Genomic DNA, 72,089 nt, shown 5'->3' with positions numbered 1-72,089 from the left:
TAGTGATCCTAAATAAAAAAAAGGATAATTATAATTAGCATTTTTATTTATTTTGTTTGTAGTAAAACTTTTCAATCAGTAAACACACACATTAAAAAACCTATTTTATTATTATTATTATTATTATTATTATTATTATGTTTTTTGAAATTTAGGCTTTCTTTATTTTATTATGATGATCAATTGCGAAGACGGAATATAAATTATTAGAATAGTCACATCAAGTTAGATATATGTTTGTATGGTTCTCATATTATTTAAAATATTATATTATTCTTTTAAAAAATTATCATCATTGGGATGTTGAAAATATGATGATTCACTCTTTAGTCCTGTATTTATTTATGTTAGGGAGGTCGAATTCTATGTCTTCAACTCTTTATGTCATTTGATTTTTATTTTTGGTTATGAGTAGACACCCAAATTTCATTTTTGTTTTTCTTAATAATACTAATTTACAAGAAAACACATCTTCTATATATAGTAGTAAAACTTGAGAAGGAAAATGATGGAGGCAGTCTTATCTCAAATGAAACGAAACTATTTGTGATTCGGACGACAAAAACTGCTTTTAGAAGTGAACCATCTGAGTTGGTAACGTCATAAATTGAAGTGGCCGAAAACAAAACAAATAGCAGAAGAACAAATCTAATTCAGACTTTCATCTCACACCACAAACGTGTTCCATAGTGTCTCACATCAATAACACACATTATATCACATAAAGAAGACCACGTAATTTTGTGGAGTAGGAATATAATCACCTTCCCTTCCACCAAAATGTGATTATTTTTCTACCAAAAAATAAAAAAATAAAATGTGCCCATCAAATAACATTAATAGTATAATTGAATATAATACATAATGAGTGTATCTTTATACTTATGAAAGACAACAACATATCCTTATGGATCCCATATGGTAAAAAAGCTCTGGGTGTGTGCCATGCATCATACCATATATAAGAGAAGATAGAAGATCCTCCACTATTATTCCACCCAAAAAAAAAAAAAAAAAAGAAAGAAAAGAAAACTCACATCCTCCACTTCCTCAACCCTCTCAACCTTTTAGCCTTTTGTTTTTATTTTCTTTTCCTTTTGGAGTGGAAGTGGAGGTGAATGGACCTAGGCACTTTTTTTTTTATGTGACCCATGATATAAGCTAGAATCTCTCTTATTACTCCTTCAACTCCTCTCTCTTTCTCTCTCTCTCTCTTCTTTTGTCTCACACAAGCTTCCCTCTCTATCCCCACCGCGTCAGGCTCGTGTTCTTCTTCTTTCCTTACAACCTTAATCGCTAAGGCAACTATACATACATAAATCTTTATTTTTATATACACGTATTTAATAAAGATTATAATATTCATATATACACACAACACTCGCGTTAAAATCAGATTAGCTTCACACTACCTTTAAAAAACACAAAGTATCACTCATTAGCTCTATGATTTTGGAATCGTAATCGAATCATGCATGATGGAGTAATTTATTTCAATATTTTTTATTTTTTGTGTACTTTAATCAGTATTGAGCAATCCAACTCATGCAAACTTCAGACACGTTTGGTTATTGCGTAATTCTTTATCTCTGCATGCTTTTCCTTTTCTAACCAATTTTGATTTTTTTTTTTCAATGTGTAAACTGAAGCATCCCAAATAAAATAGATACTAATTATCAGAAAAACTAATAACACAACCACTTATCAATTAATATTTCTAAACATACCCTTGTATAACCACGAAACAATAACCCTAAAATCACTACAAGAAAACCGACAGATAACGACGGATATTTAACAGCAGTTTCTAAAAATCGCTGCTAAATAGAATCTGACAGCGATTATTAGCGCGACGAATTTGATTAAAACTACGATAGATATGATCAAAATCCACAACTACCAAAGACAAAAATTCATGAGCAGGGAGTATTTATAGGCATGTGTTTTTAACTTTTTATTTATCTATTGTTAGAAATACAACAAATAAGCTAATTGGGAAATTCAACATCGACAACAGAATTGACCTAGGGTTAGTTATGCATATAGAATCTCTCATCAACTCTTGGCTGAATTATGTGCAATTGAATTTCCAAAATTTAATGAATAAAACGGGGAATAGGATGTCAAAAATTATTATTTTTATTATATGGATAAAAAGAGAAGGAAAAAAAAAAGTAATATTGTATGGTTAGAGAAGAATATACAAGAACAAACGAGATCGATAACTTTTTTTTTTCTTACAACGGATAACTAGCATTGGATCCTTCAAAACTATAGTATGTATGAGTATTATGTGTATTAGTTTATTCCACCACATGCCCCAAATTAGTTTGATTAGCGGAATATTATGTGTATTAGTTTTGTATATATTTTATACATTTCTTTAATATTAAATCTTAAAGTGATTGATTAAAAAAATAAAATCAGATAAACATTTTATCTTTTATACTATAAAAAAATATTCAAAGAGATACAAACACAAAGTAGTGTAAACAACATCTTTTTTATTAATTTACTGCTAGAATGTCTGATTCCATTCTAAGAGATTATATATACTACTATATGACTAATTATTTGATTAACAATAACAACCAATTCTTAAGAAAATTGAAATCCTAGAAAATTGGTCATTAAATGCATAGTATAACATAGGGAGTAATATTTCTCGAGGGTTAATGGTAAAAATGAATTTTAAAAGATTGTGTGTTAATAATTAGTCTCTTTAAACATCAAACGCTAATAATCTTTAAAAATTATAATTGTGAATTAAATTGGTCATTTCAGTTAGACGACTTAGATCACAATATGTCGCAAGATGATTAAACTACATATTATTATTTAACCAAATTTATTATTTTTCGAAAACTATTTTGATTATTAACTTTATATTTTGATAAGCAAATGGAGATAAAAGGCACTTTATTTTTTAGGTGGCCAAACTTTCTGTTAAAGTGGGCATGAACAATGATAGAGAGAAAAAATAAATTTGAAAAAAGTATAAAGTATATAATGGTTGTATGTTTTAACAAAATAATAGAGGGTAGTAGATAAGGATATTTGGGGTGTCTATTGGGTACGTAAATGAACGGACGTATTTATTTATCTAACAACAAAGAAAGAAAATCGATGCCCTGTCACGTATCAATATCATGCCTCCGAACATATTCCCTTCATCACTCTTTGCTTCTTGCCATACCACGCGCCACCCGATTCACGCGCTTACCCCATTCAACAACAAATAGCAAGCCATGCATATGAGCATATCCGACCAAAACTTTACCAGTGGGGCCCTTTAACATCTCAACCCTTAACCAATTACGTCATAATTCCACGTCATCTGCTGGGTCTCATCTTAGGAAAAATATTCACTTAATAATTACAATTACCCCATTTCTTAATTTCTTTTTAAAAAATAATTTAAAATTTAACTATTAAATTTGGGTTTGATCATGTTTAAAATAATATAAATATTAAAGAGTTAATTTTTTTATTATTAATTAATATTTTAAATCAATACTTTATATTTGTTCTGTTAGAATTTAAAAGATGAAATTTTACATACATGTAGTTGATTTCATATAAAATTAATAATTAAAAGTTATTAGATAATAATTTAATCAAAAATAATAAATTATCTAACGATTCTCAACGAAGATAATTGTTTCGATGGTTACCTGAAATTGGATGGAATTTGGTCCTGAACGTGAGGTTCAGACTCCTAGTGAGGCAGCGTCCGACTTATCCTGTGTCAGGTGGCCGCCATCCAAGTTGTTCGTAGGGACATGAGAGGTGGCACCTGCAAGACACTCCAATGCCTAAGTCAGCAAGGGTACAAGTAGGTTTATAGTAGATTGGATCTTAAGTATACCTGAAAGGAGTCAGGGTATTTATAGGTGATGAGCCAATAACCACCGTTGGAGTAGTTCCACCATTAGTGGTAGATAACCGTCCCCTTTTATCTAGGGATTATTGAGATCTCTCTTCTAGAAGTAGGTGAGTGATAGTAAGGATTAGTTATAACTCCTTCGGGAGGGAGTTGTCACTTGGTAGCATTCTTGTCCGACCTCTTAGGAGGTCGGCTTATTTGGTAACTGCCTTTTGGGCTTTCTCTATTTTTGGGTTTGGCTTGAGTTTTTGGCCAGGATATGAATAGTGCCCCTACTTGATTCCGATCTTTTACTTAGGTCGTACTCAAGCATGTGAGAAGTCGGACAAGTATTGGTAAGTAGGATTATCATGTCGGGATTTTTGGATCTCCGTGCTCAAGTTGGAAACCTTACGTGATTTTGAAACGTCAACCATTGTGTCTGTTTCCTTTCAACTTTGACACGTTAGGTACGGTTACATTGGTAACAACTGTACACGTCTTTAAATGAGGGGTGGTTTTACATTTTTGCCTATTGGGACTTATAAATACCTTACCTTCTTCTCATTCTTCTTTTTTCGTTTTTTCATCTTCTCTCTCAAGCTTTTCGCCTTCTATTCTTTCCATTCGTCGTTTTTCTTCTGCAAAGAACTTCCTTCTTGCATTCTATTTCTAGTGATGAGCATCTTCTCGTGCTGTTCCTTGAGGTGTTAGGATCTTTCATTTGCTATTTGCTGTTTGTAGGGGTCCTTTACTTCTTCCTCTAAGTTGGCCTTTCTTTTTTTCTTTGTACGTTTACTGTGTGGTTGCTCTTGTTTTTTTGCGAACTATTTTGTGCATTTGATTTAGAACTAGAAAATCTTGCATAAATATGAAATCTTGTTTGTTGACATTGCTACTTTTTGGACTTGTTGTTTTCGTAGTGTTTGCCTTTTGTATTTACATGAAAATTGATTCTTCCATATTTCTTTTTTGGTTTATTGTACTGTTGTGACACCGTTGTTGTCTTCTTTGCATGTTGTGATGCCCCTAAATAAAATTGTTTGGCTTTTGACAACAATGTCATTTTTCTTTCTCCAAAGGTGCTCCTTCTATGTTTGTTGTTGCTTCTTTTTGTCTGAAAAAAAGGCTTTTTGCCTGTTTCTGACTCGTAGTGATAATTTCTATTTTATAATGTAGATATATCTCTTCTATATGTCTCGTTCAATTGTCTCGAAAATGTCGTTCAATGTCCCCGAAGATTTGTTGAGATTGGTAGATATCTCGGTTCTTTTCGCAGTTCTGTAATAGATAATGTTTTTGTAGATGATTTCCGTAGACACCATAGGGTTTGTAGTTTAGGGATGATGAAGGGAAATATGAGATAGTTTTCCCTGAACCTGAGGACCAAATGTGTTTTAACCGAGTTATCATATCGGAGCCTAATTTTATTTTTATGTATGACTGCCTTTTTACCCAACTTGGGGTGGTTTTTTCGTTTTCCGACTTTGAAATTGACATATTGTCTTTCTGTAAAGTGGCTCCCACCCAACTTCACCCGAACTTCTAGGATTTTTTGAAAATCTACCAGCTCGTAAGTCGTGAGCTTAACTTTCCGATCTCCCTAAAGGTCTTTTTCTTCTTATTTCAACCCATAAGACCTTTCAGTTCCACCAATAAACAACAATGAGTTTCTTTTTGAGCTATACAAGGTCGAAAAGTATTCTCTGTTTTTGATGAGTCATTCCATGATTTCAAAAATTTCTATTTTAAAGTTCGAGCTGCTGAGGGTCACCGTCCTTTTTTCTTGGATGAAAATAATGAACCTCGCATCCAATTATATTGGATAGAGTCAACTCCTATTGATAAGTATAACCTGGTAGATTTGGATGAGGTTGAGGAAGCTATTGTAGAATTCTTCTGAGAGGCTTGGGGACGAGCTCTAAACCTTGATACGAAGAAATTTCTTCTCGGAAAGCCGAGTTATGTTCGTACTGAGCTAGGTAGTTATTGATATTATTTGTAAATACTTGTTTATTGATCCGAGTTATTTTTAACTATCAATGTTCTTGTGAAAAAAAATGAAGAGTGGTTCAAAAGCTTACCAGAAAGTTCAAGAGGCTTAGAGGAACGCTAAAGCTCGGGTCCTGCGACTCCACAACTCTGGAAGGTCGGATACTCCTTCCCCGAATAAGTCAAACTCAAGAACTTCATCTCAACCTAAGCCGGTATCCGTTTTTCCTCCTCCTCCTCCTCCTCCTCCTCCTCTTTTTGTTGTTACCCCTCCCGTCCCTCTTGTCTCGGATCCGAGTTCTAAAAAACGAAAGACCTCAGAGTTTGAAAGTGTCATATTTATGATACTGGCTTTGATGGGGTGAGTTTTTGTGACAAATATATCCTTCCTCATAGCTTCATTGCTATGGATGATGTTTCGATCCAAAACCATCTTCAAGTCTTGATTTGAGGTGAGATTCAGACGGCTGGGGTATATTCTGCTTTACTAAAGGAAATATAAAAGACTCCTTTGAATGCTACTCAAAGCTCTTTGGAGGCTTTGCAAGCCGAGGTGGCCTCCCTCCGTGAAGCAAAGAACGAGTGGGAAGAGGAGAAGTCTAAGTTGGAATTTGACCTCACTAAGGCTCGAAAAGTGAGAAGTAGGCTGCAGCTTCTTATGCTTTGGCTGAGAGTCTGAAGAAGAAAACCCAGGAAGATTATACCCTAGTTTTCGGAGAAAATTGGGACTTGCATGAAGAGGTAAACCGACTTAGGGATGAGTACCCCGAGTTGGCGGAGTCGGTTGCGGAGGGTATGGAGGAGATGCTTGAAAATTTGAACGCTCAGCTTCGGGTTATTGCTCCCGAGTTGGACATCTCACCTCTTAACCCAGACATAGTCGTGATTGATGGGAAAATCGTTCCTCCTCCTCAAGAAGGGGACATTCAATTGTCCGATCTGAAAGCTTCGGGGGGGCCTATCGGAGAGTCTTCTCAACCTGAAGTCGTTCTATCCGAGCTGACTTCCTCTCCTCAGCCTGAAGTCGTTCCGACCGAGGAGAATATGCCGACTTCCTCTACTGTCGTGACTCCTGATGATCAGAATCCTCTCATTGGTCCTGTTTAGTTTGCTTTTTACAAGGCCCGACTTGTGGATCCCTTACAAACACCTTTTTTGTATGTTTTTTGCATACATTTGTGGATGCCAGTCCCTTTTCCTAGGGTTTTAGCAACCTTTTTAACAACTTCTTTAAATACTTCATATATATGTGTTGAAGTTGCTATTTTGATTATTTGTGAAGCTTCATAAAGTTTTGTTGCATGCCGGGAGTGATTACCCTTATTTAACTTAGAATCTGTTTTCAAGACCTTTCCATTGTCATACTCGGATGGCCGATCTCTTCTTACAAGTCAGCTATATCAAAACTTAGACTATCAAAACTTAGACTACTAAGGGTGGTAATTTTTTCTTCCCCTAGCCCCTGCTTTGATGCCTCGTTAAAACCCCTTCCAGGAAAACCCTTTTCGAGAAGAAACCATGAAGTCAGAAAAAAGAGTACATTAGGGAGCAAAGTGCGCTTCTACAGTTCTACCTATAATATCTCTTCATGTTGCATGTGTGTCACGACCTTGGGAGCTCGGTTCTGTTTAGGTCAGACACCTTGTAGTAGTCTTTTCCTAAGACTTCAGTTATCTTGAAAGGTCCTTTTCAATTAGCAGCGAGCTTCTCTTCTCCCGACTTGGTTATCCCGATGTCATTTTTTATCAGAACGAGGTCGCTTGTGGTGAATCTTCTCTGAATGACCTTCTTATTGTATCTGGTTGACATTCTTTGCTTTAACGCGGCTTCTCTTATCTGAACTTGTTCTCGGACTTTTGGGAGGAGTTCGAGTTCCTCTTTATGGGCTTGGATGTTTTCTACGTCATCATAGAATCTTGCCCGTGGAATTTGTTCATTGACTTCAACAGGAATTATGGCCTCTACCCCGTATACAAGTCGGAATGGTGTCTCCCCAGTTGTCGGGTGAGGAGTTGTCCGAGAAGCCCACAGGACTTGTGGAAGTTCTTCTGCCCATGCTCTCTTTGCATCTTGTAACCTTTTCTTCAATCCAGCTAATATAACTTTATTTGCTGCTTCTACTTGTCCATTAGCTTGGGGATGCTCCACCGATGTGAACTGATGTTTGATCTTCATACTCGCCACTAAGCTCCTGAAAGTAGAGTCGGTGAACTGAGTACCATTATCTGTGGTGATGGAGTGTGGGACCCCAAACCGAGAAATAATATTCCTATACAGGAATTTTTGGCTTTTTTGGACCGTGATAATAGCCAATGGTTCAGATTCAATCTATTTGATGAAGTAATCCACTCCCATGATAAGGTACTTAACTTGTCCAGGAGCTTGGGAGAAAGGCCCGAGTAGGTCCAACCTCCATTTTGCAAAAGACCATGGGGAGGTTATGCTGATGAGTTATTTAGGAGGAGCGACGTGAAAGTTAGCATGCATCTGACAAGGAGAGCATCTTTTGACAAAATCGATCGCATCTCTTTGTAAGGTCGGCCAATAGAATCCAGCTCGGATTGCTTTTTGGGCTAGTGACCGAGCTCCGAGATGGTTCCCACATATGCCATTGTGTATTTCTTCCAAGACTTCTTCAGTTCTGCAAGTCAGGACACATTTTAGCAAGGGCGTTGATAACCCTCTTCTGTAAAGGACATTGTGCACTAAGGTATAGTTTTGTGCTTCCCTTTGGATTCTTTTGGCTTCCTTCTATTCCTTGGGGAGGATGTCGAATTTCAAATATTCGATAAGGGGATTCATCCATCCGAGATTCATGCCGAAGATGGGTAATACGTCCGACTTGTGGTCTGTTTTGCTGACTGATAGCTCTTTGAGAGTTTCTTGAATCAAGCTCCTGTTATTTCCTCCCGGCTTAGTGCTTGCCAATTTGGAAAGGGCGTCGACTCTACTATTAAGCTCTCGAACTATATGTCGGATCTCCGTCTCAAGGAATTATTGAAGTTGTTCGAGTGTTTTCTCTAAGTATATTTTCATGTTGGGGTCCTTCGCTTGATATTCTCCATTAATTTGAGAGGTTTCTATCTGAGAGTCACTAAAGACTACGACCTTTGTTGCTCCGACTTCTTTGGCAAGTTTTAAGCCTGCAATCATGGCTTCATACTCGACCTGGTTTTTAGAAGCAGGAAATTCAAATTTTAGGGAGAGCTCAATTTAAGTCCCTTCTTCGCTGACCAAGATGATGCCAGCGCCGCTCCCGACTTTATTGAAAGATCCATCCACATATAGGCTCTAGGTCATGGAGGTTTCAGCATTGTCACCAATGTATTCTACTAAAAAATCAGTGAGGCATTGGGTCTTAATGGCTGTCCAAGTTTCATATTTTAGGTCGAACTTGGACAACACTATGATCTATCGTACCATCTGACCTGCTATGTCTGTTTTCTAGAGGATCTGCTTCATGGGTTGATTAGTTCAGACCTTTAAGGTGTGTACTTGGAAGTAAGTTCGGGGCCTTCTAGACGCCAGGATTAAGGCATATGCAAATTTTTTTATTTTTTGGTACCTCAATTCTGGTCTCTGTAAGACCTTGCTGGTGAAGTAGATGGGGTGTTGTCCGTCTTCATCTTCCTGTATCAAAGCTAAAGCTACTGCCTTGTTAGTGACGACTAAGTATAGTACCAGTTCCTCCCCTATTTTAGGCTGAGTAAGGATGGGTGGTTGGCTTAAAAAGGTTTTGAATTATTGAAAAGCTTCTTTGCACTCTGGAGTCCATTCAAATTGGAATCCTTTTTTGAGTAGTGAGAAAAGAAGCAAGGATCTTAAAGCTGACCCTGCCAAAAATCTGGATAGTGCCGCAAGCTGGCCATTCAACTGTTGGACTTCTTTCATACAGGTCGGGCTCCTCATATCTAAGATAGCTCTGCACTTGTCGGGATTGACTTCAATTCCCCTTTGTGTGAGCATGAACCCCAAAAATTTTCTTGCTTTCACCGCAAAGGTGCACTTTGTGGGATTTAATCTCATTCCATGCTTCCTTATGATATCAAATACTTGTGAGAGATCGGACAGGAGATTTGCTTCTTTCTTGGTTTTTATCAACATGTCATTTACATATGCTTCCATTAAGTTTTCGAGGTGAGGTGCAAACATTTTGTTCATCAATATCTGATATGTGGCGCTTTTTAAACCAAATGGCATGACCACGTAACAGTAGTTTGCTCTTAGAGTGATGAATGACGTCTTCTCCTGATCCAACTTGAACATCGGGATTTGATTATATCCTGAGTATGCATCCATAAAAGATAAGTACTGATATCCTGAAGATGAATCTACTAGAGTATCAATATTGGGAAGAGGGAATGGATCCTTTTGACAGGCTTTATTGAGGTCGGTGTAGTCGACGCACATCCTCCACTTCCCATTTTACTTTTTTACCAACACGACATTTGCTAAGCATAATGGGTATTTAACCTCCCTGATGAACCCGGCTTCTAGCAATGCTTGAACTTCTTCTTGACCACTTGAGCTCGTTCAGGTCCAAGTTTACGCCTTTTTTGCTGAACAAGCCAGGACCCAGAATATACTGCTAGCCTGTGAATCATGAGCTCAAGTTCAATTCCAGACATGTCGGCTACTTTCCAAGCGAAGAGGTCGAAATTTTTGCGTAGGAGCTTGATGAGACCCTCTTTTAAATCTGCCCTTAGGTTTAGGGCTTGTTTGTGTGAACTTCTAAAAAAAGATCTTTTTTCGAGTTATCTTTTTTTTAAAAGATCTTAAGGAAAAGTAAAAGTAATTTTATGTTTCGGTATCTCATACAAAAAGATCTTTTTATTTATCAATTATGTTTAGGTATAACAATATAAAAGTGCTTTTTTGTTTATTTATTACATGAAAAATATCTTTTTTAAGGAAAAAAATATCTTTTAAAAAAAGATGTAAATTACAGCTTCTCAAAAAAGATATTTTTTTATTTTTCTAGTACTTTTACTTTTACTACTAGAAATTTGCCAAACACGCTAAAAAATAAAAAAAAAGATATTTTTTCATTGAAAAAAGATCTTTTTTATCAAAATAATAGTGCCCAAACAAGCACTTATTCCTACGTTGGTATTTTTTCTGACTTCATCTCCGACCTGCACTAACTCCGTCTTTCCTTCAGGCTGTGGTCTTAGGTCATCTCTTCCTCGGACTCCACCGAGTTCAATTGAATTGACTTCTTTACTTTTGCCACACAGATTCAAACTTTCATTATAGCATTTTCTTGCTAACTTTTGATCTCCCTTTACCATAGCAATCCCTTCTTGTGTCGAGAATTTCATGCAGAGGTGAGGGGTGGAGACAACAGCTCCTAGTCGATTCAGGGTCGTCCAACCTATCAGAGCGTTATAGGCTGAAGTAGGGGTGCACATGGGGCCGGGTGAAGTCGGGTTCGCCGTGACCCGAACCCGACCCTAAATAATGACCGGGTCTGTTTATGAGACCCTTACCCGGCCCTAGACCCGATGAAATCGTGTTACTTTCGGGCCACACTTAAGCCGGGTCTAGACCGGGTGAAGCCCGGGTCTTGATCAACTTTATCACGACATCACCAAAAATTAGATTCTACATCTTTTGAACCTCTAAATTTTGGAAAATAATTATTCCATAACATTGTAACATTCACATAATAATAATTTAGAATCTAATAATAATAATTTAAAGTTTCATAATAATAATTATGTCAATTACACACTAAACATTCAAAGTTCAAAAGACAATTAAAACAAAGTTAACAACCAACACAAGATTAACATAATAATAATAATTTATAGTGTCATACCAACCAATAACAACAAACTATTAAGTAGCAAACAACTACAGAATAAAATTCATTTGATTCGTAGCTTGCTCTCAAGGTTGTGAACTTGATTCTTGTTGTGTGGATGTGTTAGTAACATCTGCAAAACATAAAAATTAGTCTCTCAAGATTATCATATGAATTAAATTAAATAATAAAAAAAAAGTAAAGACATCATAAAGTAAATATACCATTAACAATCTTGTCACTATTGTCAAATTGATCAATCTCAAGTTCTTCAAATATCTGCTTAGAAGGATACAACCAACTTTGAGTGCAGATTAAAGCTTCTGCCATTTTTGGTGACAAAGAGCTACGATAAAGATCAACCACACGCCCACCGATACTAAAGCATGATTCAGATGCAAAAGTTGAAACTGGAATACCAAAGACATCACGGGCTATGGGAGAAAGAATTCTATATTTTGATCCATTTAATTTCCACCAAGCCAATATATCAAAATTCTCATCTTCGACGTCCACAGGATCTTCGGCCAAATATTTCTCAACATCAGATTTTCTATCTGCATTAGCTTTTTCCTTCTTTTATTTTTTCCACAAATTCACTCTATTTGCAGCAACACACCTAGCACTAGACTGACTACTGTCTTTATCATCCAAAACAGCTCTAGAGGAACTGACACCATCATCAGAAACTTTATCTACAATTTTTTTTGAATAAAATTTGTACAATGTCTCCAATGTAAATTTCACAAAACTAGTCATACTAGTAGCCACTTCCTTATCATATACATCCTCCAAACACCAAGAAAGATAATCAAGTTTGTATTGAGGATCTAAAACAACGGCAACAAGTATCAAAGGATTAAACTTGTCAACTGGTCCCTAATATTTATCGTATTTAGCCTTCATAGAGCATGCCATAGTTCCTAATAATTCAGAATTGTTGTGGCTCCAAGATGTTAGTTGAGAATTTATAGATGCAATTTCATGAAAGCATTTGTTTGAAGTAACATGTAAAGAAGATGAGAAACACAAAGTAATCTCATAGAAGATTCTCAAAAAATCAATGAATAGCCTAGCATGTTGCCAATCAAGTGCCGTGGATGGACCAACTTTCTTTTTACCCCCACTATCCTCTCCAAACCATCTAAAAAAATCAGTTTCTTGATCATAAAGTCTATCAAAAACTTTTTCAAAATTTTCAGCATGTTCCAACATTAGATAGGTGGAATTCCATCTAGTTGGAACATCTAAACAAACAATACTTTTAGACTCTATCAACTCAGCCTCAATGCATTCTTTAAATTTTTTAATTCTTTGGGGAGAAGATCTAACATACCTAACAGCATTCCGAATGCTTTCAATGGAGGCATGTTGCTCTTTAATTCATTCATTCACTATCAAGTTGAGAATATGAGCACAACACCTCATTTGTAAATATTTTCCTTTGCACACCAATCCACACCTTGCAGCTAATTTTCTTTGAAGGTAAGTGATAGCCCCATCATTTGAAGATGCATTGTCTAATGTGATTGTGAAGACCTTTTCAATTCTCCACTCTCTTAAACATGTCTCAATTTCTCTCCCTATTGTTTCTCCCTTGTGGTTCTTAATCAAGCAAAAGTTGAGAATTATCTTTTGTAGCTTCCATTCATCATCAACGAAATGTGCAGTTAGGCTCATGTAGCTAAAATTTTGATTTGATGTCCAACAATCTGATGTCAAACAAACTCGAGCACATGACTTTGCCAACCAAGCTTTAAGTTTTTTCTTCTCATCTAAATAAAGCTGAAAGCAATCTCTTGACATTGTCATCCTGGATGGTACAGTGAATCTTGGCTCAAATCGATTAATCATTTTGCGAAACTCAATCCCTTCGACCACTTTAAAAGGTTGTTCATCAAGGATAATAAACTCAGCCATTTCCTTCCTACAATCTTGCACGCTATAGCCATTGACTTTGAAAGTTTTGTCGGCTTCACCTTCTTCACCAACCTTAGGCATATAACCATGAAGTGTCCCATTTTTGCCTGCTTTTGTAAATATCCACTTGTGAGAAATTTTCAAGTATTTATTCAAAGAATGTGTGCCATGTCTAGTTGGATGACATAGATATACTTTTCGACAGTGATTACATTTGGCCTTGTGCTCTCCATTGGTCTCGCTAAATGGAAGCTGTTTAAAATGCGTCCAAACATAAGACTTTTTCCCCTTGCGAGTAGCCTGCTATCCCTCATTAGCCTGCTGTCCCTCGTTAGCCTGCTGTCCCTCGACAGCAGCAACCTTATGCTCTATGTCCATAGCTTTATTGTCCTCATTACTTTGGACTGCAATAGAACTAGGATCTCCTCCTCCCATTTGTGTTTATCTAAACATAAAAAAGATTCATATAACAATATATCTAAAAAAAACTAAACATAAATAACTTATCATAAATTCAATATATCTAAATAAAACTGAGCATACTTAAACAACTGTTCACTGTTCAGTCTCATCATTTAACAATAACAAATGCAAAAAGAATTAAATGTTTAATTTACTAATCCAAAAAAGAATTCATAAGTATGTCGGTCTCATTCTTATTATTGTAAAACTTAAGTGAAATAAGGCATAGAGCCATAGATAATAATTGAAGGTAGGTTAAAATGCACGTAAGGATAGAGGCAGAACAGCTAGCATTACTCAATACTCACCAAAGCATTATTAGCGGGAGATCAAACCAAAGCATTACTCAATACTTACCAAAGCATTATTACACAATAACATAAAGTGCAGTAGTGCACAAACCAGGAAGTTCAATTTTTAAATAACAATCAAATTTTAAGTGGAAGAGATCAATTATAATTATTAGCGGTGCAAATTATAAAACAAAAATTATTGTTCCTATTTCCTACTTCCAAGAATTTGCTAAGGCAGCCAATAATTATAATTGCAAATTATTGTTCCTGGCTTCCTGCTCCCAATTCCTCTCAATTGTTAATTCCTATCTCTAATCAATAACTTCTTCCTACTTTCACCTAACCCGTAACTCTCATCATTGAAGTATTCAAAATACAAACCAGAAAATTAAACACAAAAAAATCAATTTTGTTAGTTTTTCTCAAAATTAAACCAATTATAGCAAGAAAAACATCAACGATTTCATTAGTTCTTTCCAAAAATTAACAAAACAAACAAAATAGGTGAAATATTTAGCACTCAATAGGCTAGTAGTTGCAAGAAAAAATGAAAATCAATAATTTTTAGCAAAAACAAATTACCTGCTCTGCGTCTTGTGATGAACACTGCGTTGGTGAGAACTTTAAGTCTCTGAGAGATGATTAAATGCGAGTTACTAGTGCGCGCGGTGTTTGACGGTCAGCAGTTGTGGTGGTTGATTAGACTTGGTGGAGAAAGAGGAAGCTTTCCGTTGGCCGTTGGGGGCTTGGGGCTACGGCGCTGCGCCTCAGGGGAAGTGGGAAACGAGTTTGAGTGAGAGAGAGTGAGAGACTGAAAGAGTGTGTTGTATGCTGTGAAGTGTGCCCTAACCCCTGAATATTGTTATTGTGGGCTATTGGGCTGTGAAGTGTGAAGCCTGAGTCCTGAAAAATGAAATTGTGGACATTAAACACAAAGCCAAGAAACAATAAAACATAGTGCATATTTTTTTTATTTTTTCTTACTGCACGCACGGGTCCAACGGGCCGGGGCCGGATGACCCGAAACTTGGCCCGAACCCGATTTAATAAATAACCGGGGCCATTTATTGAAACCTCGGGTCTGACTGGGTCATAACAAAGCCGGGCCAAATTAGCCCCGAAGTTACCGGACCCCGTCCGGGTCTTCGGGCCGGACCGGGTCTTGTGCACCCCTAGGCTGAAGCTACATCAACAACAATGTAGTCAATACTCAGGATTTTGGACCTCATCCCTTTTTCACAGGTAGTATGTAAGGGAATGAAGCCCAATGGTCTGATAGGCATATCCCCTAGCCCAAAGAGGGTGTCTGGGTATGCCTTCAGTTCTTTCTTTTCCAACCCTAGTTTGTTGAAAGCAAGCTTGAATAGAATGCCAGCTGAGCTTCCTTGGTCCACCGAGATCCTATGAAGGTTTGCATTAGCAAGTATTATGGTGATTATCACGGGGTCATCATGCCCGGGTGTTATACCTTGCACGTCTTCTTTTGTGAAAGAAATGGTTGGAAAGTCGGAAGTTTCTTCCTCCACTTGATAGACTTCTTTTATGTGTCTCTTTCGGGATGAATTTTTTAGCCCTCCTCCGGCATATCCACCCGTTATCATGTGGATATGTCTTTTTGGAGTTTGGGTGGGCCGATCTCTTCGGCCGGTGTCTTCATCATCCCTTTTTCTCTTTCCCTGACTGTCCGACATTTCTATGAGATATTTATCCAACCAACGTTTTCTGGCCAGTTTTTTTTATCACATTTTTTAAGTCGTAACAGTTATTTGTGAAATTTCCATATAGCTTTCTCGGTATGGAAAATTTTCCTATAAACGTCTACAAGGAAAACTCGCAGCGGGGTGTAATTGTGGTACCTCCTTGGTTTTTCTGAGTTGTATTCTTCCTTCTTTTTGGGTTCTTTCTCCTTTTCTCGAGCTTGATAAGGTTATGCTTGTTGGAAATTAGGTTCTCATAGCCTGACATTTTCCTTAATGTTAATGTACTTTTCAGCTCACTCTTTTACATCATTTAAAGAGGTCGGATGACGCTTTGAAATAGATTGGGAAAAAGGTCCTTCTCGGAGACCATTGACTAACCCCATTATTACCGCTTCGATGGATAAATTCTGGATCTCCAGGCATGCCTTGTTAAATCTCTCCATGTAGTCTCTAAGGGATTCGCCGATCTCTTGTTTGACTCCAAGCAGACTAGGTGCGTGTTTGACTTTGTCTTTTTGAATTGAAAATCGGATGAGGAATTTTCTTACGAGGTCGTCGAAGCTGGTGACCGACCTAGGTGGCAGATTATCAAACCACTTCATGGCCGACTTGGTTAGGGTTGTTGGGAAGGCCTTGCAACGAGTCGCATCTGAGGCATCGGCCAAATACATCCGACTCTTGAAGTTGCTTAAATGGTGCCTCGGATCGGTCGTTCCATCATAAAAGCTCATGTCAGGGTTTTTAAAGTTTCTAGGAATCCTTGCCCGCATGATGTCTTCGATGAAAGTGTCTTCCCCTCCTAAAAGGGGTGTCTTCCCGAGTCATGCGTGGATTCCTACTTCGAAGGTCGGATTCCAACTTTGAGAACTTTTCTTCCAACTCTCTCCGTCGTTTAATTTCTTTCCTCAGATTTATCTCCGCCTCCCTTTGTCGCTCTATCTCCTGTTTGAGTTGTTCAAGTCGGCCGTGATGTCCGTGCACTAGTCCCATAAGTTCGATAGAATGGGGTTGATCTTCATCTTCTGGGTGGTGAATTTCAGAACTGATTCTCCTACGAAGAGGATTCGAGGTGCATTCACCATGTGGTCCTTCTGTTCTCTGAGTGGGTATCATGATGGCTTGGTCATCATTCCCCTAATTTTGGTACTCTGGATCTGATTCGGACGTTGTACGTCTGTCTTTCAAGTGATCGTCCGCCATAGGGTGTTAATCCCATGTCCCTAGCAATAACACCAATGTTCCGAGGGTTATCTGAAATTGGATGGAATTTGGGCCTGAACGTGAGGTCGAGACTCCTAGTGAGGAAGTGTCTAACTTATCCTGTGTCAAGTGGCCGCGTCCGAGTTGTTCGTGGGGAGATGTGGTGGTACCTGCAAGACACTCCGATGCCTAAGTCAGCAAGGGTACAAGCAGATTTATAGTAGATTGGATCTTAAGTATACCTGAAAGGAGTCAGGGTATTTATAGGTGATGAGCCAATAACCACCGTTGGAGTAGTTCCACCATTAGTGGTGGATAACCATCCCCTTTTATCTAGGGGTTGTTGAGATCTCTTCTAGAAGTAGGTGAGTGATAGTAGGGATTAGTTATAACTCCTTCAGGAGGGAGTTGTCACTTGGTAGCGTTTTTGTCCGACCTCCTAGGAGGTCGGCTTATTTGGTAACTGCCTTTTGGGCTTTCTCTGCTTTTGGGGTCTGGCTTGAGTTTTGGGTCAAGGTATGAATAATAACTATATGCAAATTTCTACTAATTTAGTTAAAATTTAATATAAAAATATTTTTATTGACTAAATATTAATAAAAAATAATAAATTTTGTAGGTTATGTAATATTTTTCTAAAAATAATTCTCAAAAAATGTTTAATTAAGTAATTAAAATTTAATATCAAAAAGTTAATGTGCATAAATGTGATATTAAATTATCCAATATTAATAAATGTAAAATAGAAAATCACATTTAAAATAAATTTAAAAAATAATATTTATGATAACTTTAATTTACTGACAAAAATTTAATAATATATACTCATTTTAAGGCAATTGATGTTTTTTTTTTCGATTTATTAAAACAAATTAATGTAAATGAATATTAATTATGTGTAATTATTTTTTTAATAAAAATATTATTTATATATTAAAATTAATTATATATATTTATATATAAATATATATAATTTAATTTATTTTTAATATATATTTATATTCTAATATATATTTTATATTAATAAGTGATTTTAATAATACGTAATATAATCGTTTTTTTAATGTGCCTAAAAGTGAAGGTTACTATTATATTAAGATGAAAACGGTAGATAATCATAGAAAAATTAGTGATTTTCATTGGCCATAACCCATAGCTAGTGTGAACGCTGCTGGAATCTTGACAAGTACGTCTATGTTTCCCTCTCGCTCTTTTTTGTGTGGCTTAAGTGCTTAAATCGTAAAACAATAATGTTTATGAATAAGATAAATTTAAATTGTTTAGAGTTATTTTTTATGGTTCCTTTAGTATTATCGTCCATTATTAAATATGATAATAATAAACCGACCCTTAACTAAAGTGAAAATGATAAGGAAATAAAATGAACATAACAAATCCCACTCAAACATCACGAGTATGTATTCTCTACTTCATTGTTAAGTTTACATTGATGATCATTAAACAAGTTAAATAATAAATACCCAGATGCATATTCCAAAATGATAATGTAATTTATTTAAATTAATATAATTGTACTAGATAGTTGCATTACCTAAGGAAATTACTATAATTATACCTTTTTTAATAAATACTATAATTAATTACCATTTCAGCACAAGGAGTGCTTCCTTAATTAAGTTCCTAGTTAAACTATTCTTGTGAAGTCGTCGACTCGAAGATTCAAGTGATTAAGCTTTGTGATATTGAATTAAGGATTAAAATGTCAAATAAGGCAAGGAAAAAGCTAGTTAATAGTATTCCATGAAAAAACAAAGTATCCTGGAAATAAAAAATGTCACCAGTCATGGATCTGTTACGTTAATTTCCACACAAGAATAAAGCTAAGCTTACCACTACCATTTTGTAAGAACTGATTCAATGGAACACGAGCATGCAAAAACTTGAGTTCGTCAGAAATAATCTGATTGGAGAAAGTCTAATTATGTAATATCGTAACAAAAGAAATTATAAATGGTGTTGGGAATATTATTTCAGTTAGAAATAAACTTCAACTTACATGTCTTACATTTATTTTTGGAAAAGAAAATTATAGCGGTAACTATGTTTTTTAATGATATGTATATTTTTTGGTGAATTCTATTATACCCTTTCTAAAATAGAGGGTAAATTATCCCTTGTGACATATACAGTGATTATTCATAAATTATTCTTCTACCGGAGTTTTAAGATTCACGTTATCTTCTCTTTTCTTTTTAATTGACGCGATGTTTCTCTTGAAACTTGATAGTAGTGTTATTTTTATAATCCGCACCAAATACATCTCTTCTTTAATTTTAAAACCATAATTCCTCTCAAATTCAAGCACTATTTCCAATCAATTAGGTTAGGATTTTAAACTTGTTCATATGTTTTCGATCTCTCGTTTCAACGAGCACATCTATTAATTTTTCAACTTTCTCCTTTCTAAGATTTTCTTCCTAGTATTTTTCTTAAAATTCAGTCGGATCAACAATGATACTCTTCTTCAGATAACTAACCCTCGTAGCCTTGTATACATCTATTAATTTTTCAGCTTTCTCCTTTCTAAGATTTTCTTCCTAGTATTTTTCTTAAAATTCAGTCAAATCAACAATGATACTCTTCTTCAGATAACCAACCCTCATAGCCTTGTATAACTATATAACAAAAACAAACCAAAATATTAGTTAGTCATAAAAACAATAAATTTTTAACTAATATATCAAAAATTTCTATAAGTTTTTTAACTCTCTCGTTTTTAGGATTTTCTAGCAATCGTATTAGAGATAGCAATTAGATTTGACGATTTCATTCGAACTTTAGAACTCTTGTTGAAATATAATTTATCAATAATCATGGTATATGTCACAAGGGATAATTTACCCTTTATTTTAGAGAGGGCATAATAGAGTTCACCTTTATAATTAGTCAATGAATTATTGTATATATAAGATGAGATTAAAACACTAAATATTTACTCAAACGGATTAATATATTAACTATTAAATTAACTAAAGTTAGTTTTAATCATATTTGTATTATTAAGAAGGAAAGAGACATAATACAAAGAAATAATTATAAGAGAGAGTTCTTATCTACTGCAAGAAAAAGTATAAGTAGATAATAAAAATATTAAATAATGTGAATAATAGATATATTGGATATTTATTTCACTAAGTGTGCGGATAGTTATTCTACGGAAAAATATAGGTAAACAATGAAAATATTAAACAATGTAAACAATAGATATATCGGATGTTCATTTCACTAGGTGTACGGATGATTATTCTAATATTAAAATTTAAATAGGTAATTTAAAAGTGTAGTGTATTTTTATTTGATTGGTGGTTATTTATGTTGTTCAAGAAAATCATTAATTACCTAACTTAACCTTTATTCTAATATTAAAATTTAGATAAATAATTTTAAAATATAATATATTTTAATTTAATTGATATTTATTCATATTATTTAAAAAAATTATTAGTTACCTAACGTTATCCCTCTGCAAATAACTTTATAAATAAAACATAAGTTGAGCATTTAAAGTTGAGCATTTATTTCCAACTACAAGAAGTAGTACTAATAAATGAAGTAATTAATAAATAACAGATGCAAGTAGTATACACTAAAGATCTTATAAAAGGTAAATATTTTTTCTTTTATCGTTTGGTTATTTTTTACCATAATATAATTTAAATCTAAGACTTCATACATGTTACACATATTTAAACTCTTCTCCAGTAAACAATTTATTATAACTTATATTGCTTTATTTGATAGTTATAAAAATATTTAACACTTTTTATGTTAAATAAACCTCATTGTAATAATTGTAAGAGTTATGTATTAAGGGAAAAGATTTGTTTGCTTTTCTTCTAGAAAATTGAGGACTATATGTTTTGGTTGAGCCATATTGACCATTTATACGTTAATGGTTATATCTCTAATATAAATTTAATTTTTATGTAAGAGATTTTTTTGAATTAGATTTTTTTATGCTCATTTTTTAGAGTGATAACAAAGACCAAATTTTAAATTTTTTTATTATAAAAAATTTTGATATAATGTTTTGTTATCATTCTTTTTTAAATTTAAATTGATAGAAATTAAAAAAATACGTAAATGTTATATCTTGCTTATAAGTTATAAAATACAAACGCACAAATTAAGTGAGGTGTTCTTGAATGACACTTTTTGGTGTTTGACACTAAAAAACAATGGTAATAGGTATGTTAAAATTTTTAAATTCGTAATCTACACTTCAAATACGATTTATAATTACTTGAATATTATAGCTCTTGTTTTAATGTTGTTTTTTTTTATAAATTTATATAAATATATAATGTAAATATAAAAAATTATATATAAAATGATATCATAAAAAAATAAAAAAGCAATAATATCATTTATTTTTATATTATAATATATATATATATATATATATATATATATATATATATTTGTATATTTATATTCTATTTAAAAAATTATTATTAATTAATAAATTGTTATATATTACATAAGATGAAATTTGCACTTCAAACATTAGCTTAAACATACAAATGAATTGATCTCCACTATTTCTAGTTTCTTAGAATCCTTTATATATATTCATACTACTGCTACTACTACTGGATTACTAGCATTGGAAACAAAGGTGAAACTAAGGGTGTTTAAATCCAGATGGATGTAAATTAAATTGCTCATTTAATTCAATTTAAACCAAAAATGGATTAAATTGTACTAATTCGAATTTGATTGAATTTTATTTTTACAAACCGCTGGATCGGATTGGATTTTGGATCTACTTTTCATAACCAATTTAATCCAATTCAAATTGCACAATGTACTATAATATTATTATTTTATTATTATATTTACAATTATACTTATAATATGTTCAATTTGTTATACATTTTTATATTATTTATGTATTATTATTATTTAATAAATATTTTATGTTCAAAATATTATTTATTTATTTATTTTAACTAACTTATCATTTTATTTCTATTATTATGTTATCGTTAATTTTTTAACATATTGTTGAGACTTGTTATGTCATTGTTAATTATTTAAAATTTGATATTGAGACTTGTTTTATGCATTTAATTTTTTTAATTTACAAAATCGCAAATCTAATCCAATCAAAATCGCTTGAAATTGAATAGTATCGGATCAATTTTTTTTAAAAGTCATCTAATTTAAATCACACTATAAATAAAATTAATATTTAAATCGAATAAATTTTTTACTTAAAATCGATCTAAACCGTACCACGAACACCCTAATTGAAACAAAGGTGATTTAGAGCACTTACAATGGTGAGTTCCTCTTTCACTTTTTTCTGACATATAGGAACTCTAACCATTGGAGGAGAGAAAGAATGAGTTCCCGCACGGGTCTCAAGGTGAGGGAATCCCTCTAAACAGGGACTCAAGTTAACCAATAATAACTTGTCATTTGGCAAGTTATTTTAAAAAAATAATAATATAAAATCTGAAATAGTTAAATAATTATATTAAATAATGAAATAATAATTAAATTAGTAATAATTATAATAAAAATTATATTAAATTATTATATTTTTATTTAATTAATAATTTATATTAATTATTTAAAAAATAATTAATTAGATTAAATAATTAAATTTTTATTTAATTAATGATTTATATTAATTATTTATATCATAATTAATATTGAATATTATTTATATTATTATATTAAATTATAATTAATTAAATTTACTTACATTAAAAAATAAATTTAATTTTTACACCTTACAAAATAATTCTTAGTTGAGTTAGTTATTTTTATTTTTAAAATTTAAAATGCTAACGATATTATTAAAATTAGCAATTGTAAACACAAAACTATAAATTAGTGTAATCCTGAATTATATATTGTGTATTATTATTATATATGAATTTATTTAATATTAATATCTTTTAATAGTGAATTATTTTTAAATTTATAAATTTAAATAATATTATTAAAAAAATCAATTACATTAATTTTAAGTATTTTAATTAATTAATTAAGTGGGACTACAACAGGGACTAAAGTTAGTTCCTCCTAATGGAGAAGAGAGAGATGCTTTGAGTTCCTATTTACCGTTTATAACGCAAAAACTGATGTGGAGTTACTTTTTATGACAGGTGGACCATAAATAAGAATTGAGATAAGTTCCCTAATGGAAATGGTGTTAGTTCATCACAAAGACTCGTAATTCATATATTTAAGTAAGGTTTTTTAGCGGCTAATATTTACTACCAGGGACCCATCATTGCCAAAACTTTCCGCAAACCATGCCCCCTCTACAAAGTTGTTAATGATGGACCTTTCCCAAAGCTTTTTTTTCCTTTCTTCTCTTTTTTTCCCGAGGGTATAAATAAAGATGGGTGGTGCTAGGGTTGTCTAGGGGTCCAGTTAGAACTTCTGTGGGACCACACCTTAAAGAAGAGACGACTTAACTTGCTTGCTTTAAGGCTTTAACGCCCGCTATTTGACTCTCTTGTCGTTTCATGGTAGAAAGATGTTTTGACATGCACCTATATACTTCCACTTTAGCATCACTTGTTCCAGGAGGATTTCTTCATCTTAATAAAATGGTAGATTGTAGTTTGAATATATTTAGATAGCTAGATGAATATGTAAGTGTAGTTAAAATTAAAGTTATATTTTTTTTATATTTTAATAATTTTTTAAATATTATTTAATAATAAAAATTATTATTTTAATTTTAATAATATTTTTTAAATATTATAATTACTGTAATCGTTATAATATAGTTATACTAAAATGATTTTAATAAAATAGGAAAACAAAACCTAGATAGAATATTGAGTTTTACTAACGGATATCTTAATGGCACTTCTTAAAAATATTATAATTATAAAGTTTATAAATATAAGTCATGCAAAATTTTCATGTTTTCTATACATTAAATATATTTAAGTTCATTTTCATATTTTTAACCAATTCTCTTAAGGCATTTTTTAGTTAACTCGTATAATATTATTATTTGAAAAATAACATGAAATAAAGAATATTAAAAAATAATTAATAAAAGAAAAAATGATAAATAAGTCCCTGACCTTTTGTCCCGCAGACATTTCTGTCTCTGATCATTGAAAAATATTTTTAAGTTCCTGACCTTCACAAAACTTGGACGGATCAGTCCCTCTGTCCAAATGCCTCCATCAGGGACTGATCCGTCCAAATGCCTCCGTTAGGGACTGATCCGTCCAAGTTTTGTGAAGGTCAGGAACTTAAAAGTATTTTTCAATGGTCAGGAATGAAAATGTCCGAGGGATAAAAGATCAAGGACCTATTTGTCTTTTTCTCTTAATAAAATTATCAATTATGATAAATTTGTTCAAAATAATTTCTTCATATAATATTTAAAAAAAGGATTTGGATCCTTTAAAGTTTGAATTTCACCTTAGAGAGTAAAGTGTGATCTCTCACCATTGATTTCATAGGTAAGACAAAAAATAAATATAAAAGATAAATTATTCAAGAGTAGAAGATCACATTTTATTCTCTAAAGTAAAATTCAAACTTTAGAGGATCCAAATCTTTAAAAAAATGGTCATATTCTTTTGTTGAGTAGACAACAAATTATTAAACCATTTATTTTTCTATTTACTTATTTTATCTTTTAGGGTTTAGCTAAATATTACTATTAGCAGAATGTTTTATACATTTTATTTTAATAAATATATAATTAGCAATTTAAATTTTGTATAATCTTTTATATTTTATTTTAATTAATAACTTTAATATTTATTCTTACACTATATGTTAGCTAAACATTTTTCTTTAAATGGACTTCGTTTACTAGTGATATATCCTTGACAACGTTCTTTCCTCGTGTGGAAGCCGAGTATTTAGTTGAAAGTGTGCATTTGTATTAAAAAAAAAAAAAAAGTATTTTTGCAATTTCAATAAAAATGGAAGTGCAATATTTTAATCTGACCCTTAGAAAAAATATCATATTTGTGATACTTTAAGCAAAAAAAAAAAAAAGGAATATATTGTATAACTTTGGACAATTTTCCTTCGCGTTTGTCATGAGGGAAGGTAATGTCATTGCACATTCCATAATCCATAGCAAAGATTTTTTTTTCCCCGATCAGTTGTGTTACAAGTTCGATTTAAATGAAGAGAAAAATATTTGAGGTAGCTTATATATAGTTAATATTTCTCTTTGACATTAGCATTAAGAATATCAATCATCCAAAAGACAACCTCAAACAAACTTACAAGTTACAACTATATAAAAAAGCTAATAAATTCAGCTGCATCGAACAGAATATCTAAAATACTTATTTTATATAAACACAAATAATATCTTACAATTTTGCCACACACATAACTATTCAAAATTCCATAAAATCCAATAATCATTTTTAGCCAACTATTCTCATTTGTCTGTGTTTGAAGCTTTTGTTCACCCTATAAACAATTTTAATATTATGAAATAGATGTTTCATAAGAAAGAGATGTGATAGAGTTTTGAGTGTGTGGCGCCGGTATGGATAGATCCCTCGTCTTTCATTGTTCATTTAAATGTAATATATATCATCCTCGTGTGATTAGAAATTGTTTATAATTAAAAGGGGTTTATGGTTAGACGCCAATTTTTTTATGACAGAGATGGGAGTTGGATGGGGATTCTACTGATGAAATTGGTGTGGATTATTAGTTTGTTATATAAGCCTTTCAATCTAAAATGCAGGTATGCCAGTTATATATCTATGACAATTTTGACGCAACAAAGCAATACCATTATCTTTTTTTCCTTCTTTCAGGGCAAGTTGTTTAAGACATGAAGTTAGGCATTTTAATTTTAACCAGAATTTCCAATGTTATAAATTTAAAATTAAATATCCGGGGGGCTGTTTAAATTGAAGGAAATAAGCTTTTGAGCTTTCAAGCAAGAAAAGCAAAGAGAAAAGGCATGCAACACCACAAGGCTTAACCTTCAAGTCTCACAAGCGACCATAAAAAAAGGGTGGAAAAGAAACAACGTAACTAACTCATGTCAAGCATAGTGAAATCAGATAACTCATACTTAATTAGCACACAAATCACTAATGCATAGGCGTTAATAAGGAGAGTATATAGTTAGCTATATATATTAGAAATGGTGCAAAATTTTTGAAAATATCTTTGAATATATATAATTGAAGTTATTATTATATATTTAATTGTTTACGTAGTTAATAATCTAAATAGTAAATTAATGGGCAGCTTGTAGTGTTATATAGATAGATAAGTTAGAGAAGTAACCCCACCACACCAACATAGAGACGCAAAGATAAAAAGGGCTACAATCATCAGAAGCAAAAAAGCCTTCCCTTCTCCTGCGATCCACTTTGAGCAAAGGAGGTGGTGCCTAGCCAGAGATGAGAGTTCCCGTTTCGTCATCCCAAAACAATAAACCCGTAGAAAGCACAATCGGCCTCGAGCCCACATCGGTGCTCGACCTGTGTAGAAGCCCCACCCCTGAGAAGGCAGTGGCTGCGCTGGTGGCTACTGCACCCAACACACAGCAAGAGTGTCTTGACCAGCTGGAGGACCATGTCCTGCACAATCTTGATTGGGACTCCATCATGAAGGACCTTGGATTCCACGAAGACTCCAACCCACCCTTGTTCAAGACCACCCTCCCTAATGTCCCTGACTTCTCTCCTTCCTTCGACCCACACTCCGAATTCCCAGACATCCAAACCATGTCCTACAACTACGCCAACGCCACTGCCACCCTCGACCACCTCCTCCACGACACCTCCAATAATTCTGCTGCCACCGGCTTCGATTTCATAGAGGAGCTCATCCGTGCTGCCGATTGCTTCGACACCAACCACCTCCACGTGGCTCACGTCATATTGGAGCGACTCAATCAACGCCTCCGATCCCCCGCGGGTGCAAAGCCTCTCCAACGCGCCGCCTTCTACTTCAAGGAAGCTCTCCAGGGCCTCCTCTCCGGTTCCAATCGCACTCCGCGTTTCTCCTCCCTCGTTGAGATCGTCCACTGCGTCAGAACATTCAAGGCCTTCTCTGGAATCTCACCGATCCCTATGTTCTCCATCTTCACCACCAACCAGGCGCTCCTTGAGGCCTTTCATGGCTCCTCCTTCATGCACGTCCTTGATTTTGATATCGGATTAGGGATCCAGTATGCTTCGCTCATGAAGGAGATTGCAGAAAAGGCGGATTCCTTGAAACACGGATCGCCGCTTCTGCGCATCACCGCCGTCGTTCCCGAAGAGTACGCCGTCGAGAGCAAACTGATTCGGGAGAATCTCAGCCAGTTCGCGCACGAGCTCAGGATCCGCGTCCAGGTCGAGTTTGTGCCCCTCTGCAACTTCGAGACGCTGTCCTTTAAGGCGGTGAAGTTCGTCGATGGCGAGAAAACCGCCGTTCTTCTCTCGCCTGCGATATTCCGACGGCTCGGATCCGCTGGGAGCACCGCGGCCTTCCTGGCGGACGTTCGGAGGGTTTCGCCGAGCGTGGTGGTGTTCGTGGACGGGGAGGGGTGGACGGAGGCCGCGGCAGCGGCGTCGTTCCGGCGCGGCGTGGTGAGCAGTCTAGAGTTCTACTCGATGATGCTGGAGTCGCTGGACGCGTCGATGGTTGCGGGAGGGGAGTGGGTGAGGAGGATCGAGATGCTTCTGCTGCGCCCGAAGATACTAGCGGCGGTGGAGGGAGCGGGGCGGAGGGTTCCGCCGTGGAGAGAGGCTTTCTATGGTGCCGGAATGAGGCCGGTGCAGTTAAGCCAGTTCGCGGATTTTCAGGCGGAGTGCTTGCTGGCTAAGGTGCAAATCAGGGGCTTCCACGTGGCAAAACGCCAAGCTGAGCTTGTGCTGTTCTGGCACGAGAGGGCCATGGTTGCCACGTCAGCTTGGCGATGTTAGGATAGGGAAAGAAAATCATTATTGGGGAAGGGATTTCAGTTCACTACACTACAACCAAAATAGAGAGTACTGTAATCATCATAATCAAATAATTGTAATAATAATAATAATAATAATATATATATAGGGGTAATTAGCTTCCAACTTGCAACTCGTAACGCAGTAGTTTTTTATTAGTGAATTGGGGAAAGAAACACAAAAAGAGAAAAGAAAGGGGGGAAGTAGATAAACTTGTATTTATTCCCACCATTTTGTTTTGTTCAGTTAAATTGGGGCGTCTTTCTTTGTTGAAGATAAGCTAAGTCTGTTGCATTATGTGCTTCAGTGGCTCTTGTTATGTTAATGAACTTTGCTGGTTGTCAAAATTCGAAGTAGTGTCCTTTCTATCTCTTTATGCCTTATGGTATGGTATGGGGTATTTTGCTGCAAAAGTGAGAAATCAAAGGTTTGTGGAATTACGATCGATCGAGCATATTCAGTATGGAATAATAAGCTTTGAATAATCACATGATGGTTCTTTCTTTCTGGTTTTGTTATTAGCGGTATGAAAATATGTTCCGAGAACCAAACTGGCTTTGTTGTTTGACTTTGACGTCACATGATCACATGAAGAAATATGTTTGGCCTGGGCAGGAAGAACATTCTGTAGCACCTCCATCGGGTGAGAGCATCTCCACAAAAGCAAAGGGGGAGAAAAACCAATGCTGCTAGCCTAGCATACCACTTTGATTCTACTCTAGCTTTCACAGTGTGACATTTTGTTATTATAATTATTATAAATTCTTGAAATCATTGTATTTAGTAGGGATAAGTACGATTTTGGTCCCTCACATTAAGGGTCAGAATCGAAATCGCCCCTCTTCTAATTTTGGATTTAAAATAATCCTTAATGTTTTTTTTTTGTATTAAAATCGTCTTTTTTATTAAAATTTTTAAATTAATACCTAAACTACCCCTATTCCTATTTTAATAATAAAAGTTATAAAATAATAAAAAAACAAAACAAAACGCGTGTTTGGGAAAGGGGGGAAGAAAACGCGTGGGTTGGGGGGTATACGAAGGTGCAGGGGCAGGGGAGGGGGGGAGGGGGATGGCGCCGGGGAGGGAGCAGCTCGCTGCTGCTCGCGTTGCTGCCGTCAGACCCTGTCGCCGCCGTTCGTGCTTCAGTCGCCACCACCATCGCCGCCGTGACCTCCTTGTCGTCGGCTGTCGCTGTCTGCCTCGGCTGTTCCCACCGCCGCTGGATCCGTCGCCCTCATCGTCTCCCTTAGAGCCGTCGCCATCGAGGGCGCCTCGCCACCTCTGCCTCTGCCTCGCCACCTCGCCGACCCCACCGCCGCACCGCCACCTGCCGCTTCTTCTTCTTCTTCTTGCTGATTTGTGGAATATTATTGTTGCTTTCTGTTTCTGATTTGTTGATCTTCTGTTGCTTTCTGTTTCTGATTTGTTGATCTTCTGTTTCTGCTTCTCTGTGTGGAGGTGGAGGTGGAGGTGGAGGTGGAGGGAAAGGGAAGATGGGGAGGGGGAGGGGACGGGTGGGGGGAAGGGGGAGGCGGGGAGGGGGAGGGGATGCGGGGTGGGAGGAAGGGGGATGCGGGGTGAGGGGGAGGGGGAAGGGGAAAGCGGGGAGGGGGACGGCGGCGGCGTTGGTGGTGGTGGAGTGGCAGTGGGTGTTGTTGATGATGATGATGTTGATTTTATTGAAGTTGTTTTTCTTGGTGGTGGAGGTAAAGGTGGTGGTGATGGTGGGAGTAAATGTGCTGGTGGTGATGGAGGTAAAGGTGATGATGGTAGTGGAGGGCATTTTTGTCCAAAAAAATTTAAAAGGACGATTTTAATACAAAAAAATACGTTAAGAATGATTTTAAATCAAAATATACACGAGGGACGATTTCGATTCTAACCCTTAACGTGAGAGACCAAAATCGTACTTATCCCTATTTAGTATTATACATGCAACTTTACTGTTTAATTAACGCACTATTATGAGCAGCTTATGACGCTTGAAATAGAAAATAAGAATTTAAGCATAAGTTACATAAATACAAAATTGTATTTGATAAATAAAATATTAATACAAATATTGTGCCATCTAATATTAAATTAGTATATTTTATATTTTTTTAAACAAAAAACTCAACATAATAAGGCGAAACATCAACAGAAAAGTACTAAAAAAATAAAATAAATTAATTTTAATTATCTTTGGCAAAATCATCAACACCAAAAAATCAAATATCACTCCACTTTTTGTAACTCTTAATCAACTTGTTGATTATCCCTACAATACCTAATTCTTGATTCTTGAAAAATTTGTCATTCCTTTTCAACTAAATGCTCCAAATGATAACAACATTCTATCAATCTGACATGATTGACCTCTGAACCACGTAACCGTCATTTAACTTTATATCCACAAGTTCCATAATACTAACACACTAGCACCTTTCCTTTCTTCTAAGTATACAATCTCATTGAAGACACTCATGTAGCAAAGAGAAACTTAACATATTCTCAATAAAAATATATTTTATATATTTTCTGAAGATTCAACTGATTTTTTTTATTATTATTTCCAATTTTTTATAATTATATTTTTTTTAAATATTTTTTATTTTTATTATTTATTTTATCTTATATTTAATTTATTATCAAATAAATACAAAACAAAAATTTTTGTTTCTCTCTTCTTAAAAGTAAGTTTCACTAAAAAATCAACAGAACTCAATTTTAACTAACTAATTTAAAAAATATATTTTTTATAAAAAAATATTTTTTTACTATCTTAATTTTTTTAAATTTTAAAATTAAAAATAAAAAATTAATTTAGTTAACTTATATTATAGTTGAGCCTATAAATTTTTTCTAAAAGTAAATAACCACCGGTTTTTTTTTTTTTTTCAACTAACAAATGAGAAGGAAGAATTTATTGTGTTGCATAGAACTTTATTTTACTTATTTTGAAGTTCTATTGTCCTGATAGAATTTATTGGGATTTAAATTTATTTAATTAATAAAATTATTATCGACAAGTAAATCAATTTAATTAATAAATCATTTGATTTGTTTTTTCAATTGACATCATTTCTTATTCCAAACATGCTTGAATAAAAAATGTGAAAGGGCATGGTCATCTTTTGGGCTGGAGCGAATTGTTTAATATCCATATGTTGGGCCGCAACAATGGTTTGCTCTTTCGGCCTTTCTTCTACATCTCTCAATTAGCATCTCTCTAGTTCGAATTCCGTGCAGTTAATTGGCCAACGACAAACCAACTCCGATCAGCGAAAAGTTAGTAAAAAAAAACAAAAAAACAAAAAACAAAAAACCCACAAAACTTGAATTTGCATTGTTCTGGAGTTGGAAGGGGTTTAGAATTGGCATGGCTCTGCTTGGATCAAACTTAACTGGCGAGGTCTGCACCCTTCTCTCTTCTTATTCCCCTCTTTTGTTTTGGTTTTTCATCAGCTAGGGATTTGATCTGCACCCCACTATTTCCTTTTTCTTTTAATTATTAATTACAATGGTGTTCCCGATTTCTATAGCTTCAGGAAAGTCTCGATTGGAATTGAAACATGAATTCTGTCGTTTGATGGATTGATTGAGGTGTGTTGTTAACTGAACTAGTTGTTGCAGGTTGGACTCCGTTTACTCCTCTGCCCTCTCGGCTCCAACATTGTAATTCGGACTGCATGGTATGGTATTTCTCATTCCGCTAGATTTGGTTCAATTTGTTATTCAACTATTTACTCCCTTTTACTTTGTGCTTCTTGTTGCAGCTGTTCAGTGGGAATTGCTTTGCCTGTGTACTCTACATTCAAGGCAATAGAAAGTAGGGATCAAAATGCTCAACGCAAGTGTCTTCTCTACTGGGCAGGTACCTTTTCCCCTTTACTCTTATAGTCTTACACTTTTCGTTTTATTTTGTTTTCTAATATATTTGCATCACCCCCTAAATAAGCTGGAAACTATATACAGTTGTCTGAAGTTGTAGTTCAGTTCGGTTAGATAATTTGACATACATGATTAAATTGTCATTTAACGATTTTTAATTATCAACTTCACATTAAAACAATTGCACATGAGTTTCCACTGAACAAAGATAGAGATAGTGTAGTGTTTTTAACTTTAGATTCAAGCTCTTAGTGTTAGTGTCTGAAGTCTGAACTTAACATGGATTCTGTTACATTATTTATGATTTTTTCTCCCCTTTTGAAATTTGCAGCTTATGGCTCATTCAGCCTCGTCGAAGTATTCACAGACAAGCTTATTTCTTGGTATAGGGTTATTTTTTTCCCTCCTATCTTTTAGTATAAATTTCTAGGTTAATTTTGATCTCATCCTACTCTATTGAGTTGGGTATTCCCACTAAAATTTTCAATGTTCTATGGTCTACGTTTTCTTTTTAATGTGAGATACTACCTTCCAGTTAACAAGAATTTTCATATAAGAATTTTTCTTTTCAAGTTTGGTAGTTTCCTCATTCATTTATTTGCCAATTTGAAATTAGGAGCATGTTTATCTGGATTATTGGCTTCATGCACTTCTTGGTTTGAGTCACTTGTAATTCTTTAAACATTTTTGCAGGTTTCCTATGTACTATCACATTAAGTTTGCATTTCTTGTTTGGTTGCAACTTCCTTCGACCGATGTGAGTTTTATTTTGACATAGAGTTAGGTTTCTCTTTATTTGTACTCATCTGCATCTCAATTACTTTTCACCAATCTATCTTCTGTCCGTATCCTTTTTTCTTTTCATCTCTAAGTCATAACTCTTATTATCTTTATCTACTTCTTTTTTCTTCATTTTATTATTTTTTTACCTTGATTTGTTTACCTGTATATCTGGATTTCCAAAGAAGCCAAACAGTTCACTAGATGTTTGATAACTGTGGTAGTTTCTTAGATAAAATCAAAATTTCTTCATTTTTTTTTTGCTTGAAATGCATCCTTACTCTACTCATCAGATGAATAAGTATTAGGATCTGGAAAATGCTGTATGGGCAACTATTCGGTAGACATAGAGATAATAACTAATCTGCAAAACCATTGAGTTGTGTGGATCTGTGGTCAGTTGTTATGGTTTGACACTGCATAGGTCTAGATACAAATCTAATAGAATAAGAAGTTGTGAATTTTGGTAAGGTAGATTGTTCAAAATATAACCCTACAAAATTGAAATTCAAAGACTGTTAGGATTAATAGCTGATAAGTGCTGCAGTTAGATGAAGCTCTGAGGCCCTGGTAACCATGTAGTTCATTTATTATTTCAGAATGTGGAAATCAATTGGCATTGTGGGACATAACTTGATTCCCAAATTTTATTTTCTCTTTTTCTTCTCTTGTAACTCCAGAAAATTTTCCTTTTTCTCCATATATTGACTTTCTTTTGTCCTCTTAATATTTTGCATTGTTTTTCTTTATTAGCACTATATTCCTGGCCTTCTAGGACATTCATCCATTGAATATCAATGTCTCTTTGATGCCCAACTCTCGGAATTCTGATAAGCTAGTTCTTCAACAGGGAGCAAAGCAATTATATATGAAGCATTTGCGTCCATTTTTGTCAAGGCATCAAGCAAAAGTTGATCAAATTTTAGGCATTGCATCTTGTGAAGTGGTATGTTTCACGGATGCTATAAATTTCAGAAGAAAAACCTTGTAATCTCCTCAAAGATGGTGAAATCAAGGAAAAACCTTGCAGCTTGTTTATATTCTAAGTATCAAATTGTGTAGTTTTATCTGCCAATGGTCGACAGGAAGAATCTTCTGAGGATCCTGTTTCAAATGTCTTGGTCAATAAAGAAAATAAGAATGCTGTTTTTAGAGTAGAATTTGTCTTGTGGTTGCAGATCAAACTTGTGAGTTCATATCAAGCAGAGATCCAGTTTGTCAGGAGCATGGTGGTGAAGATAAGTGGTTCAGGTTGATGATTATGTTTCTTAGCTCTGGAATACAGTTGGTGCTTGATTACATAAGTTACTAACCTTCAAATTTAATTTTCTTATCTGTATTAGCGGATCATATGCTGGGAGGGGCAACTGAATCAGATAGATCAAGGCAGCCTAATCCATCCGAAGACCCTGCGGTGCCCTCTGATGCTGAGCCTGACCAAAATAATAACTAACTGATTTGTTTTTAAAATGTTTCTTAAATCCTTTAGTCAGATTTTCTGCTTTTTGCATAGGTGACTGTGAAGCTGTCAATATTTTGTTGAAATTAGATGCCTAAAGCATGATAACTACAATGTACAGTGGTGTTGCTTACAAGCCTTTTATTCACGCATGCTAAAGCATGATAACTACAATGTACAGTGGTGTTGCTTACAAGCCTTTTATTCACGCATGCTGTTGCTCGTGTATTATCAACCTCGGAATATGACAATATTCCTCTCAAATTTGAAGTTTATTTAGTTTCATGAACTGTGAACTTTGGGTTGTAGTAAATTATTTTCAGATCATATGACAAATAATTATTTATTTCATTTTTATTTTTGTAGTCTTGATTAAAAGTTGGTCTTCTTTACTAAGGGCGTGTATTCAAAGATTGGATTAGGGTGCAACAGAGGAATCTAAACCTTACCTGATTTTAAGCAAGGGCCACGTTTGTGAGTGTTAACCTAACCTAGAAAAGTGGGAATGACTCTTGCACGTTAAAAAGGGAAAAGCAAAAAAACTTGAACTTTTATTCAGTTGTCGAAGCTAACAGGTAAGATTAGTTGGCTAGTTGCTGTCATTAGATAAAGTTACCAGAATCTGATAATGAAACCTCAAGACTCAAGTCACCTCAAATCCTCAGATATTATTATATAGGAGAGAACAAAGACGTGGTTCCAGTCACCCACGGTGTTGGGAGATATAAGCGTTATCATGACATGAGTTGCAAAACTAATTTCTGAGCACAGATGCTCAATTATCCTAACATAATCTACGCTTCAGGGCAGATGAAATATTACAACAACAAATGACGTGTATAATAATAACATCAGGAGAATTACAATTGAGGGTTAATTAATGGTATGATAAAATTAGTGAACAAAGAAGAAAAATTATACTATATCCTATGCTCGATTAATTAATAGAACCGGCATTGATAGAATTGCAGCTGCAAGTCTGTCTCTTCTAGCTCTGGGAATTGATCAAACCTCGGGGTTGCCTTATAATGAAGATAACAAAAAGGTGATTTATTCGAGGCTGGCAACTGCTTCTGGTCCACATAACCTTTCCAACTCTTCCTGTTGAGTGTTGACAGCAAAATTATTGTTAGAGGACATAATCTAAGGTTGTAAGACCACAACCTGGTCAATGCTAATTCAGTTCAATAAAATTGGAGGTGTAATTTACCTTGATGGAATTATTTTCAGCTGTAAGCTTCTCGCATTCTTCTGATACTCTCTGAAGTTCTTCTCTCAGAGTCCGGTTCTCGTTTCCCAGTGACTCGACCTTCTTTTGCAACTCCTCACACTCAGCCTGGTGGGTACAACAAATGAAAAGCATTGAAGGATGTCCAATTGTAGCATTGGAAACACTGAAATATTATTGATATCCCTTAACCATTGCTTGCATGAAGATAACTGTAAACTACCTGCTTGCGTAGTCTTGACCTCCTAGCTGATTCTCTGTTAGACTGTTTTCTTTTCTGTCTCTTCAGCTCACGTTCGTCCTAAAAAAACCGAAATAGGAAAGGAAAGCTAAGGCTCTGCAAGGTAAAGGAAATAACTAAGAGACACACAAGATAAAAAGGAAACGTTTTTTAAAACAAGGAATATATGGCCTGAAGTTCAAGAAGATAATGTGTAAATCATACTTGTATCCACTGTTCACCAAGTGCAACTTCACGTCCCATTATAGTAGGAGGGTTGACAGCTCCTGGGGCAGGTTGATTGTTTCTCAGTTTTGTAGCATCAGCACCTGCAGAAGATGCATTCCACAAGTCCATTCCAATATTGAGATTAGTTGCAGCCATTGACACAGCAGCCTTTCCAGAAGATTGAGTTATGGCATTGTTCTGTGCATTGGCTCCTGAAAAAGTTCACAATTAAGACAAAATTGCTCGAGTAACCATGTAAAAATTAAAGATAGGAAAACATGCAGAAGAATGCAACATACCATCAGCAAGCATTTTGTCAAAGCTTCCTTTCTTGTTTGTAGCCGATTCCTACAAAGAAATATAAACCATAAGATAGCAAGAAACAAAACAGGAAAATATCAACTTCCTTTCGACTAAGCCATCTACTTTTAGTGAAATATATGAAGTTGCATAGGAAGCTAAGTGTAAAATAGCTACAATCCAAATATATTTCAGGAAGTTAAGTACTATTTACTGCAAAGGATGATTGCTGATGCTGAATAGTAAATTTTTACCTGATGGTTAGCATTCTCATCACTGTCATCGGATGATCCCTCAGAACCGCTTTCACCACTGTCAATGAAAATTTTTGTGAAAAATCCATATTAAGCAAGCTAACTGAGAAAGAAGTCTCAGAAGAGATCAAAATTAACAAGTGGCTTCCCAAACCTTTGTGAGACTGCATCATTTCCTGACCCTGAACCTGCCTTTCCATTTTCTCCTGCTTTAGAACCATTATTGGCAGAAGTTCCCTTCAAATTTTTAGCAGAATTCCGATCTTTTCCGTTGGGTACCTTGCCTACAAACTCGGTCTGTGGGGCACTCGGAGTCTACCCAAATGTTGAAGAGAAGACAAAAAAAGAGAAAAAAAAAAATGTCCAACATTAATTAACTTCCAAACTATATCAGGCCTGGCAAATAAAATTTCCCAGCAACATGTGAGTTCATCTTGTATTAGTAAATTATATTATAGAGAATTCATATTTTTATGCCAGGGAGCAAATGCAATACCGTTGCCATGCTAGGATGAGCATAGACACTCCCAGGAGGATATATAGCTGGATATGGAACAGGAGTACCATATGGTGGCATTAGAGGATGCTGAGAAAAAAACAAAAAACTTTAATGATAAATTCGTAGATGCAGAATGTGGTAGCACACCTACCAAAAATGAAATGTGATATTTACCTGGCCTCCCCACAGATAGGGATGGGGAGCTGCAGAAGCAACAGTTGAGGCGTAAAAAGGAGGTGGAGTGGCTCCAGGGGCATAATAAGCCTAAATCCAAAGCCAACATGTTAGGTATCACAAATAAAAAAGCCAGATTGCACAACTTTGATCACCAACCTGCATAGAGCTTGACCAATCAGGATAGGAAGGAACCGGTGCAATCTCCTGTAAGAAGTAAACAGAAACCATAATGAGATGGGTGCAAGGAGCAGAAGAAGAAAAAGGAGGTGGTAAAGAAAGAACCTGAGTTGTAGACGATGGTTTAGAAGGTTTAGCTGTGCTTTCTTCCCCAGTCCCCATCTAGACCACTTAAGAAAAACTGCACTTCCAATATTGCCACCGAACCAAATAACTTGCAATCAGATCAAGTTCTGATAGCCATGTAAGTAATTCTACCACCTTAAACAAGCACACCTGTCAGAAAATACACAATGAATAAAAAATATAATTTTCTTGGATTTCATTCAACTTCATGCATCAAAAAGCTAGTGCAACTAACATCATCATCAAGGAAAGAAGCTTCATATAACGATATCTAAATTACAGAGTATCTAGCCGAAGCAACATTATTTTCACATTTCTAGATGGGGAATTCAATAATTTGAGTGAAGAAAAATCTATATCCGTACCAGTGAGCGTTACTCGAAAGTGGCTATCACTTTATACACATTTATTGATTAGCTGAAGGACAAAGACAAGGACAAGGGAAAGCTGCATCTTATCACGCATCACACGGGATGATTCAATCCCTATTTACAAAAGGAAAGCATGAAAGAGAAAGGAGACAAAGCTATATCTTTTCACTAGCATTATATCTATGTCATGTACCTATTAATGTTTATATGCACTTCTTACGCTCATATTATTTTAGGTTTGTAGTGCATTATATTTCACTTTTAGGATTGAATAATCTCTTATTCCGTTTATCGGGACGATCATGGTTTAACCGTTCATCACATAACGTGTTTGTTCTAATCTGCCGTGCAATACACGTCCTAGCGGTTGCAACACTTGCATAACAGATAACACAATACCATCATGATGAAATTATGGATTGTATTAGAAGAATACTATGGCGTCTCTAATTAGCTGGCAATATTACTTTATATTGAATGCGAATATATAATAAATTAAACGAAAATATTTAATAAAAAAACTTTAGTAAAATCAGCCTGTACGTGTTTTATTTAGTATTTATTAAAAAATAATTAATAAATATTAAATAAAATAAATTTAATTTTTTTTATTTTTCTAGTATTATCGTAAATTAAAATAGATATTTGCCTTCACATACCCTTTATTTATTTTGGATTTGATTATGAAAAAGGTTATGTTAGATAACTAATGACTTTCTTAAACAACATGAACAACATACAATAAATTTGATTACTATTAGATATTAATTACTCATGCCACTCATTAAATTTGGGATTAATTTACTCTTTTAACTCCATTTTTCACATTGTTGAGCAATGTTGTTGTCTACCTATCCTAGGGAAAAACTCAAAATACACAACAAATGCATTTTAAAGTCAATGTTAGTTCACCTTATCCGTTTTCTTTTCCGGTTTAATAAACCCAAATCATGTTGACTAGTCAATGCAAGAACTTCTCCTTTCAATATTCATTTACTTAACCAAAGATTGACACTACTTGTAAAAAGACAGGTATTGTATACTTACTAGAGGGCCATAGAAACCTCCGAAGTTGATCATTTATTAGAAAAAGCTTGCACATGGAATTAATAGGAGTGATGATGAGACTCCCTAAATACCATGGTCTCGTCCCGAGATTACTGTTCTCTCATCATTTGTAACTTTCTAAAGCAGAGATCGTTCGGTGATAGCACAGCATTAATAGTGTACGAACAAATATATATAAAATATAAAAATAAAATAATTATTAATTTGTTTATTGTTGTTTGCTTATCCTATTCCTTGTCAAATAGCCAAAAAGTAGTTTTCAACACCACTTTTCTCTTTCTTATCCACAAGATGATGCCTCTAATTTAATCACAATTTTAGATCAGCGAACAAAATTAAAATCCTGCTTATTTTATGTCATAGATGAACGCGGCCAATCGTTTGTTGCTTTCTCAAACATAAGAACTGCGATTTGACTCCGTCAAAATATTTATTCCTCATCTAATTAAGTTTTAAAAAGATAAAAGGAAACAGAATCAATGAATCACGTTAACATAGACAGAGTGATGTATCAGAAATTTCGGATTTGGAATGCCAAAGACACAAGAAATTCGGATTTAGGCGAGAGAGTGGAACACGAAGCGAAAGGAATTTCAACTGAATCAGAGAAGAAAGCAAAGCAGTTCAAATTCAAGGGGAAAGAAAAGAAGGCTCTAATATCACTATCACAGAAATACACCTAGAAATTTACAGCAAAACGAAGCGAGCGAGAGAGAGAGAGAGAGTGTGACCTGTTCCGATGGCGTGAAGAAAAGATGAGGTGGACTTCCAACAGGGATAGATGTCCAAGCAGGATTTACACCTCTAATAATACCAATTATAACTCTAATAATTATAATTATACTAATGATATTGTATGCTTATGTTTTGTTTTGTTGTGGTGCTAGTATGAAGGAAGGAGCCAAAGAGGAAAAGAATATTGAGAGAGAGAGAGAGAGAGCAGTTGTGGGACGAAATAGGAATGGGAAGGACTTGAAATTTCGCAACAAACTCTAACAAGTTGGAGGAAGGAAAGGGAAGTGAAAGTGAGTGTGTGGGTTTAGGGCTTTTGGAGGTGACACGTGCGAGCCAAGAGGATTACAGCTGTCAATGTGTTACTGGATTAGGTTTCCTACTCTTCCATCCAACTGCACTTACACACCCCACCCCCTGACTCATCACCCGAATTTCTCCTTACTGGATGGATAGGATAACATTCAATATTCCTTATTTTCTCATTTTCATTTTAAGTTTGATAAATGTTATGTTAGGCATATGGAATTGGGAATTGTTGGGAAGCAATGAATGCGTTGTGAGTAGCCACGCGCACACACACTGTATTTGTGACATTGCCTCCGGTTTCCACTCCTTGGTTGGCTACTTTGCTTCGTTGCTGTCGGCCACATACCAAAGAAAAATTCTTATGCTTCCAAAATGTCAAATGCCTCCACGCTCTCTCTCTCTTTTACCATTTTCAACTTCAACCAAGTGGCCTAATCCTTTTCACTTAACTAATCCTCCCATCATAATCATCACCAATATTTGGGAGGATTTAAATAAAGAATTTAATTAACATGCGTTTTAAATTATTATTAATAAAAAAAATTTTAATTTTTTTTTATTTTATTACTTTAATAACTACACAAGAATTACACTAGAAATTACACTTTTCACATTTTTTATAACAATAATATCAGAGAGACCAAAAAAACAATCTAAATTCATTTTATTTAGTATTTATTTATTGTAATGTGCATTAAATAAAGTCAAAAATAGTAAATTTTAAAAGTTTTTTATTAATATTTTTTATTACTAAATATTTCTGTTTTTATAATAACTTTTTTAATTTGTAGTTTTAATTTATATATTTAAAGTATATATTAACTAAATTCTTAAATAAAATATGTCAAAAACAGTGTGAGAGAGAGTTTTTTTTTTCATTGTTTCATAAATGGGCTTAAGAGTGTTTGGTGTAAAAGATTTTATCCATTTTAGCTTAAAGAGATGAAGCCAATAAACTTTGGCGGTGTAACCCCAATATGCGTTTTGATGATGAAATAATTGGGCTCATGATATTTCGGACCAAAAATCAATTAGGCTCTCTATCGTAGAATAGAGATTGGACTTGTTGACTTTTTGGGTCCATCTCGTAGAATATCTAATTGATAAAGCCCAGCACCGAGAAGAAAAAAAAAAAGCAAGAGAAAGGAAAAACGCCCCAAGTCCAAAAAAAAAAAAAAGGAACAACGCCCTAAAATTTTTCTATTGGAGACCACTTTAATAAAGACACTAATAATATTTTTTTTTAAAGATGTTTATATTTTTTTTTTGGTGATTATTAAAGATGTTTATATGTGTTATGTTATTATTGGACATCTTTATTAAATTAGTTAATAATTTATTTTTTAATAAATCATAACAAAATCAATTTATTATAACAACAATAATAAACCTAATTGTCTGCATTATAATTATTAGACATAATTTGATCCAATTGAATTACACAATCTAAATCGAATATCTTTAAATTTTTTGATAAAACGACAAATGTATCTCTGAACTTTTTGTTTTACAGATATTTAAATCCCTAAAAATTTAAAAATATAATTAGATCCCTAAAAAGATGGATTTATTGTTATTATTATAAAAAAATCAGTTTTATTATAATTTGTTAAAAAATTCAAAAATAACTGATTTATTAATACGTCCAATAATAATGCGACACGTAAACGTCTTTTTGACGTTTTACGCGTCTTTATGAAAGCATTCCCTTTTCTATTTTGTAACGTATGCGAAAAGTACTACCATTCTTCTGTCCAGCATTCACTATCATCTAAGTAGAAACTAGAAACCAATAAATTCAATGAATCAAAATAGAGTGAGTTTGATTTATCTAAATTATGTCACATTATTAGTTTAACTTTTTTCTTCTTTTGATTAGGCATTAGGTTTACATAATTCGATAAACTCAATCCAGTTTTGTAAAACCTCAAACTCAAATTGGACTAATTGATGTTTGTTGCGTTGTTGGGTTCCAGTAATATGATATATTTTCTAACCTACAGTAGCTCTTTGATATAATTGATTCGATCATGTGAATTTAGGTAAAGTAAGTTATAATCACGTTTTATTTCCTCATATAATCCTATTAGAGAAATTGTCTTTATACTTCAGAATTAAGCCATTATCAGAATGCATGTATGTACCCCACTAATAGCTAGGTGCTTAAGTCCATTTTAAAACTTTGTTTTACAATACTTAATATTAGTCTCTCGCTCTGTCTTTTAGTTTATTTCCCAGCACGTTTAACCCCACAACTACTTTTCACCAACTTAGAATCTCTCCCATATATTAAGGATTAAGGAGATCTTCGCATTTAACATATTTTATTTTATTTTACATATGTGAGACAATAATATAAGAAATTAATGTGACGAATAAGTAGTGAACAACATAATATAATGAATGAATCTTTGAATTGTTAGATGTTGCTGTAAGGCTGTGCTATATAGCCTAAGTCTAGTGTTGAAGTCAATGCAAATTTTAATGGACAAACAATTATAAAAGGAAAAAAAAGTAACAGTGTTTAGTCCTGATTCTGAAAAACCAGAGCCCCTAAACAAGAAGTAAAGACTTTGTCTAGGTTCAAAGCTTCAAGACCTCAACCATCTATTTCATGGGAATAATTAGGCTGCATATTCTCTCTGTCTGTTTCATATCTGTCCTTTTTGCAAACTCTTTCTTAAACACACGAATTATTTTACTTTATTATATGTCCACCTTCTTTAAATTATAATTTTATTATTAAAATCTATGCAGAATAGTTCAACTAAAATAATTAGTGTATTTTGGATGAAGGAATTTCATGATTTAAGTGTGTTATATTATATTTAACTAATTAGTCACGTGTTATTACTTGTAATAATATAACTTTCATTCTGTTGAAACAAGTTCATTTACAAGTATTTAGTACAATAATTTAACTACCTCACTTTATAGGCGTAGCCTTTTAATTTTCATATAGTGTCACAACCTCTCAAAAGAGAATGCTAATTTTTATGACTTGGCTTATTATTATTATTATTGTGGTGAATATCACTTATTATGGAACTCATAAGTCATAACATACTTAATTCTAAAGTTTCATTATTTATTTATTTATTCGTTATTAAATGCCTATAAAAAAACCATCACTTTGAATATTTTTTCAAAGAACAATGTTATTTAGTTTGTATTTTATCTTGAACAATTGAAATCATTAAGTCTCATATGTACTCAATAAAAAAATAATGGCATTCACCCCCTAATATATTCGATATATATATATATTAGTTTTGGTAGCTAAAGGTGGCATAAATTTAACCAACAAGTAAAATATTGACATATGACAAGAAAATTAAATCTAAAATAAAAATGATTATCTCTCTTGTAATTTTTTATGATTATTTTTATCAAAATAATTTTTTATAATTATTTTCATAATTATAAAAAATAATTTTAAAAAAATAACACTAAAATAATTTTATAATTATATTTATAATTATTATTTTATTATTTTTACTTTTTATTTTTTAAAAATAATTTTTATAGTTATTTTTACTAAAATATTTTTTTATTATTATTTTTATTTTTTAATTATTTTTATTATTATTATTTTTATTAATTTCTAAAAATAACACCAAAATTATTTTTTAATTACTTTTATTATTATTTTTATTTCTAAAAAATAATTTTTTATAATTATTTTTTTATAATTTCGAAAAACTAATACTAAAATGATATTCTCTCTCTTGGTGTTAGTTTAAAAATAATCATAAAAAATTATAAGAGAAAGAATATTATTTTGGTTTTAGTTTTTTAAAATTACAAAAAAAAATAATTATAAAAAAATTTATTTTGATAAAAAATAATAATAATAATAATAATAATAATAATAATAATAATTAAAAAATAAAAATAATTATAAAAAAATATTTTAGTAAAAATAATTATAAAAAATTATTTTTTAAAAATAAAAAAATAATAAAATAATAATTAAAAATATAATTAAAAAATTATTTTAATATTTTTTATAATTATTTTTATAATTACAAAAAAATTATAAAAAATTATTTTGATAAAAGTAATTATAAGAAAGAGAAAATTATTTTAGTTTTAGATTTAATTTTTTTTGTCATGTATCAATATTTTACTTGGTCAAATTTATGCCATCCTTGACCACCAAAATCAATATCACCATAGAACTTTCCATATATATATATATATATATATATACACAATATTTTAACTCTTAAAAGTATATATTATTTTGTAATAATTGATGAAAAAGATGACGACTAAAAGATCATATACTTAAAGTCTCTAGGGATAAAATGCAATTAATCTAACTATAACTTAATTTTGAGATAGAAATAAAACACGCTATACATGTAGCACTACAAATTAAATTATGTAAAAGATTTTTAAGATAATAAATTATAAAGTCAAAAATTTTTATTTACACCAGCTATTTTTTAATTTTTTTTAATGTTTTATAGCACTACAAAAAAAATTATTTATTAAAAAACAATTTTTTTAATTTATTTTTAGAATCGATTTTAAAAACATGATGGTAGAAAATTTTATTTTCTTTTAAAAAATATTTTCTGGAATTAGGCATTAATCATGCATAATTGCATATGTAACATTCATGTTCTTATACACTTTTCATATCAAAATAACTGTCCAAAAAATAAGAGACACATATATTAAAACAAATAATAATAAATACATGTAATTAATTCATCATCATAGTTATTAATTTAAAAATTTTATTAATATCATCTTAATGATAGAAATTGACAATTATTTGGAATATCAATTTTTTTCAAATGTTTTTTTTTTCTTCTTTTATTTTAAGATAAAAAAGCAAGATGCATGTATAGCTATAGTAGTATGCGACTATGCCCCAACAGTTTTGTATTTTCCGTCGGGACCAAGATCCGCTTAGTTTCAACTTTAGATCACGATAGTTACAACATATATGTGTATGTGTGTGTGAATTTCATCAAATTTTATCTAAATTAAAGAGTAAGTTATCTTTTGTAATATATTTTCTTATTATTAAATTAAATAAAATAAAATGAATTGACTTATCATAGTTAACTTTAACTTTTAATCTAACTTAAGTTTTATTAATCTAATCAATTAATCATGATGTCATTTTTTTTTGTAAATTATAAAAATTATTAGAAAAATTTAATTTTGTAATTTTTTATATTTTTCTTAAATCACACATTTATTAATAAATTTTAATTATAAAATAAAAAAATCTCAAAAAACAAAAAGAATAAATAAAAAATGCAAGAAGCACAAAAAATATTAAAATTCTCAAAACTCTCTCCCTTGCTTTCTTAAAATTTTTTCAAAATTTTTTTATTGTTCTTATTAACTAATTATATCTATTTATTATCCATTATTTTTGTTGGCTAATTAAAAAGTTATTTATTTTATTATACGGCATACACATGCATTAATTCATGTTACTACATTTCTGTTTGTATTTAGGTCTTTATTTTTTTTTATTGTTGCACAAACATTTTTAACTGCATTTTAGTTTGCACTTAAAAATATACTTTTTTTTTATCTTTATTGTTTTGAAAGTGAGGTATTTGAAAAGTTTTATTATTTTAAAATATTTTCAATGAATCTAGTTTCATTGTGAAGGAAAATGAAGGAGATTTTTAAAAGAATGAAAAAAGTAAGAGAAAATTAGTAAGAGCGTATTTTTTATTTTGTTATTGAAATTAATTAATAGATGTGTGATTTAAAAAAATAAAAAATTGCAAAATATAATTTTTGTTAGTAATTTTTATAATTTGTAAAAAAAATTATACTATAATTAATTAGGTTAATAAAATTTTGATTAAATAAAAAATTTACTATAATAAATTAATTTATTTTATCTAATAACAATAAGACATGTAGGTCATACAAAATAATTTATCCTTTATTTTTAAAAAACATCGGATAAAATTCACCGTATATATAAACGGAGCGATAAGGATTAAGGAATTCCATTACTAGTTCATTCTCAAAAATCAAATATAAAGAACCCGTTGTAATTGCCAAAAATAAAACAGAGATAAGATGACCAACTAGATTAGGATTGAAACGTCACTACCATCGAACTTTATGTATAGACTATAGAGCCCAACTCATCCAATTGTATGTGATTTTATTCTCTAATTTTATATGGACATATATAACAAAATGAAACCTAGCTAGAGCATTGGTGAACTCAATTATTATTAATTATTTTTGCTAAAGAAACATACGACACGATATGTTTCATCATGACATTAGTTAAATAATATTGTGTATAAAATAAAGATATTCTGAGATGAGGGGGTCAAAATGCAAGTTATTATGTTGATGAATACCTTCCAATTACATCATAGTCAAATACACACACTAGTTTAGAGCTAGGAACAATATATTACATATTAGATCATTATTCACATCATTTACAACATGCTAATTAAACTTATGTAAATATATAATAAGTTGGCCTAGTAATGTTAGAAAAAAAAAAGTCTAAAGTTGTCTTATTTATATTAATTCTAGTAATAATTAATGAATACTAAATAAGACAAGTTTGGACCAATTTTTTTGTTTTTACCAAATATTTTCGTACGGATCAACCCATTCCATGCCATTAATGTAATGAGCTTCAGGTACACAAAAGACATAGTCTCCAAGAAATGGCGGGTCCATAATTTCCATTGACTGTGATTGTGATTGCGATTGCGAACTAGAACTGTTGCTTGGGACCATGTCTTGCAATCGTTGAATCTCCTCTTTTGCATTAGAAAGTTGCTCGTTAAGTTTCAGCACCTGCAACCATGGCATGAAATTGTGAATGATTAAAACGAAAAAAATACTAGAAATAAGTTTGTAATAGTAACACAGGACCGAATATATTCATATTTTAGTGTCATTGAAAATTAGACAAGGTATGCATGGTTTGGTAGGTGCATTATGGTATAGGCAAATGGTGATTCACGTGGGAACACATGTCACGTGGCTTAGTGGGCCTTCCTTCAGCAAAGCCCAACGTTAATTTTATCCTAATACAAATATTCATTCACAAACTTTATGGAAGAACTGAAAAGAAAACAGTGGTTTTTGTTGTCTGCTAAGGTGGCATTTTGCTGTTCCATCTTTGTGGTCTTTTTCATTTATTTTTTCTTTCCTTACTCTTATCCTGTGGCAAGAACTAACAGGACCTTTTGGATTTCTTCGAGCCCAGAGCTCGCATATATATAATAAGTTGATGAAAAAAAAATTACAATTTGTTTTATTTTATTTTTCGGCACTTAAAAGAGTTATCATCATTAGTTCTATCTCTCACTTATTTTAAAAATATCCTGAACTTGATATATATATATATGGCCGGTGGTTCTCTGCTTTGTGTTTTTCTTTTCGGTCTGAAGAACTGGCTGCATGCGGGTAGTGCTTCACTCTTTCATGTTTCAACACTTAACCCAAAGATTTTACTCAGGTAAAGATGTCTTTTTATAAAGATAGTAATTAAAATGTTAACACTTAACATAAATTAATGCTTTAATGATTTTTAACTGTAATCTTTACTTAAAGATATTTTATGTGAGTAATAGCTAGTCAGATCATGATATTTTAAAGATAAATTAATTAAAAAAAAAATGAACGAGCTGACCTGTGGAGTTAAGAGAAGTTAATTAGTCACATGACATGGTTGTCCAAAACTGACGTTAAGAGAATTAAAAAGAAAGAAATAGTGATTTTGGGTTCCCCTTAAGCATTAAGAAAGAGAAGGTTTAATTAATTTGAATATAGTTTACCTCAGTTTCAAGGCGACATTTGTCGAGTAAAGTGGTTTCATGTGCTCTCTTGAGATTGGAGTATTCTTCCTCCAGTTTCTTGTTCTTCCAACGAGCTCTTCTATTCTGAAACCAAACGGCAACTTGCCTCGGATCCAAACCAAGCTCCAAAGCTAGCTTGTCCTTCCGTTCCGACTCCAGTTTGTGTTCATTCCCAAAATTCATCTCAAGAAGATTCACTTGCTCTTCACTCAACTTTCTCTTTTTGTTCCCTTCTCCACCTCCGTTTTCTCCTCCCTTCTTCTTCTTATTACGCCTCCTTCTTGCTTTCTTATTCTCCCCTACAAAATATATATCTACATAAAATTAAAACAACAACAACAACAACAACAGCAACGTAACGTTTGTTTATATAATAACTAACCTTGTTGAGCAATTATCTGAGTGTAGGCACCACCACCAGCAGGATATAGCTGAGATATAAGCATCATTTGTTCATCCATAGATCTTTGATTCATGATTCTATGTATTTATATGTTGATGATGATGATGGTGATGTTATTAGTCTTATATTTCTCTCTAATCTCTCTTGCTAGCTAGTTGCTAATATAGTATAGAGGAAATTAAGGTTAGATATTGACTCAGCTGGAAGGCTTCTTGTTAAGGAGGAGTGAGCTCTGAAAGCTAAGAGTCTAATGTTGTTGGAGAGACAAGACGGGAGAGTGTGATGTATTTATAAGGAAAATGATGTGTGAGACTGTGTGTCTTAATGGATGCACAACACTCACCCCAAAAACATGCCCTCATTTCTCTTATATATTTACGGATTAGTGCCATCTCTCTCATTTTCCCCATTTATTTATTAGTTGCCAACACATGCTCTACTACATATATACTCGTTACGGCGTTAAATATACACACTGCTCATTCAAATAAAAAATAAATTAAAATTATATTATTTTAGTTTTAATCAAATTTTATTACTGACAAATTGTATAATTTGGATAAAATTTTAAATTTATTTTTAAAAACAATTCAATTTAATTTATACAGTATAACATAATAATATTATTTTGATATTATATTTAAAATTTTATCTATAATATATTAAATTTATTATACATTTTTATCTTATTTATATATATTATTATTATTTAGTGAATATTTTATAAATTTTAAATAAAATTTATTTATTTTAATTAATTTATAATTTTATTTCTATTATAATATTATTGATAATTTTTTAAAATAAGACTTATTATGTTATTTTTAATTATTTAAAATTTGATATCAAAATTTATTATATATATAGAATCACAAATCTAATTCAATCTAAATCGCTTAAAATTAGATTAGATTATTGAATTAAATTATTTAAAAAAAAAAATCATCCAGCCAAAATTATTTGATACGAAACCGATTTACCACGAACACCTCTAATACTCATCATGCACACCAACAAAATAAGCGTGCGGCACCCTTCCAATATAAAAGGGACCCCATTTTATCTCATCATATATACTATTGTATATATCTCTGTAAATTCATCTATCATTGATCTCGTTTCTCGTACGTACCAAAAACTAAGGGATACATATCTTGCTATGCAAATTAATATAAAAACTTGTAGTATACTTGAATAGTTAGCTTTTATATATATACGTATTTTATTATTTAAGTATTTAATTTGTAGGCACTAAGTATAATAATTTAGACTTGATGTAGAAAAATCATAATAAAGAAAAAAAATAGTAATCTACTGGAGGGGTCAGTCATGTACTAATGTGTATGTACCCAGCAAGGGATCAATTAATAATGATGAAACTCATCTTGTATGTGTTTCAATTTGGATTTAATGATTAATGAGTACGTACAAATGGATTAGCCATCTAGAAGCCAAGATAATTAAGCATACGGACAATGCTGGAGTTTATGTGTAAGTGGAAACCCACACTTAAGTAAGTCGGAAATTCATCGCCTCTCTTATCCACAGTCACACGCATGCCGTTCCTTTAATTTATTTTTCTTTTTTTCTTTTAAATCCTCTTTGATGTGAATGGGATTGGGATCCCAAAGCTGACCACCTCGACCTTAATAAACAAAAGAGGAGCGGTTAGCCTCTGGAGTTGAACAAGTAAGGCACTTTCAATTTTGTATCCCAATTAGGTGGTATAATGCATGGTATATATATTCATTCAATTCTATATAATATGTTCCGATTCATCATATACGGCTTTGCTTTCTGGCTTTGTGGTTTAATTTAGGGTATGCATGGCTCGAGATGAGTGTAGCTTTGAAACATATGTTTTATGATATATTTAGCAATTAATTAATTAGAACTTTGAGTTCACACCTCCCTAGCTCTGACCTTCCTATTAGGCATGTCGTCATTGACAACGTACGTGATCACTCACCACTGTCATATATTTTTATTATACTCCCTTGGGTTTAGTATATTTGCAAGTCAAGGACAAAATAAATTAAATTAAAAGTTAAAAACGTGATATCCTATCCATATTGTTAATGGATAGGTTGGACAGGATTGAGTTCAATTTCACTCAAAGGTAATCTCATATATATATTTTTAAGTTTGTTCTTATTTTATGTCAAAAGATGCAGTCTCTAAACTCTATCTATGGTTTACCGGTTTAATCCAACTTTATCCACTTAATTCGTATATTTTCTAAATTTCATTCCATAACATACATTACATAGTTAATCTTTATCATACATAATTACATAGGAAAAATTTTAAGTATATATTATATATATTTTTTATAATTCAGATCAACGGTTAAAACAATTGGAACACCGTGTTGGGCCAACCGTGAGGAGCTCTCGACCAACGGAGAGATTTTGGGAGGAATCAAGCAAGAGAACATAAGATGGGATGACACCATATCTAACTCAAAACCTTAAGGTAATAAGTTAACGGGTCTCTCATCTTATAAACTCCGCACTCTTTCTTGCTTTTTTTGATGTGGGACTAACTTCAACACTCCTCACACTTGCAACACTAATACATTGGTGTTCTAGGTACACTAAAAACTCTTCCAATTACATATAGACATTTACAAACAAACAAGTCATAAAAATTGAAGATCACACACATATGAAAAAGTAAAATTAAATATATAAGGTTAAAATTAATTAACTATTACACACAAACATTATTAATTAATTAAGTGTATATAGTATTGCCACATGTCTAATTGCATGGATGGATTTTGTATCTAATTAAGAGTGTAAGACTTTGTGGAAGTCATATGATATATATTTTATAAGTGTAATTAAAATGCCAAGTTGGAATCATATTATAATATGCGAAAAGTCTCAGGATTTTGATAAAATTTTAGCCATTATTTAGCCAAGCAGAGTTTTTCCTCACGCGTCAAATTATTTAGCCATCAATCCTCTTCTTTATCCCTCTATTTGAAATGCTTATACTGATTATTTAATGGCTCAAAATCTAAAAAACTGCTAACCCTTAGCATTGCTGTTATAATATGGGGTATTTATGTTAACGAGAAAATATTAGGTATCACTGGCTTTTACTTGCTTTGTTTTGTTGCCAAGGGAAACATACAATATTTGGATTCGGAAATATTTGGTAACCAAAGAAAATCAGCCAAAAACAGTCATAACTTGCCTTAACATTCATTAATTATTACGACAATTAATGAATGCTAAATAAGACAAGTTCTGGCTGTTTTTTTTGTCTCCCTAGCATTATTCATTTGGATTATATGGTACATACAACTTTACTTATTACAGAGATCATGTAAACTTTTCAGCTAATTCTCTTTAAAGAAATATACAAAAAAAAATGTTAAAAAATTATCAGAATTTATTATTTTTAGTTAATATTTTTAGTAATTAATCTAATTTTTTTAGTCTATTAATTCAACAATATATTTTAACTAACTCATATTTTTAAATACTCAAAAAAAAAAAATTCTGACCATTCTCAAACATTTCTCATATATCAATATAAGCAAATGAATTACAGAAGTTGCATTGTATTTGACCGAACATTAAGAAAAATTATTATATTTTTTCCTTAAAAATGTATTATTATGTATGTATTATGTATATACACGATAATTACTTCTCTTTATCAAATAAATTTTGATGATTATTTTGACGAATTTAAAAAGCTATCCTATTATTGTACGTGAATAATTATATTTTTCATATATTTTTTTAAAATTTGTTTGAATTTTTTTTCAATATTTTTTTAATTGTCTTATATTTTTTTTAAAGAGAACAAAAATTGAATTTTAAATTTTTTAGTTATAGAAATTTTAATGTTATATTAAGAATTTAAGATAATAAAAAGAGTGATATTTTTTATGCAAATTAAAAGGCAAGCACCCAAACAAGGTGGACCGTACGTGCTGTGTGACTGTGTGACACACCATCAAGACTGCTTTAAATTTATTGCTTTTCTTCTCTCCTTATCTTTGCCCTAGCCTTGACCTGTGTAAATAGAAATATAATTATAAATGTTGAGGTTGAGAAATGTACGTGGCAACAATGTAGTAAACCTTTAAAGGAATATTCAGTTTGGGTGATGCTGGACAAAGATATAAAGCATGTTCACTTTGTCTGTCCTTTATTTATTTGAGAAAGGCTTCTCTCTATCTCTTCTCTATCTTACTAATAAAACACATTAGATTCATCAATAATTTTCAATGAACTATTATATGCTAAGCTAGCTTGCATTGGCCAAGTAGATATTTTTTTCTCTTTGCCCCATTGTTTCAAAGACATGTGTTTCATCATAGTCTTGATTCCTTAAGGAGACAACGGTTGTTGCAGTTTGCAGGTTCCTTTTCAATTGTCATGGTACAACCAAACTCCATCCACAACATTTCATTGGAGATTGGACATCTCTACATACCCCTATTAATGTACGCTTATTTTCGTAGCTTCCTGTCGTGTCAATTACTTCATACATTTGAGTTTCTCTTATTTTTTCCCTTTTTCTCCTATTTCTATATATATATATAAAGAAAAAAGTTCCTTTCAGATGCGTGGTGCATGGAATAACTCAATAAACTGCAGTTATTTTAGAGCTTATCCAACTTCATATTGCTATTTTAACAATTTGTTTAAGTATATATATATATATATATATATATATATATATATATATTATAAAATAATGTATAAAAAATATATTCATAATTAATAATGTAATAAATATTATTATTATTATTATCTAAATTAACTAATAATTATCACTAATTTGTATATAGTTAGTAAAAGATATTTTAGTAAAATATATATTAAAAAATATATTACTTTAATCTTGAAAAAAGATGATACATTATTTTATAAATAAAAAAATATCATTTGGATATCTAAAAAATGATTTTCTCTAAATATCTGTTGACTATTCTAAAATTGAGATTGATTACTTATCCGAAAAATTAACTGAAATCCCCAACAGTATTAGTAAAGGTTAAGAAATACAAAAATTGCAGCAAAAGGTGTCAGCTCATCACATGTGACATGTACGTTACATACACTTGGCTTATATTGGTCCATTATTAATACAAGGTGCAATAGAAATGCATTATCCTATCCGGACATCCCTCTTTTATGGGCCACATACCACAAATTAAAATTTAAAACACAGGCGCTCTAGTGTTTAGAATTGTTTAGAGAAACATACAATCCCACCTGGGACTTTTTCACTAACTAGAAATTGTAGGTATATACCCTCATGCTTGGCTGTTAGAATTTTTTACGATAAACTTGTATTGATTTTTTAGTTTTTGTCTTTATAAAATCAAGTTGAATGTTTAAATTTTATATTCCTATAAACTCCCCAAGTGATTGAGTGGTCCATTTTAAATTTTAGATATCATCATTTCTTATTATTAAGCTTCAAGGCCTCACGATTAATATAAATGACAAGAAAAGATAAGTGTGTAGGAGGACTCTTTGAAAGTTAAATCTTTGATAATTAAGATCTAATCACTCTATATATATGTTATAAGAAAAAGATTCACACTTTTATCGAATTTTTTAATAGCAAATAGATTAATCACGTGCCACCTATGAGAATATTAGACAGGATGCGTGTTTTCGAGTACTAAACTTTCATTTAAGATATTATCCTTTAACCACTTAACGCATACGGTAATTAATCATAAACTCTAGAAGTACATCTTTTATTCGTTGTTCAAAATCACTGATATTAGATCTTTAATATTTAAAACTGGTTTCTAGGATTGTTGACTAGAAATATGTTGTCCTTTGCTCTCAAACTATAACCTAGCAAAGGATTCAAGTTGGCTCCTCCATAAAAAAAATGTATATATATAAGTTAATAGCGAAAACCATTAATCCATGCTAATAATAACAATAATACTTGTCAAATTTTACAATTGATTATTATATTTTAAATACATGTATGAGGAGACGCATCTAGGAAATACATCTATAAAGACACTTCTATTAAACACAGTTATAAAAAAGACATTTTTATTAGATATATCCGCAAAGACATTTTCATTAAACACAGTCATAAATAAGAGTTGACAGAAATTGACAGAAATGCTGTTGATAACGTAGCGGGATTATTTACAATTTTATCCGACCCGTGGCATGACATGGATGGGGGAGGCAAGTTGTCAAGGGAACCTAATGATGGTGTAAGAGGCACTAAAGAACAAACTATTTAGAGATGTGATGGCAGCACAACTGACTTTGAACTTGTTAGCGGAGAAGGATAAGACTTAGAGATGAGTTGAAGAGCTTTCAGTTTGTAAAATGCAATCGATTAAATTGGCCGTATAGGACGAAACCAATACAAAAGTAGTGGCCACGCTGTGTAGGGATTATTGTTCCCGGCAGAACAAAAATAAAAATCTCCTTATATTTAGGCAACCCTAATTATTACTAAAACGCTACTTGTTCTTTAAAATTCAACTTTTGTTCGGCCTTTAAATTTAATAATATATTATTTTAATTTTTTAATTAATTAGATTTTTTATTTTTAAAAATTTATTATTATTTAAATAATTTAAATATTCACTTTTAGAATATTAATTGTTCAAAAAATTAAAAAAATTATTTGTTTTTTTTTTCTCTAATGCACTACCATCACATCACATATATAGGTCTTTTTTTAATTCTTTCTCTTTCAACACATTTTTGGATTATATTTTTATTCTTTTGAGGTAAAGTGATCCTGAGTATTTCATTAACACATCTAAAATTCATATCAAAATGGCAAAATCACTATAAAAAAAACATTGATTATCGTCGTCCTTAGATTGATGGTATAAACGTCGTCGAAAACTACTTACCAGCGGATTTATTTTGTCCAACGATAATTACTGGCGAATTTTTCGTTAGTCTTTTCAATGAATTTGGTGAGATTTTGTTGATGGTTACCGTCGGATACATCCGATGACGGTAACTTTGGCGCCGTTTCATGTGTTTAGAAGCCAAGTTACCGTTGGATAAAATCTAATGGTAATGTTAATTTTATTTTTAAATTTAACGTTGTTAGAAATCAAGAAATTATTTTATTAAAAAATAAATGGTCTGAAAGAAATAAAAATGTCACAAATATAGAATACAATAAAGTAGACAAATAAAAATGTGTAAATTCTAAATCCCAAAGATCTCGGTAATCTTTGTCGTCCTCGACGGCGGCAGCGTCGTGGTCCCCCTGCTGAGGGGACGGAGGAGTTGCTGCTGTCGGTGCCCCGCCAGCAGCATCGCCGCTTGAACCAGCAGCGCCGCTACCTCCAGCGCGCATCTGCTGGCTGTTAGTGCAAGAATCTTTCGATACCTCTACTCAGGCTGCTTTGTCTGCTAGTGAAACTCCTGTGTTAGCTTCTGCACTTCCTCCCTTAGGTCGACAGCTTCCTAGGGATCAGCAAAGCTAGTGGCAGAGGTAGAAGCAGAGACTAAAGAAGCCGCCAATGTGGAGGAGTGGATGCCATTGGTGAAGAACGACCCCAACCTGAAGCGTTGATTCTTGTGGAGTTCAGAGGCGGTCTCGCATCAAATCCTATTGGGATCCACCACTGATGTCTTGTAGCTGGCTTTGTCGGCCCCATTAAGCGGCTGAGATTGCTACGTCGCGGCCTCCAACTTCTGCATGTACTCCTCCTACATTATACACGTTAGTTGTAATTAGGATAATAGTTAAATAATTGACTATAAACCAAATAAAGTTGAAACTTAGGATTAATTTATACTCACATAATGGGTCGCAGACCACTTGTCAGCAAATCTCTCCCTATTTGCCTTCAAAGTATGGGTATACTTGAAGGTCTCTGCCAGTATCGCATCACGATCCAATGACTTAGACTACAAATTAATATATCAACCAAGTAATAAAATAAACGAACAAATTAAACAATGACAGATAAATATACGTATGAACCAAAATACAGGAAATCTTAATTCTAATTTCGAAAATATAATTTTAATTTTTTCGACTTCACTGAAAATCTTATGAAAATTTCGACAGAATCTCCCCTAAAATTCGGATTTAGCCACCCTTAAAGTGTTCCATACAACATTTTTTAGTAATCTCAGAGCCTAATCTAAACTATTCTAACCTATCCTAACCACTTAAATCAACTAAAATAGAAAATTAAACAAACATTTACTCTACTAACTAATTAATTAACTTGATAATAAAAAAAGTAAAAAACTAATTCAAATAACTACTAAAACATTAAACAATGCCAAAATCTTACCAGTTTGGTCTTTGTCTTTATGAAGTTCATCGACCCACCCGTATACCTCGACAACCTGGGCGAAGCCCTATTAGCGATGTTCGTCAGACGGCGACGCTTGAACCCGTCGTTCTCTCTAAAATAGGCCTCCAATTCACACTTGATGTTTGGATGGATCCACAATATTAGGTGGTCTTTCCCCTGACGAACGTCGCTTATCATCTGCTGAAGTCGTTTGGCTACCCGGTGGTCATAGATCTTTCTGATTATGACATTTTATTCTGCATCCCAAATGAATTTCAACTGCACAGAGTGATTCACCAATATTAGTTATTCGGAATAAAATACAGTTCATATACAGTTAAGTAATTCAAACGAAATTGGGTTCTTACCGCCTACTTCTGAAACCAACGCTCTCTCACATCAGTCGGGATCTGCGTGCAAGTTGGCCACGGGTGATCGTACATGGACTTAATGACCTCGGATATCTCCTGTGTGCAAGTATTGAGGTTTGGTGCAAACCTGTCAGAGAAAAAATCTCACATAAATAAACTTAAGATAAACAAACTTAACATAAACAAACTTAAGATAAACAAACTTAATATTAAAAAATTGAACTCACGACTGCATGCCATCGGGCCAAATTCTCAGCCAAATGACGGGGGGTGGTGGAGGGACATCCTGCTTGGGGGAGTTAGAGGAATCACCCATCCGAGCTCTGTCGACGTCATTGCTGCATTTGCAGGGGGCATAGCAGAAGGAGACACCCAATTTGGGTTTGGGACCACGATGAATTGCTGGTCCGATGGACCCGCCTGTGATGTCACAGGGGTCGACGGGATAGTTGAGGTAGAGGGAGATGACTGGGCAGTCTTAGGAGATTCAGTGAAAGTCCGCCCTCTATCACGACCACGTGACGCACTCGACCTACCTCTGCTACCTATCGTCATGTTTGTACAGCGAATATATTAATAACATATTAATAACATATTAATAACATAACAAACACCAATAAATAATAACATAAGAAGAAACTCGAAAAATAACAAATAATTCTTAAAGTGTTTTAGTTTTGTAAATAAAAAAAATAGGAAAATTACATAGTATTTTAGTTTCAAAATAATTAAATTAGAATGAATAATTATTTTGGTTAGTTTAGCAAACTAACAAGTGCCTATAGAACATTAAAACACTAATTGCAAAGGAAAAAAATTTTTTTTTATAAGAATTAAAATGAATATATACATATATAGTTCTCTAGTAAATGCTATAAATATTTATTATAACACAAATTTAACAAAATCAAAAACATAAATTAAGATGAAAATAATTATTTAAATTAACAATTATACAAAAATATAGCAACCCAACAATTAATTATAACAATTTCAAAAATATAATTTTAATTTTTTCCATTTTACTGAAAATCTTATAAAAATTTTGATACACTCTCCCTAACATTCAAAATTTTCCACCCTTTAAGGATTCCATCCAAATCAAATATTCATCAACCTTTTTCAACCGGTTAATTTTTTCAATCATTATTAAAGTAACATACAAACAGCTCGATCATTATTAAAACAGTCAAGTATTTTTCTAACAATTTCAGCAGTAGGAATCAACAAACAGCTCAATAATCCAATATTTTTCAGCAATCTCAGAGTCTAATCTAACCTATTCTAACATATCCTAACCACCTAAATCCACTAAAATAGAAAATTAAACTAACTAATCTCTACTAACTAATTAATTAACTTGATATAACAGAATTTAAAACCACCAGAGTTCAAACAAAAATCCTTAAAGAGGAGTGGAGGTATAGTGGTGGCAGAAGCAAAAGCAGCAGCGGCGGTTGGGACGTTCAGTAGCGGCGACAATGGCAGAGGCATCAGCAGCAGCATCGGAGGCAGTGACGACGGCGTCAGAGGTTGACAAAGAAAAGAGATAAGAATGTTAAAAAGAGATAGTGGGAGGATGAGAGGAGAGAGAGATGAAGGTGAGAAGTTAAAGAGAGATACTGAATTCGAAACGAAAAGGGAGTGTTTTACGGTTCTAATTTAGGGCACGATTACCGTCGCTTTTACCGGCGGATATTTCCGACAGTAACGCAATGCGGATCAACAAAACGCAGCGTTCCATTAAACGTCTCTACTATCGGATCCATCCGACAGTAAATCCGAGGCTAAAGTTTGGCTCCAATTTATTGTGGTTTTTCACCAAAAGTTATCGACAAATTTACCGTCGAAAGCAGCTATCCGTCGATAAACATTTGACATGACGAATTTCTCATTAAACATGTCGCTAGAGGTGGCAACATGCACCCTACTCGCGGGTACCCAACCCGATCCCACCAGGTCGGGTAGGGTTGCCAATCAATCCGATCCGCAGCGGGTAGGGTAGGGTGCGGGTAGGGTTTTCGTGCAGGTCGGATAGGGTGCGGGTTGACCCTCAACCCTACCCGACCAACCCGCACTCTATATATGTATATGTTATATACTTATATAAAAATATGTTTCAAGTGGATGTTGAACCAAAGACCTCTCACTAAATGCAAAAGATCCTTAGCTACTAAAAGAAGATCATTAATTGATAATTTAATAGTCTTTTTTTTACATAAAAGTTAATTCTATTTTAAAATATCATCAAGTTATATAATAATGTTGTATGTTTTTTGTAACCTGTGGGTTAAGAACGGGTAGGGTTAGGGTTGGCTCCAAATCCTACCCTACCCTACCCATTACCATCCGTCGCTAAATCCGACGCTAAATCTAACTGTAATCGTCGCCGCTAAATCTGGCGGTAAATTCAACGGTTCTCAGCATTTTTCTTGTAGTGAAATCAGTGTTCACATCACAAGATTAAACATAATGTTTTGACCGAAAACACATCCAAAATTGAGTGAACAATATAAAAATATCCAAAATTCAAAAGAGAAATAAAATGTAATACCTTATTCTATTATTAGTTGAGTTTTTTCACTATGTATTTAAACACTACCATTTTTTGGACCAGCACAAGTAACTTTTCTTTATTGGCATTTTTGGGTATCGACTGCATGTTAGATACAAAAAACTAGACTCAAATATACATCTAAATGATTTATTTGCACATCCAAAATGATACTAATGCACGTTAATTATTTCATCAACACATCCAAAACTCATATCCATATTATTTGTTTACAATTCCAAATTTATAAGATTACACATCTAAAATTATAAGATTACACTATCAAATTCACAAGATTGCACACCAAATAATTTTAAGGTAGTAAAAATCACCAACAAAAATAAACAAATCCTTAATACAAGTATGAGAATAAGACAATCAGGCAACACTAAAACATTAAAGCTCCTTTGTGATAAACAAACAATGTTAGCAAATTAATCTTTCATGTAAACAAACAAATAAAGAGGCATTCAAAGAGAATCATTACAAAAAAATCACAACCTCTCAAATGGTTTTTTCTTGTTGAACTCTCAACCTAACATTCAAGTATCTTTTAATTACATAATATTTTTATGCAGACAACTAAATTTCATATAATTGATTTTTTCACACAATAAATTCTTCCACTCACTCAGGCTTTTTTCTTTCAATTGCAAACCTTACTAACAAAATTTCTAAGCTAATGAACACTTGCAAGAACAGTAATATTCGCATATCTAATTTTTGAAAAATTAGAAATGGCACAACAGAAATACAAACACATTTAATATTAACATAAATAACATGAACACATTCAAAACTAGATCATTTATTCAAATTAATTACAGTAATATTCCAAACCCGAAATCAATAGAATAGTAAAAATTAGGGTTTAGCACATCTAAATGACATTCATATTACAAAACTACCAATCATACATAATTGTGCAAGCATAATTACCTTAGACGAAGAAGGATCGCGATGGTAGAGGAGACCCAGGATGAAGGAGGCGCGCGGGGAGGCGGGGGTAGCTAGTCGCGAGGGGAGGTGTGCGGCGCGAGAGAAGATGAACGTGGCGAGGAGGGGAGGCATTGCAGCTCTGAGTTTTTAGTTTCTACAGAAGAAATATTTTTTTTGTTACTGCAGAGAAAAGATAATTAGTTAAAATTTGTATTTAAAAGAATATTTAGCATTTTATTTAGGATGTGTTATTGTCGAGAAAATTCAAATTTAAAATTTTTAATTTTAGTTTGATTATTCTGTTTTTTAAATTTGTTTTTAAATAAAAAAAATAATAAATTTATTTTAATTTTTTAAATTAATATTAAAAATTAAATAAAAAATAATATTTAAAAAATATTTAGTTGTACTGTAATTAATAAGCACAACAACAAAGGGATGCGGCCAAATAAACTTTGTTTTGGCCATATATACTTATTATGTTACATAATGACATTATTCATCAAATACTTAATATCTTGCATGAGTGCATGACACACACACAAAAAAAAAAAAAAAAATTAGGGTTTGTAGCAAAAAGGAAAATTAAAATTGAATTTTATTATCTGATGAAATGTACAAGTGTCAATCAGTCTTTCAGCGAGTCATATTCTTTTTAAAGATATAAAAGAATAAGGCATTGATGAATAGGGTGAAATGATTAGAGAGAGGAAGAGCTGAGTTGTAAGAAGATAAATGGGTAGGAGGGGGAGTTGTGTGGGACAGGGAAAGGGAAGGGAAGTCAAAAGCCACAGGCTTAGAAATGTAGGGCGATAAAGACACATTGTCCTTGCTTAAGAGAGGGGCGCACATGGGTGCAACTCAACTGCATCAACGTGTCATTTCCCCTTAGGTTCTTCCGGGGACCTCTACCTCTATGCATTTTCCACGCGTCGCCATCTCATTCACCTGCCTATTCTCATATTTTTTTATTAATATCATTATTATTATTAGTAATTTCTTTTATATATATAAGAGAGTGGTATGTAATTTTTTTTTTCAAAATAATATATATTCTTATCATATATAATTTATAAAAACAAAATTATTTTACTAACTTCAAGAGTTAAGTCCATAATATTTTTATTTTAGCATAACATATTTATTATTTTGATTAATTTTAAATTTATTATTATTCATATTTAATTTATAAAAATTTATATTGCCTATATTATTATTTAGATGATTAACATATGTTTTAAAAACACATTTTAAAAACGCTATAAAAAATATTTTATTGAATTTTATTTTTTTTAAATTATTGAAAATATCATTTTTGTACATTTTTAATATATTAAAAATATCAATAACTCAAAAGTTTTCATTATTATACTATTAAAATATATCCTTAAAAACACAAATTAACTGAATTCTTATTATTTGACCAACATACACGCACTATCCCAAATTCTCTGTTATTTGGCACAGATTAATTTCTTTACCCCCTCTTGATTCAGCTTGGAAAAATCAAAGAACAAAATGTAATAAAGAGTCCTTGTAAACCTCTTCATAAGTTTGAACTCAAATTCATTCTCTTAAAAATACTATTTATTTCATATTATTATTATTATTATTATTATTATTATTATTATTATTATTATTATTATGTTTTGAAAATATTTAACATGTATGTTACAATATTTATCAAAACTATTTAATTATTGTGATTCATCAGGTTAAAAAAGTAAGTAATTAATATGAAACTATTAAAATGAATTTGTTAACAGTTCTTTAAAATTAATTTTAATTTTTTTTATTTATTACCTAATAAATTATGTATGTAGCAACAACTTTTAAGAAAAAATAAGAAAAATATTAAATAATTCTCTTTTATATTTATCTTATCTTTAAATCAATACTAATTAATTTTTTTTACTAAAAATATTAATTCCTAAAATTATGACCTGGATGCTAACAAACATGTATTTCTATCTTATAGTTAAAGTGAGGTACCTTTGTCGGAAAATATTTTTGTACAAAAGCATGTAATTAAAAGTTTTTGGTCCATTAGTTCTTCTTTTTCAGTTGTTCGTTCGTACTTAATTGCTATCCAGCTATTATATCTTTATTCGTATCTATAATTTAATACGAGAGAAGAGAACCTATTTAATTAAGGTTCTTTTCTCTCGTATTAAAATTATTCATTTTTATATCTCTATTAATATATTTTAGGATATTTATACTATAATAGTTTATAATGATCATGATATCTTAACAAATATTATAAAAAATAAAATAATATTTTTTATTATTTAACAATACTTTAAAAATATTTAAAAAAAAAGACCAAAATATATAAAAAAAAAAACCACTTTAATTTTAACAAAACTTATATAACTACTATATACCTAGAAAACTAAGTCTACAAGAATTTTATAACGCCCCACGGTACACAAGATTCTCACCGCGAATCAATTAACATTGGTTAATGGTTAACTACGTCTGTAGTTTGTTAAATATTCAGCTATAACTGCTATAGTGATGGTTCCGTATCCAATTAGTGTGATCCATGATTAATTAATAACACGTTTTACTAGAAGGGGATTAAGGGTAAGGGACATATGTAAGATGTTGATTGGATGTGAAACAATGAATGTTAGCTAGGGATACATAGGTGCGTAGCAATCAAGGCACCTAAAAATATGAATGTATATATGATTCCAATTTTCTACTATGGCGTGAAGTGGGAGTTATTACAAGACAATGAGTTACCATATATGGTGAAAGTGTTTAGCCTTAAATAAGAGAAAGACAAAAGGCACTCCTGTCAAATATGAAATACCAGCATATAAATGTGTGAAAGAAAACAACACTATCCCCCATTACAAATGGATTCAACGAACCTTGCCATGAAGCTAGCTAGAAAATTGGACGGAGATGAATTTGTCAACAGTGTCAGGAGCTATGTGAGGAATGTGGATAGGGCATACCAATAGATGTATAACATCATTTTCAACCCAAAAGCTGCTTGTGTTTTTAGCACCTTTTTTCCATTTTTGAGGGTGGAGCTAAGGATAATTATTGTAAAGCTCTTGTGTACTATATGCATTTTATTTCTGGTAAAATAAGATAAGATACAACTTAAAGCAGGATTCTTCCACAAGTTTACTACCTGCTAGGTAGATTTTTTTATTTATAACTGTATCTAAAGTAAGGGATAAGGACGAACAAGGTCACCAGTGAAAAGAAAAGAGATTCTCTCTCTCTCTCTTGTTACTTAATTATACATATAATCTTGCATAATCTTTCATCCAGGTTAATACTAGCTAGCGTGATTGGATAATAATATATTATTATGATCGATATTTGCGTGCATTTGTTTAATTTAATGGGATGATGATATGGTATATGCCAAAAAAGATGCGCGTGGCACGGACATGATTCCTTTTGGTTTATGCTTTTGAGTTGGAATATTAAAATATCGTCTTAATTCAAACTTTATTAGCTACACTAATCAAATCAAATTAAAGCCTTTAAACAAGTGGGTGTCATGTTTATTCCGACACCTTCAGCCCTTGTTTCCCATCTTCCAACTTTCATTTCATTTTCTGGTATCCTAATCAATTAGATTTTCAGTCATACACCCTGGCTAATCACACTTCTCCATCACAAAATATAAATTATATATACTTAAACACATTCAAAGCATATTTGGATTATCATTGATCTCTCCTGAACACAACTCACACTACTTAATTATAACTAACTAAATCTAATAGCAATGAGCTAAGCTAGCTGTATGTTACGGACAAGGCCCATAAATTTATAAAGAATCATCCGAAGATAAGAGGTTATGACAACGAAAATTTTATTGAATCCTACAATCAAGTATCAGTTAATGAAAAAAATACTAAACCAACTAAAAATTAGAAGAAACGTTTTTAATGCTATAAAAAAAGAAAAATAAATACGAATAAAGTAAGTACGCCCACAGATATTAAAAAGATAGTTACTCATTTAAAGTATTAGAATGTGTTTATAAATGATGTTTCTGACCTAATTTTGAAGGAGAAAATTAAAAGACTTGAATAATCCCCATCAATTCTTTAGCTCATGAGGAACATCTTCTGCACACAGTCTGAACACTATACATGTGTGTTAATTAATTTTCCTGTCTTTCTTTCTAATAAAGAAAACGTTAACTAGTTAAGGAGCAGGGTAGCAGTAGTGGTCCCTAAATAAACTTTATAAATTTCCTTATTAGCAAATTGGGAGTGAGATCTAACACATAAAACTGATCAGATGTGAATGGGTATGTCTAATAATTTTTATGAACAAAACTCAATAAACAAATAGGACCCCCTTCCCCCCTTTCTATCTTTCTCTAAATGCATGCCCGTATTCATTAACTTTTTATGAGCAGCTTTTTGTTGACACCTACATTTTACCAGTTACCACCACTTTGGATTGAATAGACATCAGTACTCTTAGCCTAACAGAAATTTCCACCATGAAAAATGAACACTTGTAGGTTTTTTCTACTGCCGGGCCCTCTTTATTATTTCCAACTCCTTCTTCCATCATTATACTTGCTTAGTTTGTGCATAAAAACATGAGATTAAATTACATATAATCATTATTATAGGGTCATCTCAACCCTTAATAATAATAATAAGCTTGTATGTTCGATTTAACTAACGCATGGTATAATGATTAATGATATTCGATTATTCTTGTAGATATAGAAGGAGGTGCATGCATGTGAACGATGTGAAGTGGTCAACCATTGGGTCAATTTTGTTTGTGTTGTATATATGTGCCAAACACACAGCAGTTCCATGTTTCCCTCTTTCCGAACTAATCGCTTTCAAGCTTTACCCTCTAAATCTGTGCTAATTAATTATATTTATATATCATTTACTTTATTATGATCCCAATTCCAAGCATGGTTTTTGCTGTTGGGCGAGTAAGCTTCCAGAGTCTTACATGGTTTGTTTATCTTGCATATACTATGATATACAAAAATATTATTTATACATCAAAATCTGTCGTTAAAATCAGTTATTAATATATTTGTATATAAATATACGTGTAATTTAAATTATTTTTAATATATATTTATATTTTAACATATATTTTATATTGGTAGCTGATTTTAGTATATACGTAATATAATTCTGTAATATATTTTAATAAAAATATATTAAAAAATTATCAAAATTTCACTAAAAGAAAAACAGTGAATACCGTTGGATTTAGTGGCCGACGTTAGCGATGAGTTTACCGGCAGATTTGGCGATAAATTTATCGGATAAAAAAGTTACCGTTGGATTTGATATTCCAACGGTAAATTCGCTGGTAATAATTGAAGAAAAAAAAGAAAATTGGCGCCAAGATTACCGTCGAATTTATCTGCCAGTAAATTTCAATTAATGGAATGCTGCGTTTTGGTCATACGCAATGTATTATTGTCGGATTTATCCGCTGGTAAATCCGACGATAAACCTAATCTAAATTCAAAATGTGCAGCTCTTTGCCCTTACTTTCGAGAACACCCTTCTCCCTGTCTCATTTTTCTCTCTCTTCTCTCTCCTGCAACATCCTCCGGCCATCCTCCACCAGCGCTGTCCACCTCTATTCTCCTCCAAAGCCTACATCAAGTTGTCTGAATCGTGTTTCGTTGCCTTAAATGAAGTTACTTTATCTGTCTCAGCCACTGTTGGAAGAGCTACCGTTGCCGCTCCCTCTGTAGCTGAATTTATGTCTCTCCTCCATCATTCAGGTAGATTGTCCTCATTCCTCTCTCTGTTACATTTTATTTTTATTTTTTTAATAAAAAATTCTAATTCTTTTTTTGTCCTAATTCCTTTGTTGTTACATAGATGTTCAGTTTTTATAGTTATTGAATTTATTTTTTTTATTGTTCTTAATTACTTAAATTTTTTGTTAATAATTATTTAGTTCTCGTAGTTATTGCTGTTTTGTTTCTTGTTAATTTGTTAGTGATTGTTGCTGTTGCTGTCATTGTTCTTGTTGATTTATTAAATTTTTTGTTAATAATTATGAAATTCTTCAAGCTTTTTTCTTTGAGCCTTATTTTCTATGTCTTCTTTGTATTTAAAAATGTGTCGTTGAGGTATCTTCTTGTATCGTTTAACCAAGTAATTAGTGCCACAACGCCTTTTTTACTGCCTGCCATTTTTGCTTACCTAATAACGTTTAAAAGAAATATCTCACACTTGTTCCAGTTGTTATTGGTGTCATCATTGCCAGCAGGATAAGTAAGTAATTTTAATAAAGTTGTGAGTTTTAAGTTCTTAGGGTTTTAGTGCATTTTGATTGATCTCTTAATTTATTAATTGGAATAGCATTATAACAAGGTATAGGAAATACTTGGACTTTAGCTTCTTTGTGCTTTGTTATTTTTTGTTTTCAGCTTTCTTATGATTTTACGATTTGTTTACGGTGTAGAGATTTATTCAATTTGATAATCTTATGATTTATTGAATTGAGATTGTAAATTATATAAAAATTATTTTTTGGATTTTTAGCTTTTTAATTTATTATTATTTAGCTTTTATGTAAGTGATAGATTCTATTTATGAATGAAGTAGTTTTAAAGTAAAAAAAAAATTAGTTTATCTTCTTAATTTAGAAAATTTTTTTGTAAACTTTCAACTAAAAATTATAAACAAATTATTATAAGAATTCTAAAACTTTAAATAGTTTAAAAATTATTAAATTTAAATATTTAAAATTATATAGTGAATTTGCAAACAATTTTTTTTAAAAAAATTAAAATTTAAGTTTACTGTCAGATTTACTGAAAAAACATTCGACAGTAACAAGCTCCAGAATTTCGTAATTAAAAGTTTATATCTGTTGCTAAATCTGCCGGTAATTAGCGGCGGACAAAAAAATTTACTGGTAGACAGTTACCGGTGAGATTTATACCGTTAAATTTATTCTGCTACTAAATCTGACGATAAATAGATTTTCAACCATTTTTTTTGGTAAATCTGCCAGTAAATCTGATGACTTTTTTTTTTATTATCACTTAACGTTCAACTCAATTTCTTTAGTCTGATAAGAGGAATGTTAGAAGACCATTAGGATTTATATTTTTGGCCATTAGTATTTAAAAATAATGGTTAAAATATGTTGTTGGATTACCAAACTAAAAAAATTGGATTAATACTTAAAAATAATAGTTAAAAATAATAAATTTTTATAATTTTTAAATATTTTTAATTTAATAATTTAACTATATATTTTATTATATATTTTAAACATTAATAATTAATTAATAATAATAAATAATAAATTATTGTAATAATCTTATAACATTTCTCTTTTAATTATTTTATTTATATGCTGCAAAAATAAAAAAAGAGAAAACCTTGATTTCAACGAGCCCCCCAAATTGCGCCATAATTTGGGCCATTATCTTGTTCTTGGGTCACTTATGACTTAGGAGTAGGCTGATTAAGCTCTCACTTCAAGGTGGCTCCACGCATCGATACATTGCAATTGCAACTTGTTTCATGGATTCGCGACCAAACAAATTATTAATAAATAAATAAAACTAGTAAGGTTTATGTATGTCAGCGCATGCCACTTTAATCTGTTAATTCTTTTCTTTTAGATACATATATCTTTTACTATATGAGGTAATTTTATTTGAATTGAAAACATATTCATTTTCTAATAATTCTTATTAATTTATAAGATACGAATCCAAAATTGTGTGACGGTATTTGTTAATTACACAAAAATAGCGATGATGAGAATGTGATAATTTAATTGGCAACCAAGTAAAATCGTAAATGCAAGCTCATTGGTGAAAAAGATGCAATGGGAGTATGATCAAATTCTAGGAAGGAATTAAAAAAAGAAGAAAGAAAGAAAAAGGCATTAACATAAAAGAAAGAGTCTAATTAGCTTTCCATTGGAATGTAAAGCCCTAGCAAGTCCCTTTCATCAAAAGCTTATTAAGACCCCCCACAATCGACTGAAAATAAATATATAAAAATAAAATAAAAATAAAAAAGGTTGGATTATTCCGTATAGTTAATTAAAAGCAATAAATCTCCACAGTCCACACAGCTAAGTCAGTATCTTCGAGAGGATTTGTATAATAATAAAAGATTCTGTGAGTTGCATTAACATAAGAATTTTTAATCCCTTGAATTAAGAAAATGATTAAAGAAGCAGCAAACGTACGAAACGTGGCAGGTGGAGTTGTGTGGATGTGGCATTGCTTCGTCCTTGGGTTCCAAATTGATTAAAGGATTCCAAGCTGGCTGTCCTTCATTCTGTAAAACTACCACTGCCTAAGCACATGCTTCCCACTCATTTTCTTTTTATCTTTTCTTTTCTATTTTTTCTTTCTGTTTTTTTTTATTTTGTCCTCTGTTTGGGACCCCTTTCCTAGCAAGCTCGTAACCAATGCTTTTATTATCACATCCATTTTCGAACTCCTACTCAATTAGTGTGAGATGAATAATGTTACGTATCTAACTCTTTTTGTTGATTAAATTTAATTAAATTAATTTAATATAACAAAACTTAATTATAATTAATATTATTTTAAATTTTATTATTTAACTTGATTTCACTTCATTTATAAAAATATCTATGGATGTGTAATATTACACTTAAGAGAAATTGCCTTTGAATCTTTAGTTAAGGGCTAAACTCAATTACGGATGGAAGTGCGTTTAATGGTTTCTGTTCTGGAACAGTTTTATGTAACAATAAATTACATTTTTCGTAGTTTTTTTCTTAAATGAGATTTGAAATGTAAATTTTTTGTATGGCTTTTTTTAATCTATTTTATGTTTGAATTCTTTCTCCTCAAATAACAAAAATTAAACTCTAAATTTTTTAATTATATAAATTTTTAAAAAATTATTTGTATATTAAAATTAATCAATATATATTTATGTATAAATATATATAGTTTAATTTAATTTTAATATATATTTTATAATAATAACTGATTTTAATGTACACATAGTATAATTATATAAATTTTAGTATTATATTATAAAATTATTTATTCAAAAATTTAATAATTATATTTTTAAAAATATTATATATACATCAAAAAATAGTTATCAAATTAGTCACGGTATATTTATATATATTTGTACATATTAATTTACATGTTTTATTTAATAAAAATATTATTTACATACTAAAATTAACTATTAAAATTATTTATCATATATTTATGTATAAATATATATTTTATATTTTAATGTATATTTTATATTAATAATAAATTTTAATATATATATTTAATATTATTATTTTTTAACTAAATATAGCCATTATAATAATCACACCAGAGACATAATAAAATAATCAAGTTTTATAATAGACGAATGATCAAATTTATACAAAGTATAGTATAATAAAAAAAATGTACAAGGTGTCAAATATAAGTAAGAATTTTTAAAATAATTAAAGACTGTTTTATCCATTAGACACGTATTAGGCATCAATTTTAGGCGTGTGTCAATGTCCAGAAGATATATGGATTCTCGGGCGAAAGTTGATCGTTAATTATATTAGATTGATCCCTCTGGAAGAAGCTGTACTTTGATCCGAAGACAACTAAACAAGAATCTTCACCCCGCTCTTTGTTTTTTGTTTTTCTGCTTTTTTCTTTGTTATTAATTTGTGCCAATATACTCTTTCGTGATCCTTAAGCCCACCCTATTGATCTTACTTTGAATTCTCGCCTTAGAATATATATTCTTCAGTGTTATATATAAGTACTTAAAATCGGTCCAAAGGAACTTTTCGTACTTATGTGAACTACGTATGAGCCATATATGTACATAAATAAGTACACACCTTCCTTGACTTCAATTCGAAGTAAACTTGTACTGGCCAGCTAGTAAAATACGACAATGTTTTATGGTTAAAAAAAATGCATAAATGAGGATCACATGTTACTAAAGAGGACGATTTATAAGGATCGGATCACCCGCTTATAATAACTTATTATACTTTTACTTTTCGTATACCAGAAATTGCATAGTTTTTAGTCATGTTTATATATGCAGATCAAGTCATGTATAAGACTTTTTCTCTTGTATTAATGGAAGGCGTGGAATGTGAAACATGTGTATGTATATAACTATATTCTAAGGAAATACGTGAAGGTGTGACTCAATGAGAGATAAGATCACATTTTGGAGACACTAGTATTCTTCATATTTTTGTACACACTTGTTTACATTTGGTTAATTTAATAAACTATCTCTTAATCTAATTTTATAATCATGAGCTCGATTTTGCAATATATATTATATACGATATATCCTATCAGTGTGAAGTAAGACACTAAAGTATATATGTATCGATTCAAAACAATTGTGCTGCATATTTTGATATATGCTTCCAAACGTTCACATATATGACGGCACTAGATAAAATCAGATAGAAAAATGGTTAGAACTCCAGTAATTTAACCTTATATTTGATGATGTTTAACCTTATATACATATTGAAGTACTAGCAGATCAATATTGTGTTTAGCGTGATTCCTATGACCATCTTTACTTTTATTATTTTTTGGGTTTGCATATTAGAATTTCACAATACAATAAGGCAATAAAATGTTACACCCTTACCTCATTAGGTAATTAGCATATCAATCTTGATATCTGTGATAAATACTCCACCGAGCTCCTTCGTAAAATTCAGCATAATTTTTAATCCTAATTCCTAAGTAACTGCTGCTCATTCTCGCAAAACCCGAGTTGAATTGTACGTTGATCGTTAATTTTTCATTTTTCATTATCATCAAGGCAATAGGAAAGTCAATTAACTTGATCACCTAAATATAAGCCCTTTTTTTTTTTAAAAAATCACGGTTTGGGTAATTTAGAAAAGTTGACCAACAAATTGGTCATTTTAATCAAGGCCGACAATGGGTACAATAAGCCACACACAACAAGGCAAAAAGCCCAATCTATGCAAGATCAATGTAGGCTTATTATAGCGGATCAGAACTGGAAGTTTTTGCATGTTTTTTTGGTTTTGCAGAACCGCCTTATCTCTCTCGTGGAGAACTCTTCTCTCATATAGAGTGTTTTTCTGAAATAAAAGTTTTGTGTTTATCCGTTTATTGTTCATCCTTTTTTGCAAGCTTTTTTCTTTAGCTTCTTTCTCTTATTATCACAATACTACATATGGCCTACCAAGAGGAGCAATCTATCGAAAGCAAAGTTATTTCCATCAACCCTGATGAGAATGACAGTTTTGCTACAGAAAATTTCAATTTGGTAGAAAAGATTCTCTCGGATAAAGAAGTTAGCTTCAACACCTGCAGAGTAGCTCTTTTGGGAATTTGGGGTCATCCGGAAGGAGTAGCCATCTCCGATGTTGGCAGGAACAAAGTGCTCATTAGCTTTAAGGATGTGCAGAAAGGGATCCAAATACAGAATGGAGGGCCCTGGAGCGTTCGAGGAAATCTTCTTAATCTACAGATATGGAACAGACGAGAGTCAGTCTATGAAGTGGATCACAGGTATATGGAGTTATGGGTACAAATACATGGATTTCCACTCAATTATATAACAAGAAAAACAGCAGAAATTATTGGTAAGAAAATAGGAACTGTGATGGAAACAGAAAATCCCAGATTAAATGATACACTACAGAGAACGTTCTTGAGGGTGAGGGTAACAATGAACATCACTAAACCTCTGCCAACTGGTTTCTTGTTAGCGACACAGAATCATCAAACTC

At 32.1% G+C, this 72,089-nt stretch overlaps 5 protein-coding genes across 11 annotated transcripts; 2 read left to right on the top strand and 3 right to left on the bottom strand.

Annotated features, from left to right (window-relative positions):
- Positions 1-7,546: 7,546 nt before the first annotated feature.
- On the bottom strand, positions 7,547-8,032 carry LOC107640119 (uncharacterized). Its single transcript, XM_016343670.1, has one exon. The coding sequence runs from the start codon at positions 8,030-8,032 to the stop codon at positions 7,547-7,549; it is 486 nt and encodes a 161-aa protein (XP_016199156.1).
- An 18,474-nt stretch (positions 8,033-26,506) lies between these two features.
- Positions 26,507-28,510, top strand: HAM4 (GRAS family transcription factor). The gene has a single exon (XM_088486127.1). The coding sequence runs from the start codon at positions 26,634-26,636 to the stop codon at positions 28,143-28,145; it is 1,512 nt and encodes a 503-aa protein (XP_088342253.1). The 5' UTR covers positions 26,507-26,633; the 3' UTR covers positions 28,146-28,510.
- Positions 28,511-31,397: 2,887 nt separating this feature from the next.
- On the top strand, positions 31,398-34,629 carry HVA22K (HVA22-like protein K). Of its 2 annotated transcripts, XR_015883352.1 has the most exons (9): positions 31,398-31,560; positions 31,782-31,840; positions 31,925-32,022; positions 32,371-32,422; positions 32,733-32,796; positions 33,670-33,765; positions 33,998-34,070; positions 34,163-34,401; positions 34,460-34,629. XR_015883352.1 is itself a non-coding variant. In XM_016346346.3 (8 exons), the coding sequence occupies exons 1-8, from the start codon at positions 31,528-31,530 to the stop codon at positions 34,270-34,272; spliced, it is 585 nt and encodes a 194-aa protein (XP_016201832.1). In that variant the 5' UTR covers positions 31,398-31,527; the 3' UTR covers positions 34,273-34,574. The 2 variants fall into 2 exon arrangements, 1 of the variants encoding a protein (XP_016201832.1); XM_016346346.3 differs by having other exon boundaries at positions 34,163-34,574.
- A 297-nt stretch (positions 34,630-34,926) lies between these two features.
- Positions 34,927-40,124, bottom strand: GBF1 (G-box binding factor 1). 6 transcript variants are annotated; one of them, XM_016346341.3, is made up of 12 exons: positions 39,658-40,124; positions 37,467-37,637; positions 37,341-37,388; positions 37,182-37,271; positions 37,005-37,094; positions 36,663-36,823; positions 36,509-36,566; positions 36,254-36,302; positions 35,952-36,166; positions 35,730-35,807; positions 35,489-35,614; positions 34,927-35,379 (listed from the first exon to the last, which is right to left on the bottom strand). In XM_016346341.3, exons 2-12 carry the CDS (start codon positions 37,521-37,523, stop codon positions 35,329-35,331), a joined length of 1,023 nt encoding a protein of 340 aa, XP_016201827.1. In that variant the 5' UTR covers positions 37,524-37,637; positions 39,658-40,124; the 3' UTR covers positions 34,927-35,328. The 6 variants fall into 6 exon arrangements, with proteins under 6 accessions (XP_016201827.1, XP_016201829.1, XP_088343208.1 ...); XM_016346343.3 differs by having other exon boundaries at positions 37,467-37,622; positions 39,658-39,947; XM_088487082.1 differs by lacking the exon at positions 39,658-40,124 and adding an exon at positions 38,906-39,067.
- A 6,237-nt stretch (positions 40,125-46,361) lies between these two features.
- On the bottom strand, positions 46,362-48,448 carry HB40 (homeobox protein 40). The gene is made up of 3 exons (XM_016346344.3): positions 48,170-48,448; positions 47,767-48,086; positions 46,362-46,780 (listed from the first exon to the last, which is right to left on the bottom strand). The coding sequence occupies exons 1-3, from the start codon at positions 48,261-48,263 to the stop codon at positions 46,562-46,564; spliced, it is 633 nt and encodes a 210-aa protein (XP_016201830.1). The 5' UTR covers positions 48,264-48,448; the 3' UTR covers positions 46,362-46,561.
- Between the last annotated feature and the right edge of the window lie 23,641 nt (positions 48,449-72,089).

This window comes from Arachis ipaensis, chromosome B5, assembly GCF_059453495.1.
Source record: "Arachis ipaensis isolate K30076 ecotype BB chromosome B5, ASM5945349v1, whole genome shotgun sequence".
NCBI lineage: Eukaryota > Viridiplantae > Streptophyta > Magnoliopsida > Fabales > Fabaceae > Arachis > Arachis ipaensis.
Note: the sequence above shows the minus strand (reverse complement) of the source record. Positions and strands in the feature narration are given on the sequence as shown.

Bases quoted from the DNA above. Each gene is read 5' to 3' on its own strand.
- HB40 (XM_016346344.3), bottom strand. From the start codon at position 48,263: ATGAATCAAAGATCTATGGATGAACAAATGATGCTTATATCTCAGCTA. The intron at 48,087-48,169 runs GTTAGTTATTAT...TATATTTTGTAG, and splicing joins TCAGATAATTGCTCAACAAG to GGGAGAATAAGAAAGCAAGA. The intron at 46,781-47,766 runs GTAAACTATATT...CCATGGTTGCAG, and splicing joins AATGTCGCCTTGAAACTGAG to GTGCTGAAACTTAACGAGCA.
- LOC107640119 (XM_016343670.1), bottom strand. From the start codon at position 8,032: ATGAAGATCAAACATCAGTTCACATCGGTGGAGCATCCCCAAGCTAAT.
- HVA22K (XM_016346346.3), top strand. From the start codon at position 31,528: ATGGCTCTGCTTGGATCAAACTTAACTGGCGAG. The intron at 31,841-31,924 runs GTATGGTATTTC...TTCTTGTTGCAG, and splicing joins ATTGTAATTCGGACTGCATG to CTGTTCAGTGGGAATTGCTT. The intron at 32,423-32,732 runs GTATAGGGTTAT...ACATTTTTGCAG, and splicing joins ACAGACAAGCTTATTTCTTG to GTTTCCTATGTACTATCACA.
- GBF1 (XM_016346341.3), bottom strand. From the start codon at position 37,523: ATGGGGACTGGGGAAGAAAGCACAGCTAAACCTTCTAAACCATCGTCT. The intron at 36,303-36,508 runs GTAAAAATTTAC...ATTTCTTTGTAG, and splicing joins ATGAGAATGCTAACCATCAG to GAATCGGCTACAAACAAGAA. The intron at 36,167-36,253 runs GTATGTTGCATT...GAACTTTTTCAG, and splicing joins TGACAAAATGCTTGCTGATG to GAGCCAATGCACAGAACAAT.
- HAM4 (XM_088486127.1), top strand. From the start codon at position 26,634: ATGAGAGTTCCCGTTTCGTCATCCCAAAACAATAAACCCGTAGAAAGC.